Below are 72,089 nucleotides of genomic sequence, written 5' to 3'. Positions count from 1 at the left end.
AGCAGATGAAAGAAAGCGTAGGACTGGCTGGTATCAGTAAATCCCAATTCTATCCGTATATATATCTTCATATACAAGGTGCATTCGAAAACTTCAGAGACTGTCCAAGGTGCAACATGTGCCAGGAGACCATGTGAGCTATCAACATCGGCACCTGTGTTACATATGTTTTAGCAAAAAAACTAGTTGGGGACACACTTGTAATTTCTCCGTGGAGCTCAAACTGGAGCAGAGAAGAAAACATCTCATTCTGTGTCAGTCGACAGCAGAATGCATAGATATGTATAATAAAGGCTGGATGTCTTAAGGCGGCGTTTCGAACGGGATCATCCTTCGGCCATCTTGATACGTAAATACTCTCATCTCGCTGAAATCTTGACTGATTTAAAAACGGTTTGATTTCTTACAAACCGCGTTAACGTGGCTACATTTCAAAATACAAAAACACAAATAAAATACAAAATAATTAAAATACAGGTCGTTTGGGCGCCCCTATAGCTCACCTAGTTGTGCCAGTGACCCATGAACAGGGGCTACAGTCCCCAACGCAGCAGTTGTGAGTTTGAATCCCGCTCATGACCCTTTGCTGCAGGTCTCTCCCCCATTCTTCTCCCCCCTTTCCTGTCTCTCTCTACTGCTCTAAATAAAGGCAAAAGCCCAAAAAGTATATTTAAAAAAATAAATAAATAAATACAAACCAAACCGTTTGAAAATCGGTAAAAAATTGAGCAAGTTGTGGTTATTTAAAAAGAGCATGCACCACGACGTCACAATGTTATGGGTGAGCGAGCCGACCGTACCAAGATGGCCGCCAGTGTGGCCGTGCGATTCCATTGGCCGGCAGCGCGGACGAGACATCTAGCCTTCATTATACATATCTATGGCAGAATGATCCAAATCCAGAATGACTTCTGTGAAGGATGTGCAAAATCCAGACCAACTTTTCCACAACTTTCTCCGTCGGTTGAACCAGGACTTGGCTGGTCTTCATCAGCCACTGCTCCACTTTGCATGCAGATGAATGCATATCCTAGTTATGCATCGATGCAGTATCTTAATTTTGTCTCTAGATTATCTGATATCACTCCTACTCCCTATGGATAGATGCTACAATTTACAGATGTTCCCTAAACGCCTCACATGCAGGTAACACGCTGCTTTGTGGCTGCACTTCACTCAGACAGGTGGTGTGACCAAAAATAACGTTGAAAACCGTTAAATGAGGCGCTCTCATGTCAGGTTTGCCCAAGTAGAAACCAGGTGATTTCATCTATATGGGCTGTTGTATATGTGTGTAGTTTTTACAAGCGGAGTGAATTTAAACGTCAACGCAGCTGTCAATAACGCTCATTTAACTGTAGGACGCCAAAATAATAAGCTATGGACGCTTGATTACGGAACACAGTCACGGCTAAACGGATTGTTTCACACGTCAGGCAGTGACAGGCCGACGGCGCCAGCAATGAAGAAAGCGGACCGTTTTCAACTGCACCAGCTAATGCAGGAGCTACACATGCTGACCACAGTGTTTTCAGATCAGCCTAATGATCATCATAGACGCGCACAAATGCAACCATGTGAAATGTTGACTCCCAAATAATAGTCATAACAGGACGTCCACAGAGCATTACGAGCATTGCACAAGAAGCTGTAGGTTGATGCACAAGGAGGTTAGGTCAACGAGGACGGCAGCCACTTCATAGGATCTGTCACTTTACATGACACTTGATAACTCATCGTGGTATGTGTTAACACTGGAGCTATTTCCAGCGACTTAGGAATTGCTGAATGTGTCTATATTAAATATTTTCTTCCTTTTGTAGGTCAGTGTTGTGCACAGATTTGATTTGTTCTTCACCTTTTAGAGTCGAGTCAGTGTTATTAGTATAGCACATTTAAAACAAGAGAAATGACCCCAAAGTGCTTTCCATTTGAGATGTCAGAGTAGCACTCCAAATGCACCTGATTAAAACGTTAAGGTCAAAACCTTACAATATTATGGAGAGAAACCCAAAGACTGTCTTTAAGCAAGTACTTGGTGACAGTAGAGAGGTAAATAGTTGGGCAGATACACAAATATCAGAAGAATCATCTTTCGTACAAGCACCAAAATCATCTCATGTGTCCATAATAGGGTCATTTCTGATAAAAAAAACAAACATTTTTTTTCCCCAAGATGGCCAACATTTCTAATATGTAATCTCATATATTTTCAGCAATTTGCCCAGTTTTGGTCTCAAAATGTATGGAATTTAGCATGTAAAGTCTAGATCTGCATGTTCTAACATCATAACTTACACATTATTAGCATGTTTTGATATGAGAGTCTTCCTACATGTCAGTCATGCTCCATTGGGGGGGCTTATTATCACTTTGAGTACATTCTGACAAATGCAAGGACTTCAGGAAATGTGGTGCAATCTGAAGTAGATCACCATCTTCTATATTTTCTAATCTGACCCTAACCTGTAATGCAGTTGGATAAAACAGTTCAACATACCAGTATGTGTCAGTGTCAGTATGTACTTTTCTAACCACAGTAAAATATCAGTCGTTCAAACTTTGATAAATCTAAAGCACCGACTTAATTCAAAGTGTTTTCATCATCCTGAAAGTATCTACAAGCTTGAAATACCTTATTCATTCTAACCACATTCGCTTTTCAATTCTGACTTTTTAGCCAGATTTCAAGTGTTTAGTAGCTTAATGGGTGCTTATGGTTTCCAGAATTGAATTGAAAGGTGTGAAATTTGTATTAAACTATAATAAGATAATAAAAATTGGATATCCGTGTTAAAATATATTGTTTAAAAAAGCCGAAAAATATTAATTAGTGTTGCTAACGTGGTATTGGGGATCTATAAATAATGCCAAATTTGATGCTTATATGACAATTTCTGCGACTTTCTGGTTATCCGCTTCATTAAGAATTTAAAACAAGATTTATTTAATAGCTCTGTTCTAATTCCAGCTAATAGTTCCTCATAAAACTTTATTAAATCTGAAATAAAGAAAGACTAAATCCAAAGCTTTGATCAGTACAGACAGAAACACAAACGTCTCCAACACTGCTGAACGACCAGACTGCAGTTTAGTCTGCAGTGTGGTCTTTGTCACATAATGTTCTTGGTCTTCACTGGAAAAATGTTTGTATCGCTCCCTCCTCCTACATAATAAACCCACCGCTGAATGGAACAAGCTCGTGCCCCCTCTCTCTGTGGGCTGTCAGAGTCATTCTGGGTAATGTAGGAAATCACAAGCCGCATCTAAAACACTGTGGAGCCGTTGTACAAAAACTAGCATTGGTTCCACGTTTACTTTGGTCAAAATTTTCTTTCAGCGTAGTCCTCTGGCGCTTCAACATCACAAACACTCAGTGAAACTGCATTCACCGCTTCTTTTTCGGCATCGCGCTACATAGCAGAGCTGCCATTGGGTAATTATCCCGGAGCGGCTCAGTGAAGGGCTTCAAGGACTCTGCTGTGGGTGAGTCTGAGAGGAAAAAGGTGGGAGACTGAGGTTCAAGAAGGAGAGGAGGAGTGCACTGGAGGACGAGTGAGGGGGAGGGAAGACGAGCGAGCTGAGGTCTGGTGGTTGGAAAGGAGAACGATACAGAGAATGTTTGCACTGTATCAGTCTGTAGACGCTCCACACAACACTCATGCTGTCTTTCTGTTAAAAAAAAAAACAACTCTGGAAAACATATTAAATCAATGATTTCTGCTTTATATCATGCAGCCAAGTAAAAAGTCCTGTATAATATACACAAGCTATTCCTACAATATAAATACATCTGTTTTTTTTTTTAACACATATTTTTCTATGAGATTAATATAATTAACTATAATGACTTTTGGCAGAAGTCATTCCTAATTTAGTGTTGTTAGGATGCATTTTTGTTGCTTCTATCGTCAAGGCACTTTTGTTTAATCTGCATAAAGTGTTGTTTAGAGAGACACACCTTTATTTTCCAGTGATGGTAACGTCTATGGACATTTGGAAAAATGCCAAACATGTTGAGTCCAGTTTTCCCCAACTTTTGTAGGATAAATATTCAAAGAGTTTTAACTTTTGTTTCTACTTTTTCTATGACTTATGTCATTATAACTTCATCACACTGAACAAACAGCATTTGGAGTTCTGGCTACTTCTAGCCATGACTGTGCTGTTTCCACAGAGGTGCAGGATTTTATCTTGCAGTGAAAAAACAGCTCACAGTGAGTCAAAACATGACGGAAACACCTAGAAACTGCTTTTGGTTCAGAGCGTTACTATCACGGGAGCAGAGGGATCTTTCCATTAACGCAGTTCATGTCTGAATGAAGAAATAATTAATATTTACATAAAAGTCGATATTTGACAGATAGATGAAGCAAAGTGACATGTCTAAGAAATGCTTAAGATCACTTCTACAGGGCGAACTTTGAGTTGAAATTGTTTTGCACGCTGCTGCTGCTCATGTACATTTCACTCCAGTTGTGTCATCTGTGATACGATGCCCATGAAGTACTTTGACTGAAGTCGATTTTGCAGAACTGATCAAAAACTCACAGTGAAACACGCTGGAGAGCTTCCAGAGAAATTCCCATGACCGGTATCATCGCCATCATCTTAACTTTCAGTCTTTCGGTTTCAGTGTCCTGTGGTTTCAGTTTTGTTTGGGTGAATTTTCCACTTCTTAGAAAATCATAAGAACATGATGTCACTATCTGTTATCTAATAATCAATCCGTCATATCATTTAATACAGCCCAGTGGCAAATATAAGCGGTGCCAACACAAATTTACACGCACATTAACATTCATTTCATTCGTTTGGGACAGCGTATATGAATCAACCTTGAAATATAAGCATACCAGTTAGCCCTGACTGTACAGATGACACCTATTGAGGCACATTTTAAGCGCCACTTATCTGCTCATCAACATCATAGTTCCACTAAAACGCGTTAAAATCCTGTTAAACAGTCGGTGACACAGGTACATCACGAAGCCTCACACATCCTGATCGACAGCTTATCTCAGCTCTAAATCAATCTGCACCGCGTATCAAACTGTGGGTTACCGTAGCAACAATATGTTTATGCCTCACACAACATCGTCTCCGAACTCTGGCGGATTCTCACAACAGACAACACTGACCTACTTTTATGCTATATGTCATGTGGCTACGTTTCGACTACAATACGGAGACATTGAGCTAAACCGAGTCAGTGTCGTTTATGGAGCTCAAAAATCACACATTTAGTTATTACACTTAGTTTGGATATTTAAAAACTAGGAATAAAACAGGAAGAAACCACAGGTAAAGAAATACAGGATTGAGAGAAATGCAATAAATAGTATAAACACAGAGTAGATGAACGTAAAATAGTAAGATGACACTATAGAGAAACAGAAGAGCAGTGTTACGTAGACAGACTGTAAGCATGAGATGGGATCATGCTCAACAACACATACAGCCCTTTTCCGTTGCAGGAACTTGTGATCTATTTTAGTGCAACCCAAACCTTTATGTCTGACATCAAGAGTCGCCCCCAAATCGCTTTCTGTTTGATGTAGGCTGCAGATATACGTAGGCCTGCCATTGACTGTATATGTCACGGGGTAATTCTCAACAACAACAACTTTCGAGCTAGAAATCTACCACACTGAAAATTCTAACTTTTGCCAAGGATCTAGATTGTGCAGCCCTGATAGTTTTTTGAGTGGATTAGCTATTTTAATCATGGTTTTTCACCAAACTATATTCTCCCATCACTGAGCTCTGCCTGCTGCAACTGTAATTGGTTAACAAGCCAACAAGTCTTTTTATTCCCTTATATTAGAACAATAATGAAGCGCAGACGAGGCCGGACTCGACACCGATAAATTAAACTCAGAAAAGCCAATGAGAACCATTTTTCTGCCCCCTTAATGGTCTAATGTAGTGGTTCTCAAACTTTTGAGGAAAAAAAGGAATAGATATATTCAACAATTTCCCTGAGGTACCCTACCAAAGGGATCAATAAAGTTATACCTAATCTAATCTTATATCTAATTTGTAAAAAATTTTAACCTTAAAATATATTTATTTTGTCACCAATCCTCTTCTAATATCAGTCATTAACCGGACACAGGCTAAACAATTGCTGAAAATGCCCATGGGTAGATGCTACATTTTACTGATGTTCCCTGAACACCTCACATGCTGCTAGATGTTACCATGTGTCTGCAGTGCAGCTCCTCTGACAGATGAGCGACCAAACATTTGTTGGAAAACAGTGGAAAGCGCGTTTTACACAAAATTGCCCAAATTGAAACGTTTTCTATTAGCAGTGGTTTTAGCCAGATTGTCCAGCAGGTCGGCGTCACCTTTTATTTTCTTTACTCGTCAGTCGATAATGAACAGAGATTTCATTTTAATTTTTGTTGGCAGCACTTCTTAAATTTACATTCTCGTCACAAATTAGTCATGGAAAAATGGGTCTTCAACACAAAGATTTCGTTGACAAAATTAACACTGCCCCGGGGTCAGACGTGGCCCCCCGGCATCGCACCACGCCCCACTATTTGAGGACTGGTCTAGTGAGGTACCAGTTTTCTCTCAAACATCACCATCAACTAAGCAAAGTTTGCTATATATGTTAGCATAACAAACTCTACGTTGCTTTATTGCCTACATGCTCAGAGAAATGGAATCAGTTACTAATTGTCATTGTTTTCAGAGTTAACGTTGTGGTTGTGACAAGATACATCCAGACCTACAAAACCTCGTCAGTGTCACAGTTAATGCCAAACACTGTCTAGTTCCAGCCTCACAAATGGGAGGCTTTGCCACTTTTCTCTGTACATCATTAATAAACTGTATATGATTAATCTACTAATTAATTAAAAAACTAACCAACAGCATCAGCAGCTAGTCGCAGCCCCCACAATACAAAAAAATTGAACAAAGTGGAAGAAATGCTACCTCAACTTTCATTACCTATAATCCGTTCTTTACCAATCATGCATTGTTGGTTCCATAAAATCAGTTACACCAGTTATATGTTCTGTATGCCAGAGCCTTTTCGAGTTTAGTAAAACTTGTCATATTAAGGAAAACGTGTCAAAACACTTGTCACGTTCATTAAAGTCTAAACAACTTCAAGTGTCATAACACTGGTAATGCAAATCAAAGTTAATGAATTCATACACACCATACCAAACACTGTCTTTAACACCTGTCAGATTGCTATATCATCAGAATTTGACATAAATCAGACACCAGATTAGACAAAGCTGTATTTATAGATCTGCAGAGATAATCATTAAAAAAAACATTTGCAAGCAGCTAAAGATAATCCATAGTTAGGTTTTACTGTAGCAATTATGACAGCACCAAAGGAGGTAACTGAGCTAAAGAGCCACAAAGATCACAGAGGAAGGAGGTCTGGGTGGATGGATGGCTCAACAAAACAATGGACTCTAACAGTCTGCTGTCTGTTTCCAATTTCAAACTAAATGTTGCTTTAAATAATGAAAGCCTGTGTGTTTAACCCTCTCAGTCCCCAAACCTGCAAGTAGGTTTGAAAGGTCTGTTTTACACCTTTAACCAAGTTGTGGTCTTTTTCTTTAAATCATGTCTCATTTAAAACATTTTTTTAATGTTCACCAGGTTCTGGGAAACAAACTCTGTGCTTCTTGGTGCAACTGAGAGCCCATTATGGACTTAGCTGCCACCAACATGACAAAAATTCTGGGATTTCAGCTGAACTGCAGGTTGTGTTTACACAAAGCACAAATTAGAGTGATTCAATGAAAAATAAAACATACCTGAGTTATAAAACACAAGCAGCATGACTCAAAAGTAGCATACAGAGGAGTTAGTTGTCAGGAAATTGTTGGAAGAAGAATATTTCTTTCAAGAGACGATGTGAAGAGTGTTGGGAGAAAAACCTGCTTCGTCAAGGTTGTACAAATATAAATAAGTCCAGTAACTCATCGATGGCATGTGGAGCTCCCATTTTCCCCCCAATATTGGTAACATCTGTGTGCACTTGGAAAAGAGTTATACATATTGATTCCACATTTTTTCCATTTTTGTAAAGTAAATAATCACAAAAATAGAACTTTTTTGGAACGATTTCCGGCATTTTAATTGGTAAAAATGAAAACAGGCCAAGTCAAGTAGCCTCAAGGGCATTTGGAGCCTCTATTTTATTTTTTGCAGTATTGCTAAAACTTCTGGGCACTTGGAAAACATGTTTCTGTAAAAAAAATAACGAAAGAAATTCAACTTGCTCTCTGTGCTTGTAGCCATGGTTGTGTTGTTTCTATAGAGGTGCAGGACTTTATACTGCAGTGGGAAGTGAGCCCACCGTGGGTAAAACTGTGACAGAAGCCAGAAATGCACAGAAGCGGCTTGCGGTTCGGTGTATTAATATTGTGACTTTGATGACAAAGCTGCTGAGAATCTACGGTGAGTGTTAGGGGCGTTAATTCACGAAACCCTCCTAATGACCTTTTATCTTCATTTAGCTTGCTCGCAAACTGTCAACTCTCTCTGGTCGCGCTTTTCCATCAATCCACAAATTACCAACTATCAATCACGATTACATAAAATTCAACAAACAAAATTGGAAGTTTAGGCTGCAATTAATTATGACTGACAGCGAAGAAGGAAAACATAAAAGGCTCGGGAACAACAAACTGGAGCTGCGACAAAAATAAAAGCTACCGAGGACACAACAAGACAAAACACAAATTGCACCTAGAAGAGTGTGACAGGACACTGCTGCATGAGGGTGATTTCATTATGCGTTTGTGTGTGTGTGTAGGTACGAGCGCATGTGGGGGGAAGGAGAGGTGTATGGTTAACCATAGACTGAGCTCTTTGTCTCTTTCACACACTCGTTCACACACAAACCATCACTTGCATTGCACTGCAGACTTGAAATCTAGGTCACGTTAACAGACACACACACAGACACACACACGCACACACACACAGCGTTTAAAGGAGAGCGACAGAACAATCAGATGTGATGAAGACGAGGCCCGATCTGTCGGCTCACCACCGAGCGACTTCAGACCGTTCCCTAAATCCGCCCTCCCCCCCTCCAACCCGAAAAAAACAGAAAAAAAACCCACTGTTAGATTTCATCAGTGTTTCAGCGCTCACAGGCTCTCAGAAGCTGTTTCTTGATGAGGTGTTGCGTTGTTTTTTTTTTTTCTTCTTCTTCTTCATCTACTCCGTTGTAGCGGCTTTCTATCAACCTGCCGTGTGACTGTGGCGTGACGCGATGGTTCGAAACAGGAGGGAGTAAATGTGTGAACTTGTTGCAGTGAGCTGTGGGTTAGAAGTGTGAGCAAGTTTTTCCAACTGAGAAAAAGGCAGTCACGTCTTGTAGTTCGTATCTGCAATTGAGAACCACAACCGATCAGCTCAGTGCAAGAAGATAATGTGTACATGGTAAATTTTTTTTCACCTAAAAATAACACTAACTGTGATCGATTTCTGTGGCAGAGATAAAAGCAATGGAAACAGACCTGTCTTCTTTTTATAGAGTTAGAACACGGAGTATAGAGTCTTTTTATAGCGTGCAAACACAGTAGTAGTACAAATATGAGATAGTGTTACTATGACAACAAAAAAATTAACACAAGGCTTTCTCGGTTTGCTTGTTTGGAGGTACGTCAATGGCAGAGTTTCCTTGGCTTATGCATTCCTGGAGCTGGGTACTGGGATAAACGAAATGCAAAATGCACTTGCTTTTATGTGCATTTTTAATTTGTGCACGTAAAAAAAAGTTTAATACATATATATTGTAAACAAAGAATTTATGTTTACTTCAGTTGGAAGTGCTGTTGTATAAAAAAAAAGAGGAGATGCAATTAAAACTTATTTTAAAAAACATATTTATTACAGCTTGAGGCCCTGACCTGCTGGCCCTCAGTGTTACAGGCCTTCATAAATGTACTTTTAACACATATAAATGATTTAATTAGTTCATTTTATATGCAATGTATTTATATAAAGCGACTTGCAGAAAGAGAAAATGCAAACACAGGCTTGAAGCATGCAATTTTTGTGTGGATGGTAGCTACGCGTCTTTGGAAACAGTATTCAGTAACGAGTAATAAATGTTATCAAGCTTTTGAGAATTTTCAACTACATCTCATCTTTAAGGACACCTGGGATCTTTCTGCGTGGAGTCTCCATGTTCTCCCCGTGCAGTGTGGGTTCTCTCCGGGTTCTCCAGCTTCCTCCCACACAGTTCAAAAACATGTTGAGGTTAACTGGTGTTAGGATCATAGATTTTATATTCATGTTTTGATAACCTCTTATTATATTGATCTCACATTATTTCATATTTTGATAATTTGGTGTTACTCTCCTCACCTTTTATTATTATCTTAATCTCACATTATTATCTTAAGGCATAATCAACACAACTGATAAACAATTGCAGCATGAGAAAGCGTAAGTGGAGACAGGATTTGGTGGTTTGTGTATTTCTCTGCCACAAGCAGGTATCTGCAGGAGGGAGAAACTAAGGGTGCAGAATGGCAAGTCTCTGCACCTATGAGATGGTGAAAGAAGGCTCAAGGACACGGATCAGGGAGAGGCAGTCAGACTTCGTGCCCTGACATTGACTTTGTTGGTGCTAGGGTAAGAAGTTTGATCCAGAGCTCTGTATGCTTATTCAACTATCTGATAAATAAATACATTGAGTGAGACCTAAATATCTTCTCCTATTGCTTCATTAAACAAATGCGCAGGAGCTATCTCACACATAGTGTAATTTGTGGTAGATTGAGATTCAGCTCCAACACTGGTGACTCTAAATTGTCCGTTGGTGTGAATGTGAGTGTGCTTGGTTGTCTGTCTCTAAGTGTAGCCCTGTGATAGACTGGTTACCTGTCCAGGTGAACCTGCCTTCACCCTGAGTCAGCTGGGATAGACTCCAGCCCCCCATGACCCTAGTGAGGATTAAGCGGTGTATAGATGATGGATGGATGGATGGATCTCATCTTTATATCACAAAAGTAGAAAACTTAGTTGTCAGCAATCTCTAGTCAAGTGATACAGGTTGTTGGTGGTGTCTTGTAGTTGTTTTTATGGATTTATTTACCTCTTTTTCTTGTTTTTTTGGGGGGTTTTTTGTATTACAGTATGTTCAGTAACATACAGGGGATTTTGATGGAAGTCCGTCACATGCTTCTGCTTCTTCAAACTTTAATCATCATTCTTAAAAATAAAGTAATGAGCAGTAAAAACTACACTGTTCTAAAGGCCAACAAATGACGCAATGTTGACTGTTGCTCTCACACAGCTCCAGGGGTGGTCAGAAAACTTTTAAAATGTATTTTAATGCATCAAAATAAAGCTGAATGTGACAGATTGTTGTTGTTTTTTTCCTGGGTACTACTTTGGTATTTTGTTCTGACTTTGTGGGTGGTGGAAGTCGGTGAAGGTCAGTCGTATTTATCGCCGCACAGCGTTCAAATCTCTCCTCATTTTTTATCACGTGTTGAAAATCACTGTCCAAAATCGCAGCTTGAACAGGAATCTCTCGCTGTTTTCCGCTGTGCTGGGGGACTGACAGTAAAACCTCACATTTATTGCTAGTTTTAAAGTCGACTGTGAACAGCTGCATAATTCAGTAGCTGCAAATGGAAATCTCTTCATGTGATCCTCTAACTTTGGCCAGTATCCACAAGGATACAAAAAAAAAAACATTTAAATAAAAAACACACATCGGGCTTTAAAAATGTTCCAAGAATTTTAAAGTACGTCAGCAGCAGCTTCTTTAACTACTGCAGACAAGATCCAAACTTGTGCACATTCCTGCCTCTGGGAATAATCTGTCTTCTTTTTCTAATGAATTGCACTGAGAGATGCATGTATCCCCGGCATCAACAGATCGGAATCCAGCAAGGCATGTCTCATAAATTATGCGCTCCCTGAGCTTTTGATAAGCTAATAGATGCCTGAGTGGAAGCAAATTGATGCCGCGCTCATGTGATTCAGACGGAGAGACACGATTCAATATTGATTAATGTTTAGCGGCGACTGAACGGTGGCCTATCTTGAACATCACACCTCTGTTTATACGACAGAGCGGTTTCCTCTCTATTGTTCATTATTCATTAGTCATCTGGACTGCCTGTGGGACTCCCTCCCATCTGCTCCCGCTCCATTTCCATATGCGAGGCTCGCCCGAGCGAGGCTGATATGGAAAGAGGGAGCGAAAGAGGAGCGGAGGGAGGGTATAAATTCAGCTCTTTTTCGGTCCCTTCATCTCTCTTTCAAAAGGTAATGCATTCATTGATGTTATCACTGAGGGGACTGATGAAATGATAAAAATGGAAAATAAATTGCTGCTTTGAACGGAGACAGCAGAGTAGTGGGCCACAACAGGACTGGTGTGGGAAGAAAGAAGTGTGTTGGAGTGCCGTGGGTGGGAGGGAATTTGCAAAGAAAGAACTGTATAATTAAGAGTTGGCCGAGCCGTCTGCCTACATGGAAAATCACATTGAATAATTTGACACAGGAAATGCTAAAAAAAGACTGAGAGAAGTCTTCTCGTTTCTGCTATTTCAACATTGGTTTTTATCATTTATGAACGGTCTTATATAAGTTTACTCGGGGAGAAACAGCCTGTCGGTAAAAAACATTAAAATGGAACAATGAAAGAACAGCTACTCGGTGCTTGTTCTCAGGAGCTGGAAATTTTATATATTCAAAAAATAGAAATCCAGTAACTGAACTTCAGTGTTCCTGCAGAGTTTGTGCCAAATTAAAAAGAGTTTCTTTAACGCAGAGAAAAAGCTGTGACTTGAGTGAGTGATAGAACTTGTGATGGAATATATAAAGGTCCAAAGTGACCCGAGTGAGGACTGCAGGCGTCTCCTATAATAACACACATCTCCTCCTCTCCTTGTGCTCAACATGGCCTGAAATAGCTGAAGATGGTCTGAAGAGAGTTATGAAAGAATTCTATCCCTTTAACCCCTTGAATCTCAAGCAGGTTCTGATGTTTTTTTGCTCCTGTTGGTTAAAATTTCCCTCAAATATAAAATTAATTTTTGTCACATGACTGCTGGTCAAAGCCTAGTCACTAATGGTGTCTTACTCGCACCATTTATTTTGTTGTTTTTTTACAGAATCTGCTATAAAACACAATATTTTTGGGTGAATCTTGAAATTACATGTAGGTTACAGTAAATTAGATTGAATATCACGATTTTAAACAACATTAGAAAGTAGACAAATCTATAATTTTCTTCTGTTTTTACAGTTTTTTGTTATGAAATGAAAAATACTTTATTTATCCCAAAAGGGAAATTCAATCTTGCAAAAGCTCACTTTTTTTTTCTTTTTTTTTTAATCAATATAACATATAGTCTATACAACAACAACAACAATCATTCAGTCAGTCAGATTTGTTGTGATAAAAGCTGTAATTTCAGCACTTTTTTGTTGTTTTTTTAAAGCTAGCATGCCTTTCAAACCCTCCTCAAGTTTTGGGGTTTACAGGAGTACGGATGAAACTCTACTGGATCAAACAGTCTAAACGCAGCTCCACAACATGTACAAGACTTCCTCAAACTGGAAAAAAATAAATAAAAACACCCTCAGATGGACCATACATGTAGAGCTGCAGCCCTTTTTTTTAATATTTACAACCCTTTGAGGACCTACAAGCACCTCCTAACAGAGAAAAACAAGAAGATGATGGTACTGTAGGGACTCCTTTTCCAAAGCTATAAAATGTCTTTTCCTTATTTTATTATTCTGCAATTTCTGTGTTTTACTATCGCTTGTCCTTTGTCACCTATCGTTAAGAACTCTCTCATTTATGGCATTTCTGAGCAGATACCGTGTGTAAAAAAGACAAAACTTTAGCTCCAAGACTGAGGGAATGTTCATTGTTCATTTGTAGGCGATCAAGGATATTAATCAACGCTCAGTTTGCTACTGTAACACCAACATGTGTTTGCTTTATCTAACATTTGCATATCTCACCCAGGGTCCACTCCGACGATAATATATGCACACCAGGGTGAAGCCACTCTGACATTTCTGATAGGATTTGCCTCCAGCTTAAGATTTCCCTCCGTGTTGCAGTGTATTATCGATCCGTACAATACACTGAGTATATAATCAATCAATCTGGCCCACATCCGTCATATTAGACACGGATACTATTGACGGACTGACACCTGATGTTTAACCAAAGATCCAGTTAATTCCAGATACAGTCACTCGGGTCATTCCATGAATAATCAATCAGTGCCTCTTCCATGACCCGCTCAGAAGAAGATGATTGTTTTGTACATTAACATCAGTATATTTAATGAAAATGTTACCATATTATTATGAATATTTTCTGAGGTACAGGCATGAAGTACAGCAAAATTTGTAGCACTTTGAACTCTCGTAAGTTTACATGTAAAGAAAATAGCCACAAGAAGTTTTCAGTGAATAAAACACATTTGAGGGTGCCCCTACAGCTCACCTAGTTGAGAGGGTGACCTATAAACAGGGGCTATAGTTCCCCAACGCAGAGATCACTGGTTCAACTCCCACTCACGACCTTTTGCTGCAGGTCTCTTCCCATTCTTCTTCCCCCTTTTCCTGTCCATCTCTACTGTTCTAAATAAAAGGCAAAAAATATATATATTTTAAAAAAAAACACACACATTTGAGTTCCATTGAAAACTGAAACCCTGATCAATTTCAAATCCACTCCAGGGGTCATTATGAATGAAAAAAATAATGAAAAAGACTTTATTTATCCCAGAAGGGAAATTCAATTATTATCAGTTATAAAAATTACATTTTTGTTGACCGCAATTCTTCCTTTATAACCAACTTTAAGCATCAGTTTCTTGGGATATATTGTAGATTCAACAGCAGAACTGCACTCATTTAACATCTATGACATACAGGAATAGAAATAAGTATTGAGACTCTCATCTTTTCAGAATGCACTGGAGAAAACTTTAAAAAGTGCATCTTGGGTAAACTTTCATGGGTCGTATCAGCATGTGGGATAGGCAGCTGGTCAACACAAGTTATAGCAAATAAAAGGTCCCATTTTTACCCACATTTTGATTTCACGTTCTCTTCTAACCATGATTCCTTCTGTGTCAATATAGTTTTCTGATATAGTCGTATCGTAACACTTGGGAATGTAGCTTATAGCTGTGAAATGGAGAAACAACAACCACATGGTTTATAGGACAGTTTGGACAAATCACACGGATCAAACCAGTTTGCAGCATTCAGCGCTTGTTTGAGAGTTTAAATTCTGCTCTGACAGGGTTCAGTTCTTGTTCCATCAACCCGTTTCCATCATCAGACCGTGAACAACGGTGATGATGTGTTATCTTTGTATCCAACATTTGTCTTTTCTGTGGGACCAGGAAAACGATCATGCAGGAATTATCAGGGTTGTAATTCTTTCAATAGATAGAATCTCAAATTTTTCATCTTGTGAGTGATGAACTATGCCTACATTAGAAAATTATTTTGCAACAGAAGAAACTACGGCCAGAAGATGAGCCTGGCTATAAGCATCAACACTGAAGGACAAATGTAGAAAAGCTTTATTTTAAGAAGATGAAAACATGAATAAAGGCATTGGAGTTTGTGTTATTCTACATTATGATTTCAAGCTCTTAATTTCTACTTCAAATGTATACAAGTTCTGATTATTGAGTATCGGTCTCACTGATTATTAATGATCAATATCTGCCCTAAAAAATACCTATTGGACGACTCCTAATCTAAGAAAGAGGAAATCGCCTTTTAAGGGAACTGTCAACAACACTGTGAAACATCTTAAATGTGATATTTTTGTAAAGGAAAACAAGCCAAAAGGGGTAAAAAATATCATGTTCAATCTGTGTTTTTGCTAAGAGCTGAGTATAATCATACTCGAGAAGGCAACAGATAAAGACAGTAAACGTTCTTTGTCGCTTTCCACCTCTACTCCTCAGATAACAGGGTGCCGTGTCTTCAATGTGAAAACAAGGCTGTTTTTCCAGAGTGCCTGAAAAGCTGACAAAGTAGAGATTCAAGATTTTCACCTGACAACAGCCATATTTAATGAACCTGACTCACACTCTGTCAGAAAAAAAAATGAAGCAGGAGCTACAGCAGTCGCATAACTTGTAGGGATGGAGTTTATCAGCCTCCCAACATCACAACGTTTGGGTGAAGCATGAGTAACAATCACCGTAGGAAGACCTCATCTCACCACGATACAACGTCCGAGGTAAACCCGTCAGAAACGTCACCGGTTTGTGAGGAAAAAGAGGATTTATCACGGATGTTGTGTCATAGCGAAGTGCACCACGGAGGGTCGGAGCTCGGCCCCGAGGCACTGTCGGTAACGTGAGAGCAGACCTGTGTGGGTGATCGGGGGTCCGTCTCTGGCAGCTCGATGTAACACAGCTCTCCTCTTTCTCACTGCGTCAGGGAAATTCAAAACCTCGCCAGACGACACGTTAGCATGCATAACGAACTGAGGCCGGGCTGATTGTGTGTCGGACCGTCGTTGTCATCAGAGCAACTTACTTTCTACGCAAAACTGCAGCAAAACAGTCAAAAGAATCTGCAGACGCTTTCAGCGATTTCACATTTCATATAGACATCGTATTGCAGAGACTTTCCTCAACTTGAATGTAATTATCACTGGGTTCATACTTAAGACTTTGTAGCGTTTACAAAATTAATATAGGTACATGTAAGTAGGGATTGTTTACATTCCTGAACAATCTGTTGTTTAGAAAATGAATAATCAATTAAAAGGTATTGAATTGGACATTATATAAAACTAACGCAAGTCTTCACAGAGGAGAATGAACATCGTCCAACAAATGTAGCGATAAAATTAACTCTAGGTTTCCTTTTCAGACAATCAACGTATGATTTCTGCACTTCATAACATCAAACACAACATAAGCATCTAATAAAGACACTGTAGAGCCTGAAAAGTAAAAATAAACAGCTGTATTGTACTATATACATACATAAATAGTAACTGTGGCTAGTTTTCACCTTTAAGATAAAAACTAAAGCAACATTGCTAAATTTTAATCATTTTTTCATATAAAAATAAAATATCTAGCCACAGTTACTCCTATCATAAACTACAGGTCTAAGTGAAAAATTCATTACGTGGGGATTCATGTAAAACCGGCTTTTCTTTCTTTATCTTTACCATTTTTAAGTCATATGCACAACATGGTAAACTGGCATGCAGTACATTTACAAAGAGCTGCAATGAAGCATTTAACTGAGTATTTGCTACTTCATTCACGTACTTTACAAGACCTTTCAGAGTATTGTATTTATGTGGAAGTTGTGGTTGCAACATTAAGCAAAATTAAGAAAAGAGGATTAAGAAAATTTGTTTTAAATAGCTACAAATCAGCTGCACTTCAAACAGCAACACCATTATTATTCAGCACTCATTAATAAGAATAATTACACTTATGGTAGGATAGTTGATGTTTTCTGCACTTATAACAATTGTGTAATTTTCTTTGGTTAAATAATGTATGCAGGACTTTTGTTGTTGCTTTTTTTCCCCCCCACCAGTTCTTCTCTTGCACTGTTATATCTGCACACGTCGAGGACTCCGGCCAGATGTTTAACACAAAGCGATGCATTTATCATGCTCTATTTGTGTGCACGTGTAAGACTCGCTAGTTAAAAATTAATAACAATTTTGCCGCCTGCATCAGTTAAATCAAACTCCACACTTTGATTTTACCTGCATTTAAATGCTGCGGTAGCTTTTGTGCTTTTAAATATCTGACTCATTTCCTGCTATATTCTCCATTCTGTGTCATCAACTGCTGCACAGCCACTTTGGTTATGCGTCAGCTCTCTGCACTGTATGCAAATGTGCGCATATGTGTTTATTCTCGTCAGGTAAAAGGTGAACATCTGAGGGTTTCCTTTCTGAGTCTCGTTTTTCTGTAGTTCTATTTAACTGTAAAAACACTCAGTGGTCGGCTTATAATAATCCATGTGCCGGTATGCAATATGAATGTGCAGGGAAGATGGAGGGGGGTGTAAAGGATGGCTGCGAGGAAAGAGGAGGAGGAGGAGAGGATGGGGGGGGATGAAGCTATCTGGATTGTTGCAGCAGCTGGTTGGCTGCTGGGCTGGTTTCCATGGCAACGTGTGTAAAAAGAGTACGGGCTCCGTCCCTCAGTCCCGTATCGATGCTCTGTACAAAAGAATAACGTTTTACAATCGCATGCCCTCCACTCGCTCCATCCCTTTCTCTCCGTGTCTGGATTTCATCTTCCTCTTAACTCAAACTGAGAGTGAATTATCTCAACGGCTTCCTTTAAAAAATAAAAAATAAATTGACAGATATTACAAAAATGAGCTTCCTTAACAGACAATTTACAGACACCACTAATTTGAATAAATGTGCAAGTCTTTCTGAACTGATCTCCTCGTCTAAATGCATATTCTCTACAGAAAACTGATTAGATGGGGGGGAAGCCTTTGCAGGATTTGCTGCATATTCAGCTCTTGCAGGAGGATTAATTTAGTACAAGGCATGGGGAAACCCGGTGAAGGACTGCTGTGGTTCAGCTTGCAAAAATAGTTTGAAAACCACCTACAGTGGGGACTCTCCGTGGAAATGACATCAAGTCACCCTCAGACCTCAGCCAGTGTCATATTCTCTGATGAAAACAAAGCTGATCATTTTTGTTGAAATGATTTTACTACTTTACTAAATTATCATTTAACAGATCCAGCTTTATAAACTCAAGCTCCACAGACAAGCTTTGTTCAAGAAAAAGAAAGAAATTGGTTTTAAAATCTGTGAAAAAAACACTTATTTACCTCATTTCAAACACGCAAACGTTTTAAGTGGACACGAAAAAGGCTTCAAACAAATCAGAGGATGTCTGGGTTAAAATATTTAATGCATTCGGTGTTTTTCATCACATTTGTTTTGCAGGATGGCAACTGGTGTTTTGTATGATTAACTGGCAGCAGACTGAATGCGAAAGCTTCACAGAGTGAAAGGTGGAACAGTTAAATGAATGCTAGCAGCGTTGTAAAGATAGTCAACCTTGAGCAACCCCTGCACTAAAGCAGTTTGGCTTTGGCAGGAAATGTGATGAATCGTTTCATTACGGAAAAGAAAAAGAGGTCCTGGTCTTTGAAAACAAACCATAAACCTGCAGATTTTTTTTCTTTTGCTGTTTTGGTCCATTGGCAGAAAATATAGACTCAGAAAACTTCACTACTAACAGACTTTCCTGCATGATAAAATGACAAAAAGAAAAAGTAAGAAGGGCAGAAACTAATGGATAAAGAACATCACTGCAACAAAGCACTGACTGAAAAACTGGTTGGTGGGAAGCTGTTCCTTTCCTGTGCGGGGAAACCATTTATCTACAGCTATTCTGCATTGACGATATGATGCAGTTTGATGGAAGCTATCAGCACATTCAGTAGACTTCTCCTTAATGTTTTAGAACAGAACCTCCACAGTGTGTGTATATTTTATGGTTATACAATACATGCATTCTTGTAACATCTGCATGTGGCTAAAACCACAAACAAGGGCTTGTTCAAAGGTTTTTCTCAAAGGTTTTGTTGCGTTGCCAAACAGCACCTCTAAATCCCTCAAGGTTCTCTTAGCTCACAGTTGAGGTTGTGAAATTTAGAGCAGCACGGAGCTTAGTTTCAAAATCTACTACATAACGGGCGGCAGGCCAAGAACAATATTTGGCAGTTTGAAGAACTACTGTTCTGTTCCACACAGGGAAATATACAGTAGCTCCCATGTAGCACAACTTTAAAAATACTGGCTGGGAAAAAAAAAAAGGAGAGAGCAGTTCAGGAGATGGTTTCTTTAAAGCATAGGACATTGGAAAGCAGTGGAGGATATTAAATGGCCAGAGTACAGCGAGGACAGCAGATTCCCATTAGGGGACGATACAGGACAGTGTAGAGGGTAGTACAAGACACTGGAGGACAGTGAGAGACAGCAGCTGAAGGACAGCACAGTACAAAGAGGGCAGTTGTTCAAAGTACAGGGAAGAGCTGTACAGGACAGCACAGCGCCGTGGGGGAAAGTACAAGACAGTACTGGGAAGTAGAGGACAACATAGGACAGTAGAGCAGCGTACATGTTAGGACAGTACAGGAGAAGACAACACAGCATCCCAGGACAGTTCAGTAGAGCAAACAGTCATTTAAATGATTTCAAAAGAGGATGTTGATTAAACATTCTTTCATTCCAGGTTAACACAGAGCTACTTATTCACTGGTTTAAGTTAATTATTTTAACATCTATCTATTATTTTCAGCTCTCAGTGGTTTCAGCTTCTAATCCACACAACTGTTTATTTCTCATTTTTGCCATCTATGCAGCCAATTATCCACTTTAGGCTAACGGATAATTAAAGGTAGTTTCACCAGGAGTCCACACAGTTTTCTAGCAATTTCAACTGTTTATTCATAGATTTAGGTAGCTATTTTAACTATTAGTTCACTTTTTCACTGTTATTTATGTATTTCAATCATTTATGAGTTCCTTTGACTGTCTATTTCTGCTTAACTTTTCCTCTCAGACCTGCTCTGGTCATCTCAGTTCTTTAATTACATTATAGTTTCTGTTTTTCCTGATGAGTTGAATCTTCCAATATAATGTAACTGCTGGCTACAGCAGAAGTTAGGTTCACTTAAAGGCCTAAATTGTTAAAACTCCTCAGTATTTCACAAGACAAAAAGGAGAATAAAACATATATTAAGCTATTTTCCTTCTATCTCGACCTATTGTATATGGCTAACTACCTTAAAGATTAAAAAAAAAGCAAAGATTGGGTAAACGTCAGCCAGGATAAACACAATTTTGTAACAGAGCTGTTTTTCTTTTCCTTCTTATGTTGCTGATCATTTCACAACCCCTCAGCCTTTGCTTGTGACCTCTTGGCCATTGAAAGCACTGTAGCAAAGGACAGCACAGCTAAGGACACTAGAGGACAGTAAAGCACAGTGCAGGGCAGACTGCACAGGTTAGAGAAAACACAACAGGATAACACAGTTTAGCAAAAGGCAGCACGGGTCAGGAAAGCACAACACAATGCAAGAAATACTGAAATACAATGAAGGTCAATGCAGGAGAAGAGAGCACACGAGTTTGGAAGATAGTATTAGACGCTCAAGGACAGTATCGATGCTGTAAAATGCACTGCAACAGAATTAAAGTCAATGCAGGACGACGGTAAATAACAGTAGAAGACAGTATAGGCGAGCATCATCAGCATGTGTACTGTAAATCTTCCCTGTGGAAGCTGTAATTAGTAATTAGGACTGTTTCATCTGTGTGTACGTGCAGGACTCTGAACAATTACCGCACTCAGAAAAACACTTAAAGGTGCTAAACACTCAGCACTTATAGGAAGGAAGTGTGACCTCATCAACACTATTAGCACACACTCACTACGAGCCTGCTCGCTCGGCTGCTATGAATTCAAAAATTTAAATGAAGCTTCATTACCGAGTGTGTCACTGACAGGAAGGATGTGATGTCTGAAAAATAAACACACAGAAAGAGGAGTGAGGGTGAGTGCTGCTGGCTTCCAGGCATGTGCTGCCGTTTTTTCTGCACTTAGACCATCTAATCTTGTGATTGGCTGTGGAGGCTGACTGCTCCCTGCACTGGATGGATGGATGGATGGAGGGATAAATGGATGGATGGATGGATACCGACAAAACTACATCTGGGCTTTTAATGCAGCACAAGATAATGATCACAAACGCTGTATGAACATGAATGAAACATCAGCGTCAGTTTAACTTGTAACTGCATCTCAATCCGAAAGATTTTATCTTGATGAGGCCAAATTATTACTTTTAATTACTGCCGATCGTCACTGCTTTCCCCAACATCATCCATCTGAACATATTTGTCTGCAAAGGTCATTACATGAACACTGGCACCTCCTGGTGGACAAATGTCAAACTATTACCTCTGTTGTAGTTACAGAAAATCAAAAAATTAAAAAAACATGTTTAAAAATGGGATTTTTGCAAATAGGAGAGAAAAAAATCTGCCAGCCGGGTGTTTTTCTGCCATCTGTTGGAATCAGCTCCCCTTAGATAAGCCACATTTTAAAACTCAGCTGAACACAGTTTCTCTTTTCCACTGCTTTTGATTAATGCACCGCTTTCATGTATTCTATAAAATCTGGTTTAAACTTGTCTGTACTTTTGCTGATGCTGTTATGTATTTTATGCTTGTAACTTCAAATCTTGTGGTTTGTTCTATCCTTTCATTTATAATTTATATGCTTTTCTGCAGATCTTTATTTTTAATCATTTTATTACACTGTGTAAACAATCTTTCATTGCCTGAAGATCCAAATGCAGCAATTTGCCTTTTTCTGTCTTAATTCTAGATACTAAAACTAAATTCTTGAGACCTACCTTTCATGGTGAAATCACAGAATTTTCTCAGTTAAAAAAACATATTTTGCAGAATTTATTTTTTGCCTTATATGGCTTTATGCAATTTCTACATTATAACACTTAGATGCATGAATCTGAAGAAAATAACTTCATTTGTATGCACAGTTCACAGTGCAAGTGTCACTCAAAGTGTTAAATCAAACAAACTAATACAAATAAAATAAAATGAAAAGTGCTAAATCATAAGACAGAAAAGAGACGGACCCTGACAGCACCAGTAAACATGCACGACTAAATAATGGGCAGACTAAGGGTTGGACCCCACGATGCAATAAATAGTGACAGCACTGCTATAATTTATATATAATTTGGTTCATTTTCACTTTTTGGGGAATAAATATTGGGGGTTTATTTGTGTGCGTTTAACCCTTTCATATGTTTTTGTGTCTGCTCCCAGGATCTAGACTTAAAAAAAAGTGGGTTTTTGTGAAACGAAACAGAGGATTTCGACTCAAATTACATTTTCAACTTCTACCCGAGCTCCAAAGTTAACCTTAAAATGTCAATGTAATAGAATAAATGTCATAACTATTCATATTAGACACAGTTTTTTGTGTTTTTTCACTTTAATGGGTGCTCAAATGCCGCCATCCTGCGGTCGATAGTGATAACAATACTAGTTTGACGCCACACTGTTTGACTTTTAAAAGCCACAGCTACAGCTCTACACAAAACCAATGAATAAATAAACACACAACATGACGACAACCCTTCTTCTGCAGTTTTCTCACATTGCTCTCTACTGCCCTCAACTTTCTGGAAAAAGAAAAGCAGAAAAAACAACCCCTAACATACAAATGGTACTGAAACTCTCGCTACTTCTTGTTTTATATGTATGTATGCTAATATGAGGCGTGTCTCACAAAACACTCGAGCTTTGACGTTTCCTATCCAACCTCGCTACAGGTGACCCATGAAAGATTTTTCTTTGACTCGTTGTTTCACAAGTAAGTTTCACTTCATATGTGGGTGGACGGATCACAGTTGCGTTCAATGTCTCCTGGGAAGTTGCAGCTCCTCAACAAATGGTTGTGTTTGCACACACAAAAAAGAAGACACTAAAAGGCAGCGAAAGTCAGAATGGGATGGAGCTGCAGCAGAAGGAGGGATTAGGTTCAGTTAATGTGCAACAGGCTTTTAGCGGCTAAATGCAGGATCCACTGCAATAAATAGGTTACGCCGTTTAGTGCTACTCCTACTTAAAATAATCCTGTTTTTCCAAGTAAAACAAACAAACAATGAAATCCCTCCTCCTCCCTCCTCTTTACACTTTTTAATTCAAAGCCACGCGTGATCACTGGGAGAGACGAAACGTTCCCACAGTCAGCGAACGCCTCATGCTATCACGCTTAAATGCACCGGCTCTGCTGCCTGCGGTCTGTCACACAAATGTTCAGATGGAGAGGCGCTTCTGTCCGCAAACACTAAACTTCACAGAGCACTGCTGCCTGCTTTAAAGGTTAGTTCTCTTTTTATTCTTTGAGATTTCAGGCTGTTAATGATGAATTGGGAGGAAAGTGCTGCAACATTTAGGTGCATTTCACTGCTTAAAATTGTTCTTTGCATCAGCTTCCTGGGCTTAATTTAGAAACACAGACTTGGTTCAAAATCACTGGTTAACGCAGTAAAAAGCTGCATTAATTAGTGCGTGTAAAAAGTCGTATTAACAGTGGTGTAAAGTTGAGAAGTATTTTGGACTAAGAGACTGAAGCAGTGTGAGTTAAACACTGCACGTATATGCCCTGAATTCCTGCCTAAAGCTGGACTTGTTATCAGCTAAATGTACTCACTAAGCTGGGTATATATTACAAGCATTACGTACATATGTGTATTATTATTATTATAATTATTAGAGATGTATTAATATAATGTTGTAAGCAGCATTCTAGTGCTAAGGTTTCTACAAGGAGATGATGTTAACTAGTTTATGTACATTTAGGCAGTTAGGGTTAAGTGCAAAACACAACAGACCTTTTTCACCGCATACATTTTGACTTAAAGAAATAAAAGCACAGGGGATGAAGATTTTGCCAACAGTGGCTCAGTATGCCATAAAGAGAGCCTGACTGCACAATGCAAGAATCCTTCAACTAGAAAATGGAATTTAGTTGTTTTTAATGCTATGAATTACCCCTGTGCTTTTCCTGCTTTACAGTACAGCACTTAAGTTACATTCCCAATTTAGAAATTGCATGTTTAAGATGACTCAGAGGAAGTAAATTGATTTACATAAACTGTGGTGATAAATCAGTGAGAATGCAACAAGTTTTACAAACAGATTTATGTGCAAAACCTTGTCAAATGCTATAAACATAGCAGAGTGACAAGTGCATTGGCTAAACTGCTGTGAAGTAGAAGAAAAAAAGCAGCAAATAAATAGAAATATTACAGTAAAACTATTACTGTAAGTGCATCACTTGTGCATGTAATGTAATTATGTGAGCAGCATTTTAATGTAATGAATTGCATTTTTGGTCTATCGAGCAATAACTGAGCAATAAAATATCTAATAAACTCTAAGAAAGATTGACAAAGGGGGAGTTGAAATGCAATATATCCCTTCATAATTGTGTAAATGTGCTCGATTATGATCCCACACAGCAAATTAAACAGGACAGCAGCCTGTTCAACTCATATTCCACCACCTACAGTTACAGAAATAATTAGATCTAAACCAATTTTTATCTTTTTAGAGGGAAACACTTTGCTCACTGCAGGTGTAGAATTTCACTTTACATTAAATAGCTTGCTCTCCTTGTAAAAACCCAGTAAATGCGTGCCTCTTTGACGCAGTGTTACCTAACACTGCGAGGAAATTAACTGATGTAAGCTGCTGAGGGTCACATCCTTGTGGCTGCTGTGTTCTGTCTTTGAATGAATGACCACTTCAGGGACACTCTGAGAGTCAAAGCGGCACCTATAGTCAAAGGCTTCTGTCACGCACATGGACCTCCTGTCAATAACAACAAAGATCTCCCTCCCCCTCCTCCTCCTCTTCTGGCTACTTCAAAAACACACACTGGGCTTTGATGGTGCTCGGTACTGAGGGTTGAGGTGGGAGGCTCGTTTGACTTTGTCTTCTGTCATGAAAGGGTTTCTAAAAGGTCCCCAGCTTTGGCACAGGGGCACTTGACCTTCTTTGCATCTCTGTGTGTGTTTAACGATGGGGGTGGGGGCTGCAGGGAAAGTAAATCCACCTCCTCAGATGGCACCATGATGCCTGCACACATTAAGGTCTGTGCTCTGAGACAACACAATATAATGAAGTCTGTTTATTCTTTCTGTGACTGTTTGAGAGGAGATGAACGTCAGCCACCAGAGGATACTGCGGAGATTTGGTGGCTTCTGCTCAGAGGCCTCAATATTAAATAACCCGGAGCCCTCGCTGCAACACAAAAGCCTGTGTTTATGCCCTTGTGTGTTGTGAAAACACATATTAGGTTTCATTAGCGGCTGATTTACACTATTTGAGCTGCTGTTTGGTTAAAAATAGTAATCAAAGGGTTTAAAGCGAGGATCAGCAGCTTGTTTTAACAATGACCCCTGTGTGTTCGTCCTGTTGAAATCCACTTACATTCAGAGCACAGTTACTTTATGACAAAGAAAAGAAAGAGGGCATGGACAGATTAATCCGTTTAGGACGTCACCACAGGCATAACACTTCACATTACATCAGCTCAAAAGCTGCACAGCATTCACTGTCTTTTGAAGTTATTTTAATTTACATAGTAGGACATATTGTGAACTTTGCCTGGGCAGCACATCACAAACTGGCCGATCACATTCACCTCCTCGTTCAAATCCACGTCGTAGGTGCATCAAACATTAATCAACATTAATGCCAAAATACAAATCCCATTTTTGTTTGCTCTTAAGAAGCTTTAAGGTTCATTAAATCATCTTTTTTCTTCTAATAGCATCAGCTTATTCCAGCTTTGGATTCAATTTAATAAAATACTCAAATACAAGCTTTTATGGCTGCAACCTTCCTCTCATTTGGTGACTTTAATTTTTAAAGTTTCTACACCAGGATTACACACATTCACAGCCAAGACTTTGATTTATATGAACCTCCTCTAAAATGGAAATATTCTTAAAATATCTTACGCATCATTTTAATGACATTCATTGTGACATATTTGCACATTTTGGGGGATCTGCACTAGAATTCAAGATTTTCTTTGAACTTCTGCTATTTAGTCTATTTCCTTAGTGGGTCTGAGCGAAGCTTGCAACGACCAACTCATCAGCATCCACTGCCTGTTATCAAGTTTAACAGAAAAAAACAAAGTCTACACCCACACTAAAACGCTTTTGTTTTAGAAAGCTGTTTTTTAATCCAGACTAGTATTTCAGCCCTTTACCCGAAAAAGGCATTTTACACAGGCGGCTGTGGCCGTGCCTTAGGTGGTAGAGCGGGTTGTCCTCTAATCGCAAGGTAGGTGGTTCGATTCACCGCCCCTCAACATGTCAAAGTGTCCTTGGGCAAGACACACCCTGCCTGCTTGGCAGCTTTGTCGCCATTGGTGTAGCATGTGTGATGCATAAATGAGAAACACACTGTAAAACGTTTTTGAGTACCACTAAGGTAGATTGGCGCAATACAAGTGCAGACCATTTATCATTACGTGGCCATTCACATACACTGAACACGCGAACGCTGGTGCAACACAAAGCAGGGGGTTGGCTGCATAATTGTAGGAAATACTATGAAAGAACAACACACTGGCAAAAATGGAAGTAACAGTGACGGTAAGACCCAATCAGAAAGTGAACTCAAGTGTCTGCGTCATCATTTCTAAAAGTCTCAGTTTCTGCCTATCCAGACTAAATTCTAACCCTGGAGATGTCAAGCTTAAAGTGCTTCCAAAGTCTCCATTTTCAGGGTCCTAAAACTGCAGAGTAGTGTGGACGCTAGGCGTAAACGTAACAGTGGCTATGCGTTTTTAAAATCAAAACATATTAGTGTGAAGGTAGCCTACAAGTCAAAGTTTAGACCGATGAACACACAACATAAACTTTATCATTTGAGAGCAACAATGTGCCTTCTTCAGAGATGCATGGACAAAGCCTGACAACAACCCATTTACTGTTCTACTACTGGATGAAGCAAGCACATAAATGGACAAAAACAGTTACACTAAATGAGTTCAACTTAATTCAGCAGCAGTAAATATATGAAGCTTCCCAAGGAAATTAAAGTCTGTCAAGTCAGCTTTCTGGTGAGTGTAAGTTTCCACAGACAGAGGGGGCGTTCATTTATCAGGAAAAGTTCAACAAACTGTGAAAAAGCAACTCGCAGCATTTGCAGTTACAGAAACAAGTAGTTGTCGCATTTGCAACTGTTGAGGGTCAGCACGGAGGCAGAACACAGGAAACGGGCCTCTTTTCAATAAAAGTTAAACTGTGAATGTGCATGTTGAAGCAGCGATACCGACTCCACTTTACTACAAGGTGACAGACCACTGAAGTGGTACCAAGGCAGAAATGTGGCAGGTCGAAGTTGATGATCAAGAGAGATTTCAAATATAAAAGATCGGTACAACAAAGATGTGGAATAAAGAAAAAAATCTACCTGTATCCTTAACGTTTTCAACAAAGTTTTCATTTTTTAATTGGTTTATGGTCAAAGTTTAGGTTAGATAATTACAAGTCAGCCTCAGGCTACGGCTTTCTTCTATGCGGGTACAAACAAGTTTAGGTGTTAGTAAATCTAAAGTGACGAAATCGTTTCACACACAGCACATTTGTTAGGTTTCAAATTCTCATAGGAGATTTTGGGATTCTACCTAAAATTTCACCAGCGCATGAGCTTAAGAACGTTCTGCTTTGCTTTCCGTTCTCTGCCCACCTTCTCGAAATTTCAGAGAAGCAGTGTCTTATGTCGATGGTGTTTTTCAGTCTCATGTTTGCGACAGACCCACCTGTGGGGCTTCAAAAACGAAACCGCTGAGAGGCAGGAAGTGTGGTTTACATCGTCGTAACTTCAGCAGCGGAAGTTTAACTCCTCTTTATACGACAGGTTCGACTTGCATGGGAGGCTGCAGGGGAGCGCTGCAGCTCTGTGCATTTCAAATCTTTGAATCTGTGATGCTGGGAGGTGTGTGGGTGTGGGCGTGAGATCATTTCAACATCAAGATATCAGCCTGTGTTTATATTCATATAACATCTGTACGTTTTGACTGAAGAAGCGATGTGTGTTATTTGGTTTCTTGGGGAAAAACACGTGGAAAAGCGAGGTAGCTAGTCACTAGAATATAAATGCTTCGTCCAACGTCCAGTGTAGCATCTGATTTAACCCAGTTGTGATGTTTAAACACTTACGTTGATGCGATCGCCTTCACACAATTAAGGTTCCTTTAAACAGAACGCATTCAACCGAGAACAAAACAGTTACCAAAGTCATTAAAAACAGATATTAAAAATAAAACAAGCCAACAGCTGTGTCCCAGTTTCACAGCACCTGTTACATGTCATCAATGTTCTGGTTGACAGTATGTAGGACATAACCTCAGATAAAAGGGTCAAATTAACTGGATTCCACCATGCTAACGTGCACGTTGCATAAAAAAAAAAAGGTAAAACATCAAACCGCAATAGCTCAGAGAGGGGCATTCTTATCTACTGTTTCTAGACTTTCTATGCGATGGTAGGCCTGTTACAATCATTACTTAATAACCTGATCGTGATTATTTGAGTTGACCGGAATGATTTTTATATTCATTAAAAATGTTAAAACCACTATTTTCATGTTGTTTTCCACCAACTGTGCCTCTTCTTCTACTGTAGTTTGATGGCACCAACTGTTTATCGTGACGAGGTTGATTTTAAATGTTTGAGAACGGCTTTTCACTGAGCATCTACTGACATTACGGTCATGAATTCAGTAGCAAAACCAAACTTCACAGCACCACTGTGAGGACATATTGGTTTTTAACTAATTGAAAAATTAGAGTCCAATGACTTGGAGCGGGCAATGTGTCGCATTTGTAGTCAAACGTAACAGTCAAAGGTGCTTATACCATCAAACTAAAACTAATAAAGGCATAAAATCAACAGAAACAGGCAATAAAATGGTGGATTCACTGCTTTCCATGAGGAAAATCTGTTGGTTTTATTCATCCACTAAGTTACTGACCTGAATAGTTTGAGGTTTTGGACTGTTGGACAGACAAAAAGGGCAATTTGAAGATATCAACAAAAGTTACTTAGCTTACTAGTATTTTTTTCCATTTTGTTTTGACCTTCAAAAAAAGAGTCTACTTATAAAATAGTGCAATTTTGACTGGCATTAAATCCTGTTTAAGCCACTCGGGGGCTGCAAAAGACATTTGTAAACATTAGATTGACATATCATACGTACACGTCAGCAAACAATTGTCTATTTACACAATAAGCAAAAACTTTAACGACTTTACAATCAATTTTCTGTCATGTTTAGTCCAGTATTTACTATCCTTTAAGATGTAGTCTGCTCTTTTTAAATAAACTCCTGAGAAAGATATGTGGCTCTTCAGCTGCTAAATCTTCACTATGCTCACTGTCTAGTCCAAAATGATCTGCTTTAATGTCTGAATTCAGCAGGTCAGGTGTTCAGCACAGAAGGTTTTAAGAGCTTTTTGCTGAGAGCATCTGCCAGCTTTAATTGACCTTGATGAGATCGATGGGAGTGACCATAATACAAGGAATATAAGCTGTAACACCAAAACAGTGACCTGAAAGATGCCAAACTGTGCCACAGAGGTGGGGCGAGACCATTTTAATCACTACAAAATGCCCCCTTTCACGTTAATCATAGTCTACTGCTAATACAAAAGTATTGATTAGTGGAGTATTAAACGACCCAACAGCATAACGACAACCTATAGATCAGAGGTGGAAGAAGTGCTTAGATCTTGTACATTAGTAAAGGGAGCAATGTCACACAGAGGTATGCATTTATAGTTAAAAGTACAAAAGTATTAACCTTAAAAATTTAATCAGTGTACCAAGAGTAGAAGTATTCATTATGTACATTGGCATGCGTTATATCTATAGATGCATTAATGTGTTCATTACTTTAATGTTGCATCTGGTAAAGATGGTTTAACTGCTTTATATCCGACAGGCAGCTTGTGAATTTACCATCAGCGATTAATAAAGTTTTGTCTTTATTAATATTACATCACTTATTTTTGTCAATAATGAATATTTTTTTAAATGTAATGGAGTAGAAAGTATAATATTTGCCTCTGAATCACAGTGGAGCAGAAGTAAAATGGAAACACTTAAGAAAAAGTACCTCAAAATTGTACTTTAGTACAGTAGTTGAGTAAAGTACTTCGATACTTTTCACAACTGCTATGGATCGACCGCTACATGAAGAGGCTAAAGGATTAAATCCATCGTACTATCATACGGTCTTCACTGTAAGTTCTTCTTCTACGCTGTCTTTAGCTGCAGTGAATTGAAACCTATTTAATTACAGTTTTCGACCAATATCTTATTTCTATGTCCTCTCTATTAACATGGCAACACAAATCTACATCAAGCACTCAGTACTTTAATTTTTGGTAGCACAAAAACGTGCTCTAATGCTACGATGGTGAATGTTAGCAGACAAATATTGGCCTGACATAAATAGTTCATTTGAAAGTTTCTATATCTGTCAGCTCACATGACACCGCCGACTGAGGGCCAGCAGGGTTTACAGTAAAGAAGGTGACTTGTGCCAGTTTGTGACGCCGAGTATTGCAGACTCAGGCCCATGCAGTCATATATTCCTGATCTGCGGTTAGTATTTCAGCTCTATTAATAGTCACCTCCCGGCCTCCTCACCACCACTGGGGCTGACACACAAATGCAAAAATACACACACACACACACGCAGCTCTTGAGCAGGCCTCGGATATCACATCGACCGTCAACGAGGCTGTCGCGCGTTCAGAGCTGCAGCAGTAGAAGAAGAGCGCTACAGGTGTGTTACTGTAGTTATTTATATTTTACGGCTGATCCCACAAAGCAAGTTGTTGTTTCTTTTTATTAAAAAAAGAAGATTATATTTTACGAGGTGTTCAAAGGCTTTGCCAAGTGTTACAGCTGGTGTTTACAAGTCCTGAGGGTATGGGCGGTTTTATTTTAGATGCGCTGAGGTTCCAGCAGGTGGGTTTGTTATCTTGCTTGGGGTTTTAAGTGTGAATATCTGCCAGGCTTAGCAAACATTTTTCTGTCTCCTCATAAAACACTTTCTCTTTTGTGTGGGGAGTCTACATGGGGAGATATTTTGTTGTTTATTCAGCGCTAAACCTGTTCTGACAGCCAGCTGGAGCAGACAAAAGTTCTGAGTTTGCTGGGGAACTCGCTGGCAGCCAGATCTTGTGGTTACGGCGTCACCGGGTGATGAAATCGCTCTTGTCTTTGCCTCTTCCTCTCACAGGTTGTTTAAAGCATCAAGGGAGGAAAAAAAAAAAAAAAAAAAAACCCTCCTCCTCTGCCTCCTCCTCCCCGCTGCCAACCCATCTTTCCTCCGGAGGAAAAGGGGCAGTCGGTGCGTCGCTGCTGTGGAGGAAACACAGGAGTCGTCTCCAAAATCTGACGAACCTCATCTCATCAAACCGCCTTGTGTCGAGGGGCGTCGTCGTCAGCGTTCCAGGTGGTTGTTTGGATACTTGGGTGGAGGTCAGACGGTAATAATTGGCAGACATGTCGCCGTTCCTGCGGATTGGGTTCTCCAACTTTGAGATCGATCCTGGCCTGGCCTATCATGAAGAGGTGCTGAATCCCTACTGCGCTGTTTACATGAAGGAGGCCATCGACACAGGTCAGTGGCTAAATAATTCATCAGTAATCAGAAGACGAGTATTTCTGTCCACTAATCAATGAATCAATGGAGTGACTGCAGCGATGTCAAAAGGATGTTATTTTATTTGAGCGTACTTATTTTTAGTAGAATATCGTAACAAAAACTTATTGATATTCTATTCAACACTGCATTAATTCTCATGTTGTTGTAACTGTACGATCTATCCACACTGTGGCTGTGCATGAGAAGATACTGACTTTAAATTAAACCACTCAGTGGAGCATTCTGATATCTGTATTGATAAATATGTCTTGGTTGTGGTGAACCCATCAGCTGTGGTTTAGCGTCTCTGAGTTGGACCAGAGCTAAATCAACGAATGATCCGTTAATTGAGTTATTTATCCAGACAGTAGTTGGTCTCAGAGTCTAAAATGTGTTGATTTGCTGCTTTTTTTTTGTATCATATGGTCGTAAAACCAAACATCTCTTTGGGTTTTGGATTGTTGGTTGATCAAAACTAGCAATTTTGTTATCTTAGGACAGGACGGAAGTTGCAATTAGCGTATCTGCTTCTTTTCTGACATCTTACAGATAAAAAAAATGGATCAGCTGTTGAAAGTAAATGGCAACTCATGCAGTGCCCTTTCAAAACATGCCTGTTCAGAGCAGGACGATTGCGGCTTGCATGCATCTCGTGCTTCGTCTGACTCAGCTGCATGGCGTTTCACCTCACGCATAGAGACACTCACTAGTGCTTTGGTGACTCAGCTTTAAAACACCAAACTACAAATTGGCGCTTCACAAGTCCTGAGCTGGGAAGGGATCTCGTGCGGTGGCATGGTGGTATTGTTTGTGTTGCCTTTTTGTTTATTGACTACAGGGGAAGTGAAGAAGACCTCAGTTGTAGAATCCAATAAAGGACTGAATTAGTCTCAGTAGGCTGGGGACCTCGTTGAAAACATACTGTTGTGAAAGCGTAACAGAAAATAACTTTAAGTCAAAATATGAGGGAGGAGCACGGAAACAACTTCACACTCGACGCTGCACTTCTTCGGGTCTGCATCAATAAACACAGCAAGTGTGAAGAAGATCTGGTGAACAGCTGCATAGAAAAGCAAAAAAACAGTCGCGCACATCCTTCCTTTATAAGTTAGATGAAAATGACAGTTAGTTGAAGTCCTATGATGTATTTTTAAAGTGGGTAAATCAGTCTATTTCTCAATACAGTTAGGTTTTAATATTTGTGTTTAAACTTCTGTAGTAAATTTTAAATGTTAATCTAATTTTTCTAGTGAAAAAAAAAACTGTCCACCAACTTTTGCTGTTTTAACCATGATAATAACTTGTGTTTTATTGTCCCTCGTGGTAATACACACAGTACACTCGTAACATGTTAGAATCGCTCTGCTTTACAACAAACAGCCATTTTACATTCAGTTGGTCTTTCCTAGAAAAACTATTCCCCCCTCCATCCAGGAAGTGACACACAGGATGTTCAGAGAAGCGATGACAGTGGGAGTTGGAAATAGAAATGTAGAAGTAGTATCTCTATATTTAGAACATGTTGGACAGTAAAATGTCACCACCAAGTATAGCACAAGTCTCACAGACTATCCTTAATCGTTTTCTTAGACAACCAGCGATGTTAAACTTTCATTTTAAAGAACGCTGGATGTCCTGTTGTAGTAAATGCAGCGTTTAGGATAAATAAGGAATTCAAACTGATGCTAGCTCTGATGCTACATGTACTGTAAATAATACTGTAAGGGAAACTGATGCATAGGATCCCAGGCTTCATATAGCTGGATGGATAACGACAAACAAAAATAGGGCTGAAAATGCAAGTGGGTCAGAACAGTAAGTCACCATATCCTCCAATTATTACAAACTTCATTGTGGATTCACTTCCAATGTCACAGCGTTGGGAAACTTGTGATAAGAGACGAGCAGCAGATATCTTTGTTCTGCATCTGGCTATCTTTAACCACTGGTGAGTATGAGTGCAGGATAAAGCTAAAAAAAAAAGTGTCACTGAGAGGAAAGAGGAGGGCTCTTCTGTTTCTTTTCCTCTTTGGTGAAACCACAAGACTTGTATTACGAGCTACCAGAATAAGGCTCTGTATTTCATAGACATATGAGTGACTCACTGGGGGACGGTGTCATTTAGTTTCATTTCACTTTGCCCCAGACAATAATGGCTTTCAGGACTGAATGAGACACTGACTAGATCAAGAAAATACTAGAGACTCACAATACTACCATGCACTGAAATAGCCACAGCATATGAAGACATCCGCTCTTTTAGTAAACAATGCCAGGTTTCACCTTAAAGGAAGAAACATATCAGTACATCACATGAACTAACCTCTAGCGGTTCCAGTGTTTATGATGCTGCTCGCTGGCACCATGCTGAGTTTGTAAAATTAAGGGCTGATGATGAGAAACTCCCAAGCTGGCTAAAAACAAAAAAAACACTAAAGATAGCTCCCATCAGTCACTTTGGCTCACTGCAACTGATTTTATCTTCAAATAAAAGTGATGGAAAGCCTGGATAAACAGCTCTCCTTTGAAGTCGTCTGTAGCTGTGTGTGCTCAGTCTCCTTTTGGATTTTTAATTATTATTTTTTAAAACTCTGCCAAGCACAAAAATGCAACGTTTTAAGGCCCTGTGACTTTCTGTTTTCATGGTTTTGTTTTGAAAAATAGTGCTGGCATGCATGACTAGCCAAAAAGCTGCTTCTCTGTGCCAATCTACTCCTGTCTATTCCAGCAGAATGAAGCTTGGCAGGGGTTCAAATAATGATTGCTTTTGTTTTGTTTTTTAAAATAATCTCATTGTTTGAGTTTGTTATAATACCTAGAATTAGCCAGTGACTTTATAAAAAGCGACAGCATTTAGTTTTTGTTATGCAAACTGTACCTGTGTCTGTGTGCTTATAAAAACACAGAACATGGCAGCATGTTCTATCATTTTACTTTCCACAGACGCCCTGAAAAGACTGATTCCGATGAGGACTGCGTTTACATCGACTCGAGTATCCTGGTTGTGATCAGGTTTTCGAAGTATTCCATTTGTACATACAAACATCAAATCCCAATTTCAGAAACCTGGATAAGTCCTTATCCTGATTCTATGAAAACAAATTAAGCTAGCTAGAGTACACTTGTCATTTTATCCCAGTTTCTGAATGCTGCCAACACAGGTGCAGTTTCACTCAACACAAAGTTAGCGCTATTCTCCACAGCAACACACTGGTCACTCACATTAGTGACAAGAACTGTTGTACTCAGTTCTCTGGTCTCATGAACGGTTCAACTCTGTCACACACAGCCAGTAAAAAGAAGCCATGCTAACACTAAATTTGACTCATGATCACGGAACTCCATCATGGCAACTCTACATCAGGCCTCTTCATCCATCACTGTAAAGGTCTACAGACTGACAGTGACAGGCTGACACTGGCTCAAGTGAAAGACATATTTAATACTCCTCGTCACTCTCGTCAGTGCTGGAATTTAATAGTGCTGCTGCCTCAAGCTAAAGTGGTCTCAAAGTAGTATATTAATTTCAGGGTGAGCTTATAGTTACAAGAATGCCGGATTAATTTGCTGGTTTACATCGTAAACATTAGACACCTGTGCAAACGGCGTGCAGTAAATTAGTAAACTGAATATCATTACTTATTAAAGGATGTTTAAAAAAAACAACACAATGTAAACACAATATCCTGAATATCAGCAAAACTGGCATAAGCATCATAACTAGGATGCTGGAGTGCATGTAAACACACCACCGTTAGCGGAAATCACAGCATTTCCTGACACTCACTCCTAAGGTTAGTGCTTCCTTTCCAAGATGTAAACCTTTAAAAACAATTCACAAACATTTTTAAGAAGCCCCAGAGTACATTGCCCATTTGTTGAGCACTATCCTCAGAGGTGGATTAATACACATTTAGGGGCTCTTCAAGCTTTTCTTACAAGCAGGCAGGAATTGATTCAATATGTGATTTTCCACTGCAGAGCTTGTGGTCCATTTAAGAGGGTTCGAACCTTTGTGTGAACCTCTATTTTCCATCTAGGTTAAGACAACACGCCTCCATCGTCGTCACCACGCGCTTGTAGGACTGGAGTTGCTTCTAGTAACCACTAGCTGCCTGTCGTTTTTGGAGTCAAAGTTGCATCACAATGGAAACAGAAAGGATAAAAGGTCAATTAGCGGGCCCTTGTTGTAAACGTTTGTGCCACCTCACACCTTCCCCGAGTTCCTGCAGTGAAACATCACTAAACAGAGCAGCAGATCTTAAATACATGAAAATACCAGTGAGTCAGTTCAGCTCGTTGTTACTTCGGTCTTTTAATGAGCGATACTGCCAGTGAGAAAAAGCACAATACTGGCTACCGCTTTGTGTGAGTCGACTTTCATAACTGGAGCAAAGCGATAAAGCCCTAAAGTCACAACAAAGGTTTTGGTGTGCACGGTCATTGCACAGTTCCTTTTTTTTTTGCGCCATGAGATATATCCTCATGTATTAATGGACAGCTCAGTTAAACAGAGGGCCATTCTTAGTTAACTTCCACTTTTGGATTTCTGTTTGGTGAATCAGGGCTTCAAGGCTGCTGACAGACTTGTCTAAAGGAGAGAATTCATAATTTGTGTCACGATTACTGGAGACACTGCGGATGACATCCAGCTCTGCAGTGTTGATACTTAAAGCTAACTTTGTGTCTGCGCTAAACGTCTTTGATAAAACACCCACAGCACATAAAGAGAGGAAAAACTAAACTCCTTCAAAGCAGCACAGGCATAAGAGTCTAAAGTCTAAATGCCACGCTGGTACGCTTCAAAGAACACAGGAACTGACTATGAGTGCTGTCTGACACCAAAACATGTCACCCCGCATTCTGCACGTCACAAACTTTCTGATATAGCCTGTGCGTCTGGGGATGCACACACATATTTTCCTTCTCTGTATGCTTTAATCAGCACACACTGCAGCTGGCAGGACAGACAGGCGATGAGCCAATGATGAGGAAGGCTGCAGATCACATTGGGAGTAAAAAGCTTAGTGGGCTTTATTGTTGAAGCGGCAGGATGGCATGTGGCTGTTACGTAAGTGGATATATGGGACGTTATTGTGGAGAAAAATCTGCAGATGTCAACTATGAAGGCCAGAAGGGGTCTTTTTTTTTTTTTTCCTGGCCATATGATACGATTAAAAATCTCTCAATGCTCGATAAAAATTTTTTTTTTAAAAACCCTGCTGGACAAGTGGTCTAATATTCAGATATGTAACATGCTGCGGTGCAAACTAAATGTGTTACCCATGGCAACGATGCTGAATAATATTCAGTTCTAACAACACTAGCAGCCTTACAGAATAGGGTGACCACATTTTAATTTAAAATGTAAAAAATAACAGAAGGACTTAGCTTTAAATGGCAACTTGAGACTGAAAAAAAAGCAGCTAATCCCTGGAGAGTGACACACTATACATTCATCCTATTTTCCCAGATTAATTCCTGGTGTTAGTTTTCATCACTGGCAGGAAATCTCCGGATCCTCCTCCGGATGCTATTAATGGAAGCTAACAAGTTAAATGTTTAGAGGACGAGGCTGGTGATATTCTATACTTCTGCGACTCTCTGGCCCAGTGCTGTTTCCTACTGAGGACGCAAAACAATTGTTTTGCTTTCTAACCCTCTGAATCCAAAACAGATTCTGGGTTTTTGTTTTTTTTGCTCCTGTCACATCTTTACTCACTGTGGGCTCATTTTTCACTGCAATATAAAGTCCTGCAGCTGTTTTTAAAAGACAACTTGAATGTCTCATGCAGTATACCAAAGTTATGATGCGACGAATAAAGAAAAAAATAAAGGTTAGATTTCTTAGATTTACAGAAAAAAGTGCAATAAATGCACAACTAATCTTGGAAAAAATATGGTTTCGATATGCCGCCAACAGGCTATTTGATGAGGCCTACTTACATTTTTACAACATCTACAAACATAACAAAATATATTTCCCCACGCTGAATGTGTCCTCCAACAACATGCTGCTTTCTGTTCTTTTCTTCTCTGCTTTGTGTAAATACAACCTCCAGAACTGAATTTGTCTTTCTAGATCACTCGAAAAGATGAATCACAATTTTAAGTCTAAATTTGTTTGTTTATTCTGATGAAGCGTCAGACAAGATGCTGGGGATTTTCAAAGAAAACAGGTCTTTTAAACTCACAGATGGGTTTTGTGGTTCAGCGAGTTAAATAAAAAAAAAACTGAACAATATTGTCAAACAGCTGGGCACTGTTTTTTCTTTTTTTTCTTTTTTAACTCAAAGTGGAGTAAATCATATTACGTGCTATTTTCAGCTCCAGATTAATCCACATTTGGTGCTCTAGTTAGTACTTCAGGCAGCAACACACCAAGTGTTTGTGGGGTTGACTCCAGATACTTACGGAGCGTGTCAGCCAGTGCAAGAGTGTTGCTCATTCAATAGTTTTTGGACAACAAACGGAGCTCTGTGGCACAGACTAATAATTGCATCATTCACAATTTCCAACTTACGAGAAGATCTCTAATTTGCTGATGCACAAAATTCCTACTTGGCACTAAAGTGAAATTCAAAGTAAAAATTACTAAGTGCAGCTTTTGTTTCATCATACTTCCTCCAAAGTAAAGCAGTTCTGCCAGTAAAGAAGATTTTTTTTTTCCCCTTTTGTCTTTACAGAAAAGGGTCAAGTGTACAAGCAGAAGAAGCCCACCATGTACCCGCCATGGAGCACCACGTTCGATGCCCATGTCCACCGCGGGCGCATCATGCATGTGATGGTGAAGGACCGGACAGCAGAGCTCAAGTCTGAGGCCACGGTTGCTCTCGATTCACTGGCAACTCGCTGCAAGAGGGAGAACGGCAAGCTGGAGATATGGGTTAGTGCAGCAGGACGGATGTGTGTGCTTGTTTGAACATGCAGACCAGCTGTTTTGCCGTTGTGGCAAAATCCAGATGGGCCATCTCACTTTGGGGTCAAAGGACCACATGTTTAGAGGGGTAATCCTCCTTTCAGTCATTAAAAATCATAGCCGCCATTTTTGGGAGCAAGCATCATCACCTGCTCTCCACGCAAAATGGTTTCTTGAAATCTTATAGCAGGAAAAGCACAGGTGTAATTAATAACATTTATAATGAGCCATGTAAGCAATGGCAGAGAGTGAGCAGGCACAACACCAGCATTTTGGAAGGGGACACCACTAGAGCACCACTAGAGCTGCTTCTGCTAACTCTAAAATGTCTCCGCTATGACCAAACCAGGCCAAATGTCCTGTTGTTGACTGCAAGAATGAACACAAGAGTCTTAATGCACTCCCAGCATCTCCAGAACTACAGACCCAGTGGATGACTTGATTTTTAAAGGCGAAAATCCCGAGCATTAGCACATTACATGGACAGTGTGGCTAAAATGAACATTAGCTTTGATCGTACGGCCACAGTCCAGAGCTATGTAAGAAGTGTAATGTTGAGGGACACCATTGCATAAAAGCAGTGTGTAACCCAGCATCTCTCAATGCTCTAGGTCAGATTGTGGTTCAGACATATTTGGTTGAACTCCTGGGTGTTGTTTGCACCTGTTACAGACCTGTCAAATTGACAGGAAGTGTTATTTGACTTCTTGTAAGGTAATCACTGAAGTGAAAACAAAGTAGCATCATGGTAACTGGCCACATAATCACAGCAACCCCAATTCAAGACCAGCCAGACACAACTGCTGCAAATCCCCACCTATTTCTTTCTACCTGTATTTCTTGCGATCTCTCTTTTGTACGTCATCTAATGAGGACTAAAATGCTCATACATTTGCAATTTTCTGCTGTGGGGGACGACCTCAGCCCTGCATAAAGCGGTTCAGTTTTGCACCTTTTGATAGTTACATCTACTTACATTCAGATCAAGGAATATCACTGCTCATGCTAATTACCCACTTCTTTTTTTAAATCAACTTTAAGTGATCAAAAATTAAAAATAGATCACTTCTGGTGCACCAGAGAACTTAATTCCCACAGAAAGACTTGGCTTTGGGTAACACCAGAGGCTTAATGCCAGCTGTCTCTTACACCACAGTAAGAATGAAACAAACAAATACTGTCAGTAAATAGATGACTACAATCAAATGCATTCCTCCAGTCTGGTCCTTATGTGTGTTTGCGTCTGCCAGACTGTCTATGCATAACGTGCATGCATCATCCTCCTCCTCCTGAAGCAAAGTCCTTCCCCTTTCATTCTCTGGAATTTTCTGACGAATTTTCAGCCTAAAACATAATTTATGTGCCTGTTTTACTTTCTTTTTGTTTCAGTTGGAGCTGAAGCCGCAGGGTCGCCTGCTGATGGAGGCCAGATACTATTTGGAGAAAAGCGGTGAGTAGTTTAATCCTTCACAGCTCAAAGGGCTTTGCAGATATCAAGTAGAGGAAAGTTATTTACTGAGTTTACAACAAAATTAAAACACCTGGCTTATCAAAATGTGGCTAAACGACAGTGAGAGCTACAAATTATTATTTGTTTGTCACTACAGAAATCTGACAAGTCCAATTCTAACATTTACTTAAAATAAACATTTGCTGCTACCACTTTTATCCTTCATGTTTTCACATTTTATTCTTTAAAATGAGTCCAGGTCTTTAATTTACAAGAGTCTACGTTGGATTTTCTGTGGTGGAAAATGATCAAATGTTGTATACAAACAGGGAATGTGATTACAAAAGTGGGAAATCATCCAAATTGTCCTTCACAGCCCTGCAGCAGCTGCACACTTGTGTGTCTTAATCAGCCATAATTGTGCCATCATAATTACATTCCCTCAAGCTAAAAATAAGAGTTTTGATTGTCTGCCCCCTGCTGGCTCTCAGCACAGCAAGTGGTTATGTGAGCGCTTTGTGCTTTTAACTGGTGCTTTCCTGACATTAGCGCCATGCCACAGTCTGAGAAGTCACAGGGAACTAAAAGGAAGAAGCCGCCTCATAAAGCTATATATAGAGCAAACAAATAGGAAATCAGTGCCCAGGACAACAGGTGGAACAGAGGCTGGAGGACTGTGATCATTTGATCCGGGGAACTTCCTCCTTCGTGCAAACACAGAGTGCACATGTGCAAATTGTTAAAATGTGTTTACTGCGCTCTTGAAGAAGGATAATCAAATAGACATATCTTAACCTTTAGGGCAATGTGTTCATTTGGTTTCCTTCCGAGTGTAATAGAGGAAAAGATCAACAGCAATCTTAGATGTGTCTGTGTGTGGTATCCTGAGTTGGGGTCAACAACAGTTTAAGTGAAGACAGTTTTAGGAGGAGTTACGTATACGAAGCAGCAACTCTTGTCGTCACAGTGAGGTTTTAGTTCAGAAATCAAATCTTTAACTTTCAAAAAATTTAATTTCTGTTCCTATATTTAAAAATCTAAACCGTATAAATATCATAATTATTGTCTTCCTGGTTGTTTTTTGTTGTTGTTTTTTCAAATTCTGCCATTCTCAGCTGTCCAATATTGATTGATGTTCAGTTTGTAATGCAAGCTGTGTTGTAGAGTTTCAGGGTTACTCACAGTGTCGTACAGGGGAGACACCCTGCTTGTAAAGGAGAGCCACAACTCGTGTCATAGTGTTATATTTTTGTAAAATATGAAGCTTCTTAGGCTGCAGGGAGAACAATCAGTCATGCTCCATCACGCAGCAAAAACCCGAAAAAGTAATGAGCAAAGTAAATTACGCTGATAATAAAATGAGATGCATCAGGATTAATTTGATTCAGCTCAGCAGACGATAAACATCACAATCATTTTCAAGACTTTCTGTTCATTTGATGCCTCTATTTGTTTTAGATTAGTAATATGAAGCACTTCTGGGAACTTTTTGCTCCCAATTTAACAAATCACCTCCTCCGCGGAGTTATTAGGCTCATCTTTTTCATGTGACTTTAAACTAAAATGTGCCGACGGCGAGATAAACAAGTGGTGCCATAAAACCACAGCAGAAGAAACAAACAGTGGACTACGACAAGGAAATATCGACTGAAATACGATATTTGTGTTTGCCTCATCCAGCTGTGAATGGAACGGATTCAAAGGATTGTGAAAAATGATCACATTAAGAGCAAATATTTCCTGAGATACCGTCGTTCAAACAGCCCCAAGGAAAAAAACGCACTGAAAATGGGTCAATATATCCAGCTAAAATTTTAGTTACCATTTTAAATATCCAAAGTTTGTGATAACATAAAGTTTTAGGCAAATCAGAGATGGTCAAACAGAAGGCTCCTGATTATCCGAGATGGAATAACCCATTTGTGAGATGATGCGTCTGTGCAAAATCCAACTCAAAGACGATACCCACCCAAACCACAGCCTGTTCTCCCTGCTGCCGTCTGGTATGTGCTGCTGCACACCAGACTACAAAACTGCTTCTCTCCTTAGGCTGATGAACAGTTTTATTCATTACTTGATTATTTCTTTCTTTGTTTTTTGAGAAAATATCTGCAATTTCATTACCCAATCTTGTGTAACCTGTTGCGTAATCGAATCTTGTTTTCCTTTTGACGTAAAGGTTGTTTGATGTTTCAGACGCTGCAGGTCAGGCTGGAGGAGACCCGGAGTCCGAACGGGAGAGAGAGGGTCTGTTCACCCTCCACCAGCGACGTGGTGCCATCAAGCAGGCCAAAGTCCACGTTGTCAAATGTCACGAGTTCAGCGCCACGTTCTTCCCTCAACCGACCTTCTGTTCCGTCTGCAAAGAGTTTGTCTGGTGCGCAACCGACTGAATCTTATAAATCATCGAATTACTCATTTTTTTTCCTTTATCATATGAGTCATTTCACCCGTTTTTCTCCACTGCAGGGGTCTGAACAAGCAGGGCTACCAGTGCAGACGTGAGTTTATTTTCCACTGACATTGCTGGATCGTTGGGTTTGAATGGCGCCTTCGTGTCTAAGCTGCTCATCCTTGTGTCTTTTAGAGTGCAACGCAGCGATCCACAAAAAATGCATAGACAAAGTTATCGCCAAATGCACCGGTTCCGCCATAAACAGCAAAGAAACAATGGTGAGTGTCTGCTTCACACTGATTTTCACACACTCATGGTTTCCCAGTAATCGCTGACAGAGCATCGCGTCTTCCAGGCAGACGTAACCTCCACACTTACTGACAAGAGATTTGTAAGCCTGTGACTGTCATGCTTACTGATGAATCAGTCGGCTTGCACCGGGGTTTTCATTTACACCAGACTTTCTTGTCTTGTCTCATTTACCGCTTTTATCGTTTCTGCTCTTGTTTCACTTCCTGCTCGGCCACATGCCAGCTGAGTTCAAGTTCATTATACTGGAAGAGAAGGTGAAACCAACAGCTGTGAGGAAAAAAAAAAAAGGAGAGACCTGCCACCCACTGTTTGGATATAGGAAGTGTTTGTACTGATTTTGAGAATGCAGGACTAGGAATGCAAATTTTAAACAATTTCCTTAACCAGTACTTGGTCATGTTAATGATTAATAATCAACTAATAGCTGAAATGAATGAAATACAGTGGCTGCTCTCCATATGCAGATGAAAAAGAGGTTTGACATCTAATGTTTGCCGCAACATCTGCTCTGCTACATTAAGAATCTGACGAACAAATAAAGTAAACATCAGGTTACTTGAGTTATAAATGAAATGGCAAAAAAACAATGATTTCTTTGAATCCAAAGTACTCCAACAAACGAGCTGCAGTCTTCCATAAAAAATAAACTGTAGCGTTAATAATCTATTGTCTAATAACCCTCATACCTGATCTACATGATGAGTGACTTGTTAACTGTAGCTACTGTTATTCCAGCTGCTGGAAACAGCTGCTCAACTGAAACAGATGTCCTCAAATATTGTCGTATTATCATCATTTTTTACTTCCACCTAGAGCAGAGCGCCGCCAACACACTTCGTCACGTATTGCAAATGTTGGAAGCACAAAATCAGGGTCCTGCTGCTTCTAACGTTAGCAGCATTAGCAGTTTTAGCTGTTCTATGCTAACAGACAATCACGGTCTGTGTTAGCATATGAAAATCATTAAAAAGACCAAACCTCACATCACTAACTAAGCCAGACACCTTTTTACAAACTTGAAGCTGCAGAGTTCATCAGCACGCCTGTCTTAGTTAGCAGTTAGACAGTAGAGAGGTGCACTTGTTCTATGCGACTCTTACGGGCAGTCAGCACCTGTAACTCCACCTCATTAAACACTAAGAGGCTCCACCTGCTCATGCACCCACGCACTACAGCAAATCCACGACACATTTTCTCAATTTATCAAATCACAACAGCAAGTAATCCTTAGCATCCCTATTCGGGACTGTTTATTTCTCCTAGAGGATCTTGTTACCGAGGTGATAATGTGTGCATTGTGTTGCAGATCCACAAGGAGCGCTTCAAGATCGACATGCCCCACAGGTTTAAAGTGTACAACTACAAAAGCCCCACCTTCTGTGAACACTGCGGGACTCTGCTGTGGGGGCTCGCTAAGCAGGGGCTCAAATGTGAGGGTGAGAGGCAGGAGTTTTCTGATTTCTGTGATTTTATGCACATTTTTATGCACATCCTTATGTAAACGAAGCATAAAAAACACATCTAACAGTATAATAGATATGTTGAATAATACATCACTGTCCTAAGAAATACATAAAAAACGCAACTATTGACAAGACTAATGATCCTTATTTCAGCTTTGTGACAACATTTTACATTTTTAATTAAACAATTAAAGGTTCACATTTTGCCTTTTTTTGTAGCATGTGAATTAAAATGCAACTCCTAAGGCTGTGATAAAAGCTGAAAATAGATAAAAGATAAAAATCAAGACGAGCATTTGTCTTCTAAACGATGAAATGTTGTGATTAAGAACGTGCCGACATAAGAGGGGTTTTTTAAATGTTTTATGTAACATAAGAGGATCATTATCCAGCTTGTACAGATCATTTCGTTCGTCTATATGAAAAATTCACAACGAACAGATGTGGTAATACAAGGTTTTGGCCAGATAGCAATTAGAATTTAGCCCACAACATAACATGATATACTTCCAGCAGCTGACACAAGAGCAGATATTTGATCATTTCCCGTCAGAAATATGCAAACACATGCAGCTGCCGCAGCAGGTGCTAAGTATAGAGTTCCCTACGAAATTGATCACATTCCCAGTGCAAGCCAACACACTGATGCATCCGCCTAACGGAGGTGGGAGGGTTGGGTGTGTTGCCTGTAACAACGAAAAGAATGCCACAAGAAAAACTGCCTGTCCAGTAGAATTTATAGTACGCAGTGAACAGTTATTTCCTATGTGAAGATGTGCAGCAACACACTCGCAAAAATAAGAAGCTAATCCTTTCCTTGCACACATATAGTTAGACATCCTTTTTAATGGGGCTGTAGTAAACCCAAAAAAGGCTGCAGAGAAACAGCCTTCCTGTTAACTCTAGATAACCTGCATCGACCACAGTTCACTGAGTGGACTCTACCTGCTAGCCTTGTTAGTCTAAATGAATCATAAATAAGCATAAAAAGTGAGTATTTGCAGCATGTTCAATCATTACAACCTGCTTATCTTGCACTGAAATAACTAAAGACTTGGAACAGACCGGCGTGCACCTGCTCATATTCATATGATTTCTGAAAATAGAACTGTATCAGCTGATGATCACAGCGCAACAGCTGCTGATAAACATAAAACACCCAAGTTATCTATGCTTTCAGATGATCTGCTGCACCGGTTGTTCAGCTATGACACACAAACTGCTGGTTATAGATTATAAAAGATTAATTCTAGAAGGATGTTGCGCTTTTCTCTGTATGCAAATAACACCAGCAGTTGTCCGACCAATGACGGATCAGATGAAAGCATATAAACCAAATAATCGATTGAGGCGCTACAAAGCAATGACGCATCAAAATGTCTGAAAATATAGCATGTAAAATGAGAAATAAACCCATTAGGAGCCTGCCTGTAGATACAAAATGAAACATGCACTATCAGTAAAACCTGCAATGTGTAACTGTGTTTTTTTTTTTAATTCGTTGTCACAATATATTATATTTCCTCATTCTGAACTGAGAAGACATCATTTGCTTGATTCATAATTCAACAGAGCAGCTTATTAAATAGCATTAAATATTGTTATTTTTGCATCAGTTACATGGTAAACTGTGCTAACGTTGTGTTTTCTTTTTGTGCAGAGTGTGGCATGAATGTCCACCATAAATGCCAGAAGAAAGTAGCCAACCTCTGTGGGGTCAACCAAAAGCTAATGGCTGAAGCTCTGGCCATCATCGAGACCAAACAGCAGGTCAGACAAAAAAAAATAAAAAATCTCTTATACATGAGCTGTATAGGTAGTGTTTTCACCACTATTGCAACGGAGTTTTCCTTCATCAACTGCTGTTACAGTAAATTCACCTTGTGGCTGCTAAGACACCTATAAAAACACAGTAGTAGGAGCTAGTTTCTGATTGATAAAGCTAAAGATATCCTAATCATCTGTGAGCCTATGCCTTTTAATATAGCAGGACAAGCTTGGCATTGGCAGGGAAAAAAACGATCAAAGCCTTCAAACTCATCAGTTTGATGTTGGTCTTACCTTTCACATTAAGGCAAGAAGCACCAAAGACACAGACATCATTGGTCGAGAGGGTCCGGTGACTGTCAACCAGCCAGGAATGGTCCGAGCTCCGTCGGGGTTAATAATGGGTTTACCTGCTGTCGCTACACCTGCAAATAAAGGTACACAACCTATTAAATATTTCTCTTTTTTCTTCTATTTTAATGTATCTAAAATCTCATTCGTGCTTCCTGACCTGCCTCTTGTTGCAGATGTGCAGGGGGTTTCATGGGAAGGACCAACAGACGTCTGCAGGACGGTCTCCGAGGCGTCGACAGAAGAACCCCTGTATGCCGTTCCAAGGAAGGACCACCAGCCCAAATTTATCATTGATGACTTTGTGCTGCACAAGATGCTTGGGAAAGGCAGCTTTGGCAAGGTGGGTCTGAAGAAGACAAGCAAAGCACAGGACAGGGTTTACACCAGAGCTGAGAAAATGCTGAACAGAATGCAAACTGCATCGCAAACAAACACTGAATGTGAAGATGTGGCATCTCAGTCACGGCATTTTGTATCAGATTAGCTAGAAAATCGAGGCAACACGAGTTTTCTTGCAGGAGGCACAGATGAGAAAAATTGAGAGAAAAATACAGCTTTTTTTTTTTCCCCCCTATTCTTAATGGAACTTCTTATATCTGATTTTTTCCCACCAGTTTAGTCATTCTAATCAACATGTGGTATTCACACGTACTCCCCACTGTGAGACTTGTGGTCAAACCTGTTTGTGCAGTCAGTTTCCACAGAAAGCCCCCTTCTTTCTTGAGAAATGTGGGCACTGAACTAAACACACACTCACTATCCAACCAAAGTTTTTACATTTTCTTGCTGTGTTTCCAGGTGTTTTTAGCCGAGCTGAAAAAGACCGGCAAGTTTTTCGCCGTGAAGGCCCTGAAGAAAGACGTGGTCCTGATGGACGACGATGTGGAGTGCACCATGGTGGAGCGGAGGGTTTTGTCTTTAGCCTGGGAGAATCCGTTCCTCACACACCTTTACTGCACCTTCCAGACTAAGGTGATAACCGTGCACACTTGGACGTTCAGTAATCATCTAAAGACAGTCACTGCACCCACCACTCCTCAATCGACTACACAATTGACTTTTCTGTGTTTTGACATTCAGGAAAACCTGTTCTTTGTAATGGAGTATCTGAACGGAGGTGATCTCATGTTCCACATCCAAACCTGCCACAAGTTCGATTTACACAGAGCCACGTATGTATCCAGTCAATAAACTAAATATGTGTAATAAGACACAAAACTGTGGCTTTGTAGCGTTTGTGTGGGACACTTGTATGTTTCTATCAATCTGTTAATGCGCCACCATGTGATTAATGACGTGCAAGATTGCTGGCAAGTGAAAACCGCTGTTGACTGGTAGCAGAACTCATTGCACTTTTTGTTAATCTACATTCTCTAACTTAAACTTCTGGTTTTGGTTAAGCCACAGTTTGTCCTAAATCTGGTCACCCTGTCACTTCTCTTGTACCACAACAAGTAGGAGTGCGGACAAAAGTAACACAGCAAATTTGTTTTTTCCTCTCTTCTATTTTTGTCTTCTTGCAGCTTCTATGCAGCTGAGATCATCTGTGGGCTCCAGTTCCTGCACTCGAGAGGAATTATTTACAGGTAGGCGTCAGTAAAAGTAAAAAAGAAAAAACAGCTGGAATTTATGATGTGTAACTCATAGGTCAAGCTGACAAATTTTCTTTCTTGCTTCTGTGACTCCTCTGTAGAGACCTGAAGCTAGATAATGTACTTTTGGACTCAGATGGTCATATAAAGATAGCAGACTTTGGCATGTGTAAGGAGAGCATGCAGGATGACTCGCGGACCTCCACCTTCTGTGGGACCCCTGACTACATCGCCCCTGAGGTGATCACACACTTTGCATTGTAACATCCCGTCTTTTGCCTGGTTTGCATGCTCTGTTAGCAGATTTAATGCCATTTAATTAAAGGTTTGTTCAGATATCTTAACAAAACATTAGGTTTTATCCAATGCGACATGGCCTCTTGCGAGATTTACAAGTATATATATACGTGTTTGACTCTGTTTTAGATCCTGCTGGGCCAGAAGTACAACAGCTCAGTGGACTGGTGGTCATTCGGGGTGCTGCTGTATGAGATGCTGATTGGTCAGTCTCCGTTTCAAGGCCGTGATGAAGAGGAGCTGTTTCAGTCCATACGAACGGACAACCCTGCTTACCCCCAATGGCTCAGCAAAGCTGCCAAGGACATACTAGTCAAGGTCAGACACTGTGTGCAGATCTGTTTCAAAGGTTGTACCGCCATTATGAGTACTAACTGAGTATTAAAGAGCAAGCTCACACCAGTTACCTTTAGATTTTGTTGTTGTACAGGCAGACATGAAGGTTATTTTGTCAATGCATTAATTCAGCAGTGGTTTGCACTTGGTTTAGAAAATATAATAAGCTCTACAACAAACTATCCAGGATACCGATTAAGTCAGTACATAATAAACACAAACATTTGCACAATTAAAATACATTTGTCTAAGATTTATGCTTAGATACATGTCAAAGCTATCATTAATAACATAGGTTGAAACTAAAGTTAGTTGACACCTGGACATCTGAGGAAGCAACAGAAGCCATTTATGTCTTTAAATTTTAACACAGTGTTAAACTACTATTCCCTGTATTTCACTGTTATTCGAGCACTCAGAACAAGTAACCTGTGTGTGTTTGTGCTTCAGCTGTTTGTGAGGGAACCCGAGGAGCGACTGGGCATGAAGGGAAACATCAGACAGCACAGTTTCTTCAGCAGCACTGACTGGAGCGCTCTGGAACAACGGCAGGTGGCGCCGCCCTTCAAACCAACTTTAGTAAGTATAGAGGCTTCTGTGTACAAGCAACTCCACCATACACTTTATCCTGCTTAGATCTAAAAACAGATAGTATGCTTGCTGTAGATACTTAGATATTTATGAAAATAATACCTATGCTAGTCAGTTGTTGCACCTGAGATGTTATGCACCTTCCTGCCACTAGGTGCTAAGTTCCGATTTTGTAAACCAGCAAGGAGGAAAGTGGGTCAGATAACATTGAGTAAAATCAGTGTGGCTGATCGAGAAAAAGAAAATTGGGTTGTATGTCGGCTGTGTCAAAATAAGCTGCCTTAGAACCACTTGACAGGAGCAATGCGCAACTATGTTCAGCATAGACATGCAGATAAAAGCAGCTGCTAATGTTAGCACTGGCAATTTTAGCCACACTTTGCAAACCAATACGACATCATTTACCCGCAAATGCTGTAATCCCACTCAGACTGAACTCAGCTCTTCATGTGCACATCACATTTGTTAAAGGCTTCCGAAATTTCAATTTCCATTTAATCCACATGGAAATTAGGCCAAAGTTAATGGAATGCTTTGTTTTTTCCCATTTTTGGGCTAGTCGATTACTCTAAAAAAAAAAAAAAATTCCATTTATTCAACAAGAAAATTAGGTTTGTGATTCTTCCCTAATTTCATCCTCTTCATATGACTCAGCTGATGAAAGTCCAACATGACTTCTTTTGTCAGTTTCTTAGAAATACACAAAAAATGTACATCTGGATTAAATTCCTGGAAATATATTAAAATGTAGATGACTGCTTTAGTAAAGTGTACTGAAGAAGAGGCAGTAGTTAAGGGTTTTGTTGTGCATGGGAAGAAGCTAATGTTTTTAAAATTTCTTTACAATCAGTAAGGTAAAACACTGCCGAAATATTAAGTAGTACTGGAAGTCAGTAGAACAGGAATGGAAGCACAATTCAATCTACAAGTTCATGTTTTCTCAGTCTGAACTTTCCTGACTTTCTAATCTATACAAGCCTGCCATCGACAAACAAATGCAGAAATGTGAATTAGTGTGAAAGCACACAAACACAATCTGGAAACAATTGGATAAACCTGTTTGTTTTTCTTTTAGAGTCAATATACACCCAGCTCTTTTAATGCTGGCACAATAGTGGATTTAAAAGGCCGTTCCACATCCCTCTGCACAGCCATCGTATCAAACCCACCCGATATTAGATTTAAGGTTGTGATTGGACCAGTATGAGCCAGGCTGAGTGGAAATCTGCTCGAACAGGAGGGAGGCCAAACTCATTCTGCCAGAGAAAATGAAACATGAGCGCTCAGATTTGTCTGGTTCACAGAATATCATCTTATTCTCCAGTCTCTGTGATTTCAATTCTAGTGCTACAGAAGTCTTTTATTCTTCTAGCGTATAGTGACACTAAGCTGAGGTTAGAAAACATAGAAAAACTAAATAATTATTTGTGCCACACTACAATAATAGACTAAGCTGTGTACTCCATCTTGTTAAGCTCTTCAGTGGTGTATTTTACGTATTGTCGTGTGTAGTAACATGTTTGGTGTTCGTCCTTGCAGACATCACCCAGCGACTGCAGCAACTTTGACAAAGAGTTCATCAACGAGAAGCCCAGATTGTCGTGTGCCGACCGGACGCTCATCAACAGCGTCGACCAGACGATGTTCAGAAACTTCTCCTTCGTTAACCCGGGGATGGCGCGCATCACGGCACGCTGACCAAAAACCTTCAAACAAGCCGCTCGGTCGCAACCAATACTTAGATTGTAACCGAAACAAACCGCACAGACTTTAGACTGAATGTCGCAAAACTGGAATTGTATTCACAAACATGACGATGATAAACACTGAGGAGGTGACCTGGGTGAAAGACATAACTGTGACTGTGTCCCTCGACTTCAACACAAAACACACAAATATGCTTCAATATCTTTAAAAAGCAAACATTAAAAGATGACACACTTCATATGAAAATACACCTGTAGCCAATTGTGATTCGTCAGCAGTTAATTCAACTAGAAGCTAAAGTTTTTCTCATAGTGTAATTATAATAGCATGTAATTGGTTTATCATTAAACTACCCACATGTTGGATACCAATAATAATAATAATAATAATAATAATAAATTTATTTATAAAGTGCTTTCAGTCAAAGTGCTGTACATAGAGATAAAGAAAAAGACAACTGGGGTGTGTTTATCAGTACAAAATGTGATTCTAATCAACTTATGGTGCCTCGTCATACTTTATGAAGTTCACGTCTTCAAGTAAAATCAAACTAAGAAATTTGGTTGCACCAAATTCGTCCTATTTTTCTCGTTGTTCCTCTATACTATTCCATAGCGTACCGAGTTTTTTGCCTCTATTTTGGGTAAATATGTTGAAAAAAATACCCAGTCTGTGTAAATAACTGTAATGTAATTCTATAGATATGTATAGTGCTGTCAGTCGGTTGTAGATCCGTTCGTGTACCAGGGTTATTGTTTACATGTGTTTTCCGATTGTATCTCAGGAGTTTTACTGATGATGTACTTAGATCCCTGCATACCGTAGTTTCTATTGTTGTCTTCATTGTGAATCCTGTACAATAAAGTGTGTGTGTGTTTTTTTAAATGTCATCAGTGTTTCTTTTAACGAGGAAAGGGGGCTTACGTGTCAGAGGTAGTATTACTCACCACATAGACTGAGAGAGAAAAGGTGGAGGTGTTGGGACTATGTTAGTTTTTCCACTTTAGTATATACTCTCCAAAATTAAACACACTTTCTGACAAATGGTTTCATTAGTTAAGAAACATGACTGAATTGGTTACAGTGGGAAGTCCTAAATGCAGTACCAATATAAATCATGGTGTAATTTGTTAATGTAACTGAGATTTATTTACAGACAAATAAAAATGTATGTTGTATTAGCTGATAAATCATGCTAATTCATTGCACAACTGCAGAAATGTAAATCACTGACTATTTCTAAACTGAATATTTAGTCGCAACTATTTGGCTAACGTTTCACAGAGAGACATACTTAATGTATTGCCGTAGACATAAAACTATATTATGATGGTTAAATTCAGATAAAAGCAGCTAAAGACGTTTATAACCTGAGCTACATGAAGTGCGCGCTCCCGACAGCCGCGACTTTCTGACGGGACACCGCACGCGGCCGCTAAGTACCAACACATCCAGCTAACCGTTTCGTACCTTCTCACAGAACACAGCTGAATTCATACCTTAATAAAACATCTCCCTTTACATATTATAAACACAGTCTAGCACCGAATTCGTGGCCCTCTTTTGCCGTTTTTTACCATTTGAAGCGTTTAGAGTGACTGTTAGCTAATGCTACCGTTAGCTAACAGTTAGCTAATTAGTCTGCGAGGCTAACTTTGACTTTAAATCAACAGAGGACACTTACCACGGTTCCCATGTCGTTTTAACATCCATAAGACTCTTCTGGACTGTTGGAGGTAAATAAATTCCACTTGTTGTAAAGTCAAGACAGTTTTTTCACAAAAGAACTTTTACAAACTCTAACCATTTATTTAACTAATATGAAGCAAGATGGCGTCAGGAAACGGCAGCTGTCCGGTGCTCACCGCTTTACAGTCCCCCTTTACGGCAAAGCAGAAAAATAAAAAAAAATAAAAAATTCTAACACCTAAAAAATTAACATAATGGCATTCAGTTGTTTTAGGCTCACTTAGATGCTAAATTTTAAAAATTTAAATAAAACAATAAGTGAAAATCAAAACGTTTACTTGAGCGGATTTTGGTGTTACACCATTATGAGGAAGGATTTGTCACCTCTTGTTAGAATCTTTTATTAAAAACACTAAAATGTGGCATCTGAGACACAGATGTACAAAGATTTTGTAAATTTTATTTTGTTTTTAAGTAAGCGTTAATAGCTCAGTTGGGATTTATAAGTAGGGGTACAATTCTCCAATGAGATAATGGCTCATACAGAAACAGGGACTTTTTTTTTTTTTTTTTTTTTTTTTTTAATCAAAAGTAGTTTCAGTGAAAATATTTCTGGAATGAGATATTAGATTTTATTGAAATACTTTTTTAAACATATTTTTTTTTGTTTGCTTGTTTTATATAGAGTCTGTGAGTGAGATGCTGCAGTTGAATTTTCACCAGTCATTCTTCAAAATAAAGTTCCAACCATTTCCATTGAATTGATGATATTTCAGAGTCCAACGTCTTAAATTAAATCTCTCTAAACAGCCATACTTCAGTAGGATTTCATCTTTGTTTCATTTTATTCTTGGTACGCTCTGTTGCTTTTGGTTGGCATTTGAATGAATGCCGCATTCTAAATTAAATTTAAATTAAATGAATCTCTGCAAAGCTCTGTGAAGTCCCAAAGGACGATTAAGCAACATTCAAAATATGCAGGCCTGGATCAAAATGCCAAGTTTTTTAAATTATTTTGATTAATATTTACATTTATTAGCCAGTTCAGGAAATGCATCAAAAACAGGCAGACCCAACTGAAGCATCTGCAGCAGCTTATAGGCTGTGTATGATAAACTGTTTCTTTATTATTGGGCTGTTTGTTGCCTCTTTTTTTTTTTTTTTAATGTACTTAAGCAATGAGATCATTCTTGTAATAATGCCACTGCTGTAAATGGTATTGCATTTAAGCAGCAAAACTGACAACTCTTTCCATTAATCCACTTTATACACCAGGGGAAAAGTAATGTGATTCTCGAGGAGATGATATTTAAGTTTTTGTTGAAAACAAAACACATCCACAGCTCTGATGGTGTCGCGTTAATCCTTCTCCAGTGATGTCACTGCAGAAACTGTGCTTGCTGTGAAGTAAAAGCGCTAATAAATGTATGCACGGTCATAATGACACGTCAGAAGATGTAAATAATGAGTAAGAATATCTCTGCGTAGATTCTCCTTTTGGAGACGGGGTGGATGTTGCTGCTGTGTGTTGCTGCAGCTGTTTAACAGAAAAGAAACGAAGATTCTACATTTGTTTTTCAGTGCACGACCAGACTTTGAAAGCAGATTATGCAAGTGAATGCTGCAATACTGAAGGAAACACTTTAACCCCTGCAAAGTCTGATGAATGTTTGTCTCTGCAGCTAGAAAGTATTAAAGCAGAGATAAAAGCTGTGAACGTTTGGCTTGTATTTATTCAGAAAACTAATTTATGCAAATCAAATAAACCAATGTGTGTCTTAAATGTAAAAATAATGACAATCTTTCCTTGTCGTTACCCAACTGGATCAAAAATCCCAGTGAGAAGCAGCAACTGTCACTTTTCTGTTGTTTGACTATTTATACTGATAGTCAACTTTAAAGCGCTGTGTAGGTTTATTTTAAACAAACTCAGCCACTAGTTTGACTCGATCAAATCATTTTATCTGCCTGCGCCTCACGAAGCATCACATTTCGAGGTACCAGATATCAGAACCAATAAATCCCAGTAAGCAGCGTCCGAGTGAAAACCTTGTTTTATGTTCAGATCCACCACATTTCATGTACACAGTATTCACACCCAGACGGTCAGAGCAAACACAACCCAGCTGGTCTCACACGATTACATTCCTTGTGTTCGACAGGTGAGATACACAGAGTACACACACAGAATGACTTTACTATTACAAGTGCTTCGGGACATCATTGAGATCGGGCAGGTGTTTGAGCACAAGTTTTACACTCTTAGGTATGTGTTGTTTTATGTGTAGTTGTTTTTTTTGTTGTTAAAACTTGGCTTAGAAACAACTGGATGGCTATTGTGCAAACTGAGAGGAAAAGATGCTTCATTATGTTGTTAAATGTGGTCCGTAAAAGTCCCAAAGGGAGCGTTTGTCCTGGTTTCAGTCCAGGGAGAATCGTCTTTACTGCTACTAGAGAGATGCAGTCAGTGTCACAAATCACATTTTCAGTTTTTTATATATATCATGTATCCGTTATGGTGGAGACAACCTGCATAGGTCACTGTAAAGGGCTTGATTCTGTCCCAAACTCCTCCGATGTAGAGGACCAATGCAGCTAAAACAATTTCCTTTACACTTAACAGTCAGCTACTTCTTCAGTGTTCGTCTGTGATGGCTTATGAACTTCGTTTCTCCATCAGGTGAATCTCTTTCACTCAGATTGAATGTGGGGTGTTCTCTTGAGGAGGCAACGTGGTGCGGTTGTAGAATGATTGTGTTTCCGGCTTCTCTCATCGCCTCCCCGTCGTCCCGGCGCCGCTGCTCCGGTTGAGGTTGCGGCTGAGCTGAGGGAAGTGGACGGTGGGCGTTCTGGACGTGGGGCCGTAGAGGCCGAGGTTCCGGGCCGCCGCCGATTTCCTCGGCTGCTTCACGGAGGGGAACGGCGTGTAGATCTGCTGCTTGGGAGCGGAGGTGGAAGATGAGAGCGCCGGGGTGGACGGCGACGAGGAGATGTGGGATTTAGACGACGAGGCGATGGAGGAGAGCGAAGGGGTGGAGGGGGAGCACGTTTTGTAAAAGGTGGAGGAGGAGGCAGGAGGAGAGAGAGCGGACAAACCGTTGGCGGACGAGGAGGATGGGAGGCGGGAGTTTGGGGTGGAGGTCATGGTGGGAGAAGCTGATGTAGGAACAGGAGATGTGGACGGAGTGGAGGGTGGGGAGGAGGGGATGCAGGAGTTGGAGGAGTGGTGAGGAGGAGCCACGGAGGGAAACTGTCTGTCAGAGGTTCTTTCTGAACCCGAGGAGTCGGACTCTTTGTGTCGGCCTGAAGGCGGTGGTGGAGGCAGAAGAGGGACTTGGGCTGCAGGTTTGGACTCTACCAATTCTGGTTGTGCATCTGTGTTTGAATCCAGATCCAGGGAGTCCAGCTGCACCACCACCTCTGCCACCTCTGCTTCTTCAGTCACATCCGAACCCTGTGGAGCCTCTTCGCATACTGACCCCACACCAGAGGAATCAGGAGACGGCGGCGCAGAGGCTTCGCTCCACTCTTTCTGCTCATCACCTTCATCGTTTCCCTCATCCTTCCTCTCCTCGTCACCTTCCAGCCTCGCCGATTCTTCCTCCTCGTCCTCCTCGTCCTCCCTCTCCTCTGAATCTCCGAAGCCCAGCTGCGCTCGAGCCCTGGCTACGTTCCTCCGGTGCTGCCGGACGTGAGCTCGCCAAGGTGACCCCGCGCCTCCTGAACAGCTCCCTGGAGATCCGGTGCTGGTGGAGGGCAGCGAGCCGCAGCGCTGCCTGGCCGGGGAGCCCTGGCTCTGGGAGAGGGACGGAGCTCGGCCCCCCGGCAGCGTGGACGTGCAGCCTCGGGGAGCTCCGCGGGGTTTCCGACCCAGAAGGAGGTGGTTGATCACTGAACTGGAGGGGTTGAGCTGGGAGGCCAGGACTCGGGTGGCAGGACACTTGTCTGGAGGGAAGGTGACGGCGCAGACACAAAACAGATTAAAGTGAGTTTATCATGATTATAGATGCTGGGTTCAGGTATCAGCCTAAAATATAAGAGGGATCTGAGGCAGTTTTTTTCATGCATTTAGGTGGATTTAACCCATTTCTATAGATTTGCTTTGATGTGATGTATTCTATTTAGTCTATTTTATTCTTTTGTTACTTTTTAAATTATTTATTTATTTACTTATTTATTTTGTTTATTTACTGTCATTATTTTTTATTTATTTTATTACTATTATTATTATTATTTCTCTTGTTTTTATGGTTTTACCCTCTATGTTTTTTCCTTTTAATTCTATTTATTCTTTCTTTCTTTCTTTTCTTTTTTATTTGATTGGACACTTTTGGTACTTTTAAAAACTCTTTTTTCTGTTTTGCCTTATTGGCCATTTGTTGTTCAGTGGTTTATATAAATAACCAAAAATATAGACAAATGTCTTTTCTGAATTCCCAAAATCATGTCTTAAACTCACTTTGTCTGACTAAAATCTCGATATTACTAGAAAAAATATTATTTTCAATTTATTTATGATTATTTATTAATATTACTAGAGAAAAGTTTATCCTCACATTTTTAGAAACTGTACCCTTTAATAATGTACTAATCCATTTTTTAAAAATTAACATTTTGAAAAAAAATTCCATATTTTTTCATATTATAAATTAAAAAGGTAAACTTTTTATATTATTTTAAACTTTGATCTCAGGAAATATTCAAAAAATGTTTTGAGATGCTGGATTTCTGATTTACAAGTCATAATCATCCAAATTAAAAGAAAAAAAAAGGCTTGATCTACATAATTTTACATGTAATGAAGACAGAATATATAAAATGTTTTACCTTCTTAAACAACTGATGGAAAATACTAAACGTTTTTCACTGTGTTCTAATTTTTTGAGATACACCAGCATTCAAATTGGATTATTACGCTCATCATTGTCATCAGTAAATAGTCGGTCGATGATTAACTGTTGAATTACATCAGCACTACGCTCATGACAGAAATGATTCATGTGGGCTCGTCCAGCAGCTGAGTCATGTTTAGAAACAAGAAGCTGTTCAGAGCAGCAGACACCAGAGGGCGCCACAGCTTCCACTTTACTGAGACTTACAGTATTTAACTACAGCGTTTCTCTAAGGTTATATAATATGTAGAGTATTTTGGGCATTTCCCCCAATATAAGTAAACCATGTTAATATAAACAAGACTTTATAAAAGCTGATTACTGTCTTTATATGACTGATGATTAAAGTGGAAAGAGAGGAGTGACTGTGTGCACAGATGTCTGCAGCTGAAGGAGGAAAACATCAAATCTCAGAGTAATACTGTTACACAAGCCTCACAAATCAGAGGTTTGCATGAGACGGGACGAGCCGCAGCAACCGAGAGGGTCTGTTAATGAAGGTTAGTAACAGAGAACGAGAGAAAACCTCCAACATGCAGCAATCATGTGCAAAAATCAAGTACAATTGGAAACATCTGTCACTGCAGAACTTCATTATTTGGTTAAATGAAACATAAACTGATTTTCTCCCAAATTATACAAGCAATAAAAGCAAAATTGTCATAATAGTATACAATATATTAACACAGCTGTATTTTTTTTTTAGGGAATTCAGACCAAAAACAGTGAATTTTGCATCTGCAGTAGTGACAGGTGTCTCCAAACACGTATTTAGAATGAATCGCAGCTGGTTCATTGACTTTAATTATGCATATTCCACCTGCAACCAGAACAAACCCATCACCAGCTGCTCCGGCTGCGGTATTCCCTTCACCAAACACACCGCGTTTTGATGAAAAATTAATCAAATCATGTGGCAACGGATTCAAAAACGCTCTCAAAATGCCAAAACATTTCCCAACATCTTATGCTATAGGCTCCTTCGCTGCTTTTTTCAAAATGAAGCATTCATGTATTTAGCATTTTGAGAGCACATGTACCCACATTAAAATAATTTAAACCAGATTTTGCACATTTTGTTGGTTTTTATAGTTAAATAATCTGTAAAGGATCCAACATTTCTGAGCAGTTCTTGCAGCAGATTTCCAGAGTTTTTCTGGGAAAACTCAACTGTTCAAATAAGCATCATCAACCTCTGTTTAAATCTGTTTAACTTCTTGAGCTATGTGTTTATATGAGCTGTGTGTGTGGCTAAAAACTAGTTATTTTTCTAATTAATCAAAACAATCTATTGGAAATCTGCTTTGGGAACAAACTGGAGACAAACACTTTAAAACCGCTCAATTACTTTAAACCAAACACCAATGAATCAATAAAAACCCTGACATTAACCCCAGAAACCAGTTTCAGATGCTCTGTGCTGCAGGTTTGACACCAGTACCGTCAGTGTGGAGCTCAGTACTGTTGCTGTGTTTGTTGAAACCCTCCTGAGGAACCCCTGGACTTGTGGCCACTTCAGGTTCAGGTCCTACGAGTCACACAGCATCATCAAACATCTGGATTTGCACTGAGAACATCTGTGCCGCTATGTCTTTTTTTTTTCCCCCCATGTGAGGCATCTCATTAGTGTTTGCTTTTGTTTGTGCGAGTGTTAAAGGAGTTTTTCTTAAGAAGCAATTTTCTGTGGCCGTGGTATCCAGTACTCATAAATAAACATAGTCAGTGTGCTTTTAAGTCTTTCTTACTGGAAATTCACTCTCTGAACCCCAAAACACACCAGCAGGCTTGAAAGACTTATTATCTGTTTAAAAATCTGCAAAATAATACAATTTATCAAAGCTAGAAAGTGTAAAAACAGAAGGAAATGTTGGATATTTGACTTCCTAACAGTCATGTTGTTGGAAAAAGTCACCAAATCTGAATTTAAATCCATGATATTTCATCAGAAATTATTGTATTTTACATGTCTTATTTAAAAATTTGCCCCAAAAATGTTTCATCTAACCAGTTTCTATAAAAATAAAAATAATTAAAGAACATCTGTTCTCCTTAGCACAACTGAAGCATGTAAAAAGTAAAAGGTCTATAACATATAGAGCCCAGTACCTTTGGGCACTGAGTTTTTTCTATTTTTGTAAAATAATCAGGGAAATTCAACTAACATTTTTCCTTTATTTATGATTAACGGAAACGTTTTTATACCACAAAAAATGACTTTATATTGCAATGAAAAATGAGCTCACAGTGACTAAAATGAGCAAAAAAAAACTTCTTGGGGTTCAGCTGGTTAAAGAAAAATGTTTGTAAATGACAGCATCTTGAAATTAAATCAAATACTTGGTTATATAACGTGAGTTGTGTACATTAGTGAGGAATTAATCACCTGAAAAGATTAACTAACCTTCTCATTCTGATGTTTTTTGATGGCTTTCTTTACCTACAGGCAGGTTGAACAGAACCTTTAAGGTATGCTCACTGTTGTTGTTCATCCTCCTCACCTGTGCGTATGTAGAGTTGCATAGCCTGCTGCTGCTGCCGCCTCTTGATGCGGGCGTATTGCTTCTTCAGGGCGTAGATGTCGGTGCTCATCCTCTCCATCATCATGCTGTTGATGGCCGCCTGGTGCTCTGCTCTGGCACCTCCTCCTCCAGCTCCTCCTCCACCTCCTCCTGCTCCTCCAGCTCCTCCAGCTCCCACCGCTCCCGGGCTCAGCTCGGCCATGTTCCCCTGCTCGCCTCGCTGGTCTGGACGGAGGAAAAACAACACACAGGTCAGGGTGAGATTAGACGAGTAGCTGTAGTTTGACAGTCTTGGGTGTTTTTAAAAAGAGAATCAGAGCACATGGAAGGTAGTTAAGACACTGAAATCCACTATTTTAATAAGCAATCATGCTGAACAAGCATCTAAAAGGAGAAACAGGGTGACAACTGAGGTTTTGTTCTTAATATCACTTGACACACAGCTTGTGACAGTGAATGAATTCATCATATATCACATTATAGCAGATTAGGGACCCAACGATATGGTGTCTTCAGAGATAAGATACTGATTATTAGTGATCACTAGAAATTGATATCAGGAGCAAAAAATATAGAAAACAAGAAATTGCTTAGGGTTCTGTGGGTTAACTTATGTTATTGAGGACTAAAAAAATAATGATAATTGGAAAAATGCAGAATATCGGATATGAAATCTCCTGCTATATTAATTAATGATGTATTGTATGGAGTAGTGAGAGTGCCAAATTACAAAAATAAATCAATAAAAGAATAATAAAATAAAATTGGAAATAAAAAGAAGAATAAATAAAATAAAAAAATAAGTAATGTGACAATATATCAATCAAAAATGAATCCATAAAAGAAAAGGCTAATAAAAGTAGAAATATAAAGACAAATGAATAAAATAATCAAAATAATATTTATTTATTTTTACAATGTATTTATTTTATCATTTTTATTTTTTTTTAGTTTTAAAATTATTTTTTTTAATTTTTAAGTTTTTTTTTTGCTGCTTTATATTATTTTTTTTTTTCTTTATTTCTATTTTTATTTTATTTTTATTTTATTGCTTTTAAAGAACTTTTTAAATGTATTGAGTAAAGTTCGAATATAAATCTTGATGGAAACACAATTTCTTGAAACTTTCATGACAACTGACAAAACAAGCATCGTTTGTGAAACACAGAAGAGAAGCAGAGATTCAAGTGATTACAGTCAAAGGCTCTGGTTCAAAAAGCAGAAGCAAAATACAGAAATCAGACATAATCCAATGTGCCTTTTTTTTTTTTTTTTAAAGCTTTTTAAGCTCCTTTTCTTTCTTATTTGCTCCCCCCAGTTCGGCTTTAATCAAAATCAGCTGAGCGTGCAAGACATTAAACTAAGCAGCAGAGAAAAAAGCCTCTTGATGCAATCTGCGGAGAATAACAACAAAATCTGGAGTCTGTGTTGTATTTATTTACACAGCATGAGACGTACTGTATATTGTACATGACTGAGTCAGACTTTCCTGCTTTTTGATGCTTTTAGATCAAAGCAGAAGACAAGCTAAAGTGCATTCTGTTGAGTTTTTTACTCGAGTGTATTCCTGTTCATTTTCTCTTTAGCTTCCCTGAATAATCACAGCACTCTGGAGGCTATTTCTCATCACCTTTTCAGCAGCTCTTCCTGCTTTTGTGCAACAAAAACTGAATCCAATCCAGCAGCAGCACACAATGTAAAGCACTTTTTGGAGGCCTGCTGCTCTGCTTTGTCGACTGCAGCTCCACAGTGTGACTGCGTTAGCGATTTATTGATGTTCTTTTGCTTCTTAAAAATAACGTTTCCCCTTTGAAGCGGGTCAAGCGCTGAGATCTTCTTAGGAGGTTAAATGAAAGTGCTCAGATCTGAAGTCCTCTTTAAATCTCTCCACAGTGTGACAAGTGCTGCCTCAGATCTTAACCAATGTTTTCAGCTAAATCCCTCAGGCTGTTTCTCATGTTTGCGCGAGTCGCTGAGGGACGAGGAAGCGGGGATTTGTCTGGAGGAAACAGATCAGAGGCTGTACTTGGAGTCAGATTGGGGGCAGAACACGAGGATCTGGGGCAGAAGTGAGTCTGGAGCCGCTTGGCGCCAAACTGTACTCTCTCTTCTACTGTCCCGTGGGCTGCTTTATGTGTCTGTGCTGACCTTTGAGATGCTTCTGGTATCTCTGCAGCTCGGGGGCCAGCAGGCCGCCCAGGGGCCCCAGACAGCCGAGCGCCGTCACCACCGAGTCTTCGTCATCCATGTCGGCGTCGTCATCGCTGTCCCAGCCGCCCAAACCACCACTGGAGGAAAATCAGTATCAACACCACCACTATTATTATTATTACTACATGTTCCCATCATCACCATGTTCACATGCTAAGTGTTACGTTTCCAATTACAGGTTATGTGTCCATTTTTAGAGAAGGCTAAACTTCAGACAAACAGATGCTTCAAATGACATTTTGGACTCTTGCAGGTTCTCCCAAATGTAAATGCTGATCGCACATGGAACTGTTATAGAATAATTCCACCATCAGCGTTTAGACAGGACTCAGTTTCACTATTCAGCTCTGTCTGGCAACAGGTCTAAAACCTACCAGGAAATAAAAGCTTCATTTTCAGTTAAAAGAATAACCAGAATAACTGGAAACTACCTGGCAAAAGAAACAGAACCTTGTTGTTTAAGTAGGCAAACAGTTAATAAGAGTGAACTTGGGATGAGGATTGGCTCCATTTAAAAAGCTTCAAAACCAACATTCAGTTGTCATTGTTTCTTCTAGATCAGTAAAACCCGACCAGCTGTATTTATAACCACTGGTTGTACTCTCCCTTTATCACAGCACTGAGACCTGGGTTTGCGTTTCAAATTGGGATTCTTACAGTACAACCATGAACTAACCTCCCAAAACACATTGTAGGACTCCTTAACCATTCCTGCAACCTACAAGTTCCATTTCATCCAGCTAACTTCCAATAACAATTGTTCTTCTACCTGGGAATTAAAGTAATGAGTACATACAGCTTTAAGGTTTCCTGCTGTTTCTCATGATACACGACCAGCAGAGCCACTTCAAACTACATTACCAACATGACCACTTGGTATCTCTTACCATCTAAAATCCTTCAAGCACCATGGGTTTATCAATACACTCCACCGTTAGGTTGCTGGTACTTCAGAGTAACAGATTCTTACTTAAGGATCACATTCAACTGAACAACCTGCCTGCTCTTGCACTCTCCCTGCTCCTGAAGGGGTGGACAGAGGGTTAACATTGTGATCACTGTGCGAACAAGGTGGATGGCATCCCCCCCTCTTTTAACAGCTCACTGGCTAACAGCCAGAAAACAAATCAGGAACTTCTTTCTTCTGTCTTATTTTCTAAGTGGTATTGATCGTTTTGTATCCTGTGTTGCTGGTAGCTGCGAGGCTCCGAGGAAACCGGAAAGCGATCCAGTCTTACGGCAAACAGTATTAAGACTTGGAAACGTTGAGTAGGTAAGATTTAAAAGGTTGTCTGTTGCCACTTTAACCCTCTGAACCCCAAAACCTGCCAACAGGTATAAAAGGCTTGTTATCTTTTAAAACACACCAAAATTATAAAGACCCAAAAACTGTAAAAGCAGGAAGCATCATCAGATTCACAACTTTCCAAATCATCCACAACGTGCTGTTTTCTCAGAAAAAAATGACCTGATCTAAGCTTCAAATCACGATATTTCATCAAAATGACTCGTTCAAAAATATGACAAAAATGAAACAGATCCTAAACAGATCCTGCAATAAACACAAAAATCTACACTTCACAGCACAACCGAGAAGTCATCAGTGACTCAGCTGTGACCAACAATCGTGTACCAAAAATTTGGAGAGTTTCCAGAAAAAAAAAAAAAATTGAATGAAAAAAAAAAAGCCAAAAAAAGGGAAAAAAAAGAAGAAGGTGGTGGAAAAAAAAATCAACCGGAAGAAAAAACCTTCCAAAAGTGACGGGCAAAACAAAAAAAAAAAAGGTGGGAAAAAGTGGTAAAATGGAAAGTGAACGGGTCAAAAAAACCCCTTAAAAAAAGCAAAAACAAAACTTTTTCACAGTATTGGTAACACCAATTTTACTTGCAGATTCCAAGTTTTTTTCGATTTGTAGTTTGATTTTGCAGCCAAACAAGTTCAACTTTCATTTAGGATTTATGGCACTAAAGCTGTATCATACTCCACAGCAGACATTCCTGAGTTCTCTCTACTTCTAATAATTGTTGTTCTGTTTCCATAGATGTGCAGGACTTCATGTTGCAGAGAAAAATGAGCCCACAGTGAGTAAAAATGTGACAAGAGCAAGAAGCTGTACCATTTTTCAGTACATGTTAGTGACACCAACATGTTGCTGTCACCGACTGTTATCATGAATATCATCGGTCGTCTCTTTAAGGGCAGCGAAGTGGAGAAACGTGGAGGGTTTTACGCAACACTATTGACTTTCTAAGTATAGAACAGAACAAACCTTCCGTTGGATTTCACTGAGGTAGGGAATGGAGTGATGTTGTAGGTGTACTTCTCTCTCAGCTCGGCCAGCTGGGGGAAGGGAAACACCGCCATGGAGTAGACCTCCTGAAAGACGCAGAGAAAGGAGGTCAGAGGGACTTCATCGCGCCACTTATTGACTATTTTAAAAGGTATAAACGCGTCACTACCTGCATGAGTTCAGCAGGATCGATGAGGTTGTGCTCCAGCATCTCCTGAGTGAGGCATCCCATTGTGCTGTAAAACTCATCGGCTGTCTGACAGTATTCGATCCTCCTGGACACAGATGAATGAGAGGCAGGCTGTGGTTAAAGGACAAATGGGGTACGCTAGCAATCCATCTTAAGTTTTCCAATTATAGCTGACATTGCATTTGCTTTGCTATGACAACTGTTTGGCTCAAATTTGACCCAGATAGCAAATAAAACCTTAATTATAGCAGGTTTTTTTAATGGCAAAATCAATCAATAGTGTTTCATACTCCAATAAAAAGCATTTTCAGAAACTATTCAATCATGTTTAAGGATTATTATTAGCAGAAGCAGCAGAGGTGCTATTGGTCTTCATGATTAGGGTATTTTTCACCTCCGCAATCAGAGATTTTTTTGGCAAACAGCCTGAAAATTATGACATTGAGCATCTAATACTGAAACAAAATACCAGCGATTGGCACACTGACTCATGCAAACATTGGGATGATTTTGGAAAATCTCAGACCATCTGTACTTTAATCGAGCATCCACTTACTCCCCCAGTCTCTCCCAGATGGCTAGGGCGACCCGAAACAGCACCTCCGATCCCTCGAAGAACACCGAATCCCAGATCTTGAGCACGGTGGGCGCCGGCAGGCAGGTGGCGAACATGGTTAGGAACCACTGCATAGTGAAAACGTTGGTCAGCGGAGGCTCGTAGCTGCCTGGAGGAAAGAGACGCAGAAAGATTGTGATGTTAAGCAAGAGATTAGTGCAAATGAACTCACAGAATAATGACTTATTGATGAGTTCTTTTGATTTTATGCATGTAATAAATAAAAACTTCTCACAGACATGCACTCGTTTTTGATCTGATGGTATCTGAATGTGTCGGCTTCATGTCTGTGCCCGGATTAGTTTTCCGGAAAAGTTGCAACGGCAATTTTACTTGCAATGTTGCATGAAGCTACCAAAATTTCTGTCTCACTGTCAACACAGCACAAGTCTGAGCTGCATGCAGTCGCATCAACAGACAGGAAGGCCAAGCAACGTACTTCAGATTTCACCAGAAAAATACCAGCTAGAAAAACATCCTTATTTACTTTGCGATCTATTACAAACTAAAAGTCCATAAAATTAAACTAAACTGCGATGAGGACCAAGTCTGCAACAGGTGAGATTACTGAGACCCATTAATAATTTATATATTTCTGGTTTTGACTAAATCAGAGCTCAAATTTAGTTTGTTGCTTCCAGGAGTCTTTCCTCTGAGCTGATTAAATACCAGCAGCAGGAACTATTCCAGCATCTCCACAGAAAGAGAGAGTTTTGCACATTTATGCAAGTGGAACAGCAACAGTAACTGCATCGCTTATAGATTATCTCCTACATGGAGAGAAGATCAATCAGGATGTCACAGAAAATCCCAGTTTGTGCTTTCTTTTTTTAGATTATGTGTAACATTTCATTTTTCAGGTGCAATATTCCAATTTCACGTGTCATATTTCATTATATTGTGTGATATCACTTATTACCTCTGTATTAGCGCCAGCATTACTTTTTGCTTTGCTTTTCAAGTCTTATTTTAGTGTACTTATCATATTTTCAGTAATGTATCATACTTAAATCTTATTCCTTCTCTACTGGGCATTTAATTTACATCATTCAATTTTTTCTGACCAATATCTGGCACAAGAGTCTCCTTTGGGATCAGTAAAGTTTTTTAATAAAGTCAGCGAGTAACACAAACATAAAAGCGACCCATAACTCACTTTAACAGACAAATAAATCAGCAATGTTATGGATTCCAGCACATATAACAGCAACATAAAGGAAACAAGCGAAGCAGCAACATTTATACAAGTCGGCTTTTAGGAAACATGCATCCAAACAGAGCTGTACCTCCAGCTTCTCGGTTGGCTGCTTTCTGGAGGTGGTGGAGGTGTTGGGACAGTCTGGGCAGCTTTAGACGCAGCAGATCTCTGAACACCGCCATGTCCACTGCCAAGATGGTACAGAAGGAGGCATTAAACATGACTGTCAAGCCTCACATCGGGAGGGAGAGTAGAGGTGTTGCAATTTCAATGTACACCGGAAATGATCCAAAGGTCTGGCTGACACATCGTAGATCACAGCTACCACATCTATTAAACATTTAAGCTCCTGAATCCCAAATTAAAACATCTAATTTAATCACTGCTTTTTAAATTTGATTTGGTTGTGAGAAACATCACAGTTTCCCGGAGAGAAAGTTGACATATTTAATTGCTTGTCTTGTTCAATCAAGTCCATTAACAGACTCATCTTTTCATCTCTAGATCAGAGGATTGCACCAAACGAAGGAATACTATTTCTGTCATGTACAACAAATGGAACAGCTTTTGTACAAAATTCTGTCTTTTGCAGTTATGTTCTGGGCTAAAGCTGTTAGAGCTAGTAACGTATAATCGTTTTATTTAATTTCAGGATCATCTTCAGTTTCAAAATGCATCAAATCATGTGTGTGTGTGTCATTGCGTTTACCTGACAGTGCACGCAAGTTGTTGGCAAAATAGCTGTCGGGCAGCACTTTGTCAATCAGGTAGATCATCACCTGAGAATAGGAGATAAGAAAAATAGGAGAGAGCTTAGTTTTAGTGCATTTTTTATCATTTCAGAATGAAAATAAGCATGATCAGCCTGCCTATAATAAAGCAAATAAGTCTGTGTAGGCTTATTTGACAGAAATCTGTGTATTTTCCTTGATTTCTAGCTATTTCATGGACAAAAGTGTTCATTGTGATTGACTAAATGAAAGCCCAACTAACAAAACTGGCAAAAAGAAGCTGAACTGCAGTTTTTATTCAAACTTCTCGTCATTTTGGTGCAGGTTTTTTTTTTTGAGAGACGGCTGAGGAGCACCAAAAACACTACCACCAGACTGTATAAGCAGTTTAATCCCAATGAATTCATGTGTGAGATGTAAAAATCATGTAAAAACTTCCCCTTTTCGTGCAGGATACACTACATTTTGGAGAAAACAGTCATATTTTCCAGGTTATTTAATGCTGCTGCTGTGTGCGTTTACCTTCAGAGCATCACTCTCGTTTCCTTCTGTAACCTCCAGTATAAGAGCAGCCAGAACGTTGAACCCTTGGCAGTAGCCCACAGCTTTATTCCAGCGGGCGTAGGCCAGCAGCACCCTCTTCAGCACCACCCGGTCCTGCTCCCCCTCCTGGCCGCAATAGGAGCTGCAGCCCGTCCTGTGCAGATCCTGGATGCACAGCGATGATTATTTCATTACCAGTCAGTGCATTAACTGGATAAATCAATTACATGTGGATAAATAAATCATTTGCTGCACTAAACAGCGACGAGCAGGCAAACGGAGGGAAGCAGATGACTGGACTTTGCCCTGTTGACGGAAGCAGCCATTTGTCTGTTGAATCTCTGAGTCACTGAGACTCGCAGTGTTTCCATGAAGTCATCGGGCTCTGACGCACAGTCATGAGCAAACATCCTCAACCGAACGCTCACGCTTCCCAGTCACATCCACCTTCAAGGGACTGCGTTTCATATGTTGGATAAGCTCATATACAACAAAAAGAAATGCTTTTCTGTGTCAATATTTGTTATTCTGCAGGATCACCTCAATAAAATAGGTCAGCAGGTTCAGACTGTTGTGCGTCTTTCAAACCTAGTCAGTCAGGTTTATCTTATAGAACTGTCTAGGATATATACAGGATCCACGCAGAACTGTCCTCTGCCTCACAATAACAAAAAGGTCTGACAAAATAATGTCATCTTGAAATCATTTTGTGGCTCTTTTGGAGTTTAATGTCAATTTTACTGTCTTAATTAGTTGATTATTAGCTAAAATATTTGTTGATGAAGGTGAGATGTGTGGCAAAAGCCATTAAGTGCATCAAGAATTTCCATTTTTCTCATGTTTCTGTTAATTATAAGCTCAGCTGCCGATTTGCTAGGTATACCTACCGACATCTAAGGCAATCTAACAACAGCCCTGCCATAAATCCTCCCTTCCAGGGTATTTCTTTGCTCAGAATAAGTCTTTGGAGGGTGACTAGAAATAATACTTAGCATGCTTGATCCATGTTCACGAAAGGTAGTGAGTTTGTGTTACCTTATATAATAAAATATATGCATTTTCCTGTTATTTCAACCATTTCATGAACCAAAATGTCTACACGCGAGAGGAAATAAACCCCCTTTAACAGAAGTGGCACAAATTTCTTTTCTTTTTTTTTAAATGATCAATTGTTATCATTTTGGCCGCTCGTTAAAACCTCTCTGCAGGACGCCAAAAACCCCTTTGTGTAGGAAAAACCCTGCCATTATGAAGCTTATAATTTGAACCCATTTTACAGCCACATTGATTCGACTGTGTGGCTGCTATGGAGGCTGCTGAAGGAGTTCTGGAGCTAAACTTTGATCAGATCCAAGATCAGCATGTATGATTCTTTATCATTCACCTGATTCAGCGGGAAAAACTTTGTGTTCTGTGATAATCTAACTGCTGTTCACAATCAAACCTGTAGAACTTTGTATAAAAACTACAAAAAATATTTGATTTGTGCAGTTTATTTGCAAAACTAGACACAATATATCACCAATGATTGTAAAACTATTACTCTATATGAGCTGCAGAGACAATTCGCTGCTAAAGCACAGCATGTTTCTGTGACCCTGCACAGTCTCCTCCTTCAGACGGCCTTCAGGTTTCCGCCTCAGAGTATTTTAATCTTCATGCTGAGGCTTCAACACTGGAGCCCAAGCTGCTGACTCAGGACTCTCACGAATGCTCACACACTGTGCACACACAATCATCTCAACCCCCAACTCCCCCAAAGCGCAAATATAATCCGGTTACCTTGACGATCTGGATGCCGAGGGAGTCGTCATCCGGGTTGCTGCGCTCGTTGAAGGCGAAGCGAAGGGTCTTCTCCCAGTCGATGGAGATGCTGTGGAGGTACTGGTCCGCTAGCGTTAGCCAAACCTGCACAGAGACGTGAACCACGTAATTTTACGGCTTTTTCGAGATGAAGGCAGCTAATGTGAGAAACAGCGAAAGATCACAGATGCAGATTTTCATTCGTGTCCCCACTGAGGGATTTAAACAAACATTTAATCTGCGCTGTGTTTCTTCCCTCCGGCTCTTCTGTAAAAAGGCCTCGTGTTCGCAATGACTCACTTTGTTCACGCAAGAGACAAGATTTCATTGTTCATCTCCTCAGACAAGATGAAAGTAATCGCTTCCATTTCCCGTTTCCTCGCTCTCTCGCCCCAACAGATAAAGCCTTGATGTGAGATGAATGCGGCGTTGTAGACAAAGTGCCTCCGCGTATTGTTCTTTTAGACGATGCCGTTTCTCTAAAGACCGGCTGACAACAGCAAAAGACTTTTCTTGTTAATGGCACAGCTGGGTCAAGATACAAATAGACTAAAGAAATGTGAAAAGTCTTGTTTATCAAAATGCTTTTTCATATGGAAGATGTTTCTCAGTGACACCCAAAGGCCTGGGCTAATAATTTACTTTTTCGACTCCCAACACAGTCGATAAACAACACAACTGTCCCAACAGCAACAAACATTTAGAGTTACATACCCTTTTCCTCCACTCCTTTGGTATCCCAGTGGGAAGTCTTGCCACAGCTTTGAGGGCGTCATACCACTGTTGGAAGAAGAAGCACATCATCTTATTTAACCTGAAGCTGAAACTATAAGTCACTCAGAAACACCATACTGATACCAGAAGTGGCACGTTCAAAAGTTTCTGAGACAGGGCCAGTGTGTCCAACAAGTGCAAGCAGTAACTATCATCAGTGGGTTCTGTGCTACCCATGATTTTGTGACCACTGGATGACCAGCTGGATGTTCCAACTTTCATGTGGAGGGTCATCATTGTGACTAGACGTGGGTCTGTGGCTACCACCAGGAGAAGAAACTGCATTTTTCGAATTTTTCAAAGCTGGACGATTTGCGTCAGGTCAGGAGAGCAGCAGCAGGAGTTTTTCTTTAAAGTTGTTGTGGTTGTACACCAAGGAATCCTCTCTCAGAGTGTTGGAGAACATTCGGCACAGACTGATTACATGTCGGTTTTTGCCCGCAACAACACAATCATCACTCTCAACCCGCCCGGCTCACCAGATGTGGCTCCCTGTGACTTCTTCCTCCCCCTCAAAGTAAATTTTCCAAGTTGAAGGGTCGCCGCTTTGACACAGTTTAAGAGATTCAGCAGTGATTGCAGATGGTGCTTAGCATGGTTACGTAACAGGACATGCAGAGAGCGCGGTATCGCGGCGAAAGAAGGCGACTTTGACGGGAATTTACCCTGTTTAAAGGCAAAGTCTCTGAACGTTTTGATCTGAAAAAATTGTCCTAGTTCTTCAAGATGTTCCCTCTGTTTTCAGCCTTTTTAATGAGAGCTAAAATGTGTTAAAGATCCGAAAACAAGTCGAGCTGCCCTCTACTAAAGCACTGACCTGCACGACTGGGAATCTACACAGACACAAACGACTGCATCAGCCTCTCATGCTAAAATACATGTTCATACTCCTGTATACACACACAACTTCAGATCAGCAGCTAAACATGCTGGATCTAAAGCCGAGACCTGGGTTGTCTTTTCATCCCTCACCTGCTGGAATCCGTTCTTTCCCAGCGACGGTTCAATCGTAAACTTGAGCCTTGTGTCAACTCCTGCAAACAAACAGAGACAGTTGGTTAGAGGAGTCTTTACCTGACGTTTCCAGACTTTTGTTTGCTTGTTTAAATGTTTTGAAATATGTGCAAAAAACCCC

General features: G+C 39.8%; 2 protein-coding genes across 4 annotated transcripts; one reads left to right on the top strand and one right to left on the bottom strand.

Moving 5' to 3' along the window:
* The first annotated feature begins 23,896 nt into the window (after positions 1 to 23,896).
* Positions 23,897 to 52,382, top strand: prkcq (protein kinase C, theta). 3 transcript variants are annotated; one of them, XM_008305269.1, is made up of 18 exons: positions 23,897 to 23,950; positions 31,907 to 32,290; positions 39,001 to 39,200; positions 40,623 to 40,683; positions 42,880 to 43,060; positions 43,153 to 43,184; positions 43,271 to 43,356; positions 44,697 to 44,826; positions 46,514 to 46,623; positions 46,928 to 47,057; positions 47,148 to 47,314; positions 47,773 to 47,946; positions 48,055 to 48,146; positions 48,498 to 48,560; positions 48,668 to 48,806; positions 48,993 to 49,181; positions 49,650 to 49,778; positions 51,330 to 52,382. In XM_008305269.1, the coding sequence occupies exons 2-18, from the start codon at positions 32,173 to 32,175 to the stop codon at positions 51,486 to 51,488; spliced, it is 2,160 nt and encodes a 719-aa protein (XP_008303491.1). In that variant the 5' UTR covers positions 23,897 to 23,950; positions 31,907 to 32,172; the 3' UTR covers positions 51,489 to 52,382. The 3 variants fall into 3 exon arrangements, with proteins under 3 accessions (XP_008303491.1, XP_008303489.1, XP_008303490.1); XM_008305267.1 differs by having other exon boundaries at positions 47,145 to 47,314; XM_008305268.1 differs by lacking the exon at positions 23,897 to 23,950 and having other exon boundaries at positions 31,715 to 32,290; positions 47,145 to 47,314.
* A 2,840-nt stretch (positions 52,383 to 55,222) lies between these two features.
* Positions 55,223 to 71,988, bottom strand: tbc1d30 (TBC1 domain family, member 30; the record flags this gene model as incomplete). The annotated part of the gene is made up of 13 exons (XM_008305280.1): positions 55,223 to 57,131; positions 59,520 to 59,606; positions 60,577 to 60,822; positions 62,746 to 62,885; positions 65,079 to 65,185; positions 65,269 to 65,374; positions 65,846 to 66,014; positions 67,192 to 67,290; positions 67,813 to 67,882; positions 68,357 to 68,542; positions 70,160 to 70,285; positions 70,895 to 70,960; positions 71,927 to 71,988. Coding segments are annotated over 13 exons (2,639 nt in total), but the record flags the coding sequence as incomplete, so codon positions are not given.
* Between the last annotated feature and the right edge of the window lie 101 nt (positions 71,989 to 72,089).

The sequence above is a fragment of the Stegastes partitus genome, unplaced genomic scaffold (assembly GCF_000690725.1).
Source record: "Stegastes partitus isolate 25-593 unplaced genomic scaffold, Stegastes_partitus-1.0.2 Scaffold2458, whole genome shotgun sequence".
NCBI lineage: Eukaryota > Metazoa > Chordata > Actinopteri > Pomacentridae > Stegastes > Stegastes partitus.
The sequence above is the reverse complement of the archived record's forward strand: the minus strand, read 5'-3'. Positions and strand labels throughout refer to the sequence as shown.

Coding starts and splice junctions, on each gene's coding strand:
- prkcq (XM_008305267.1), top strand. CDS start 32,173: ATGTCGCCGTTCCTGCGGATTGGGTTCTCCAACTTTGAGATCGATCCT. Junction 40,684..42,879: donor ATACTATTTGGAGAAAAGCG/GTGAGTAGTTTA, acceptor TTGATGTTTCAG/ACGCTGCAGGTCAGGCTGGA. Junction 43,185..43,270: donor GCAGGGCTACCAGTGCAGAC/GTGAGTTTATTT, acceptor TGTGTCTTTTAG/AGTGCAACGCAGCGATCCAC.